This window comes from Papilio machaon, chromosome 24, assembly GCF_912999745.1.
Source record: "Papilio machaon chromosome 24, ilPapMach1.1, whole genome shotgun sequence".
Lineage (NCBI taxonomy): Eukaryota > Metazoa > Arthropoda > Insecta > Lepidoptera > Papilionidae > Papilio > Papilio machaon.
Window position 1 is genome coordinate 5,157,513 of NC_060009.1, and position 60,948 is coordinate 5,218,460.

General features: G+C 36.4%; 2 protein-coding genes across 2 annotated transcripts; both read left to right on the top strand.

Moving 5' to 3' along the window:
* The first annotated feature begins 9,752 nt into the window (after window positions 1-9,752).
* LOC106712486 (octopamine receptor beta-1R) lies at window positions 9,753-21,867 on the top strand. The gene is made up of 5 exons (XM_045683986.1): window positions 9,753-9,854; window positions 16,158-17,062; window positions 19,321-19,518; window positions 20,560-20,727; window positions 21,487-21,867. Exons 2-5 carry the CDS (start codon window positions 16,281-16,283, stop codon window positions 21,671-21,673), a joined length of 1,335 nt encoding a protein of 444 aa, XP_045539942.1. The 5' UTR covers window positions 9,753-9,854; window positions 16,158-16,280; the 3' UTR covers window positions 21,674-21,867.
* Window positions 21,868-40,717: 18,850 nt separating this feature from the next.
* LOC123722368 lies at window positions 40,718-43,085 on the top strand. Its single transcript, XM_045683917.1, has 2 exons — window positions 40,718-42,196; window positions 42,255-43,085. Exons 1-2 carry the CDS (start codon window positions 40,718-40,720, stop codon window positions 43,083-43,085), a joined length of 2,310 nt encoding a protein of 769 aa, XP_045539873.1.
* The last annotated feature ends 17,863 nt before the right edge of the window (window positions 43,086-60,948 follow it).

Consider the following 60,948-nt stretch of genomic DNA (forward strand, 5'->3'; position numbering starts at 1 on the left):
AGATGTAGAATCATAGTCTGGAAAAACTAACAGGTTACTTATTAGGTTTTTTTTTTATTCCGCGCGGACGGAGCCGCGAGCGATAGCTAGTAATATAATAAAATCAAAACGTCAAGTAACAGCGTCCCATAGACATTTTTAGATGCGTTGTCAGAGGAGAGGAAGCAAAGACAGAGGATATTTTCCTTACCAATGTGTACCATCCCTCTCTAAATCTACTTCCCGGTCTTGTTCTTACCTTGTAAGAAAAGGGTAGGGTACTCACAAAACCTATCGCGGAATTGCTTCTAATTCAATTCTTCTGTGCGGTCGAGGTATTTCACCGGGTAAGCCAGTCAATTCGTGTAAAAGATATTATTGCGGGTATTGTTAAAATTATTGAGTGTTCAAAACCGCGCCAAAAGGTAAACAACAATCTCTGTCTACCTCGGATTAAGTACTTGAGTAATATTTATTTTATGAGAGTAAAGTAGAGAACATTTGCATAAAAGCAACTGTTTTTTTTAAAGCTTAATGTCTGAAATTTAACAAAAACCGTGTGGTAAAAAGTTAAAAGTTTTTTCGCGTGAATTTCCAAGCCGTGATAAATCTGACCAGCGGGTCTCAGCTGGGAACAAAACTTTTCTGTACGGGAAATTATAATTTACATGCGGCCTGTGTACTCATTAATTATATTTCTACATAATTAACCCATCTGCTTATCTACTTATATTTGTAGTTGACAAAATTAGATAATTAACTCACTCAGAATCGTATGAACACTAAGGGTATAAAGACTACCTGATTGTAGATTTAGTATGAATAACCAATATAAGGAAAACTTACGTTCTACTTAGTCATTGAAAGATTTTGAATATAGCAGTTAAACTTAAATTTTTTTAGTCAATATGTTTAACCTTTTTGGAAAAAAATGTAAAAAAAAATATGTAAATTGTTTAAACTTTCGTGAGACATAAATTAATTAAGAACGGCGAGAATCGGTGCGAGACGCAACGCGACCGCGTAGTTCTCAAAATAAACATTCGCCCGAAGATAGACACCCAACGGGTCCGAAACTAGTCGGTGCCGTCATCGGACAATCAAACGTGATTTACGGTGACGGCACCGACTAATATCAGCCGTTTTTAATTAATTTAAAAAAACATTTAATTCTTTACAGTATTTGACGACAATAACTTTACACTTTTACGGAGTTTTTATTACCTATTTAACTATGACAGAAAGCCTAACGCTTAATTTCGATTATTATACAAATTAGATTTGAAAAACAAGCACTGATATTGAATAAAATTTCAACCATCATACAGTTACAATCCACAACCGTGCGGTTTTCGCGTAGCTTTCTACCGCGTACAGCCGCGTTGTGGAATGGTCTGTCCTCGGCGATATTTCCAAACCACTACGACTTAGGGTCCTTCAAGAAGCAAGCGTATCACCTTCTCAAAGGCCGGCAACGCATCTGCGATTCCTCTGGTATTGCGGATGTCCATGGGCGTCGATGAACACCTTGGTGGTTTCCGCTGCTCGTTTGCCCTCTTCTCTTATATAAAAAAAGATAAAGTAAGATTACAACTTCTTAGTAATTGTGGGTTAGATAATTTTTAATATTCATTTCTCTGCGATCTATATAGTTCGTTTTGAGCGTATTCTCCATTTTAAAACTTGAATCTCAAACATTATTAGATTGAAAATATTAAAGAGACTTTTATTTATCACACAGTAGCACCCCAGGTCATATTTCCCCGTCCGCTCTCTGTATATCGTTTTAGAGGAAATGAAGGCGTGGAATAAAACGGATGCAGTGAAATTATCGACTCCACCACATTAATTTTCTATTTACTTTTACTGTATGGACATATTTAAAACATATATAAATAAAAAAAATGCTGGCTATTAATCTTACTACTAGTAATATTATAAATGCGAATGTTTAGATGGATGAATGTATGTTTGTTTGAAGGTATCTCCAAAACGGCTCAACGGATCATGATGAAATGTGGCACAGATGTAGTACATAGACTGGAAGAACACATAGGCTACTTATTAAGATTTTTTTAATTCCGCGCGGACGTAGTCTAGGGCGACAGCTGGTACTGTATAAATAAAGTACTTAGAATTTTACTTTAGTATAATCATGCTCATGGTAAAGGAAAACATCGTAAGCATATATGAACATATCTGCACATATATGTACTATTTGTACTTGGTCATTGTGCTAAGGTCTAGTCACCCCTAACTAGTATATTCTAAAGTAGCCTGAAAAAGTGATTTTTAGTAACGTTTTTTATTCTTTTAAATGTCAGTTAAAAATAAAGTAGATAAATTTATATGCATGACCACAACTTAATTCAGCGGCGACTCTTATGAAACGTTGTTAATTGCTGGATTATGCCTGATAAGTGGCAAGTCATAGGAGATAGCGGATAAACGTATATTATTTTATAAAACAAGAGTCGTAAAACTAGTTTTGTTACGATATATTAATTACTTCCATCATACCGCTAAAGAAATACGAGTATGTGTACAAAAACGTATCGTCATCCCTTTCATTAGAAAAGAAAGAAGTAAAAGAAAAATAGAGACAGCAATATATTTTTATACTGTGAGTGAAGAGAAGAGCTCACTGCGATTAATAATAAATTGAATTTGTATCTGCGTAGCTATAAAACTCAAAAGGCTTTTCACTCATTTATTAATCCATTCATTCACCAATAGGAAGACATACCAAATATTTCTTTTAATATAGTACGTGTTTAATTAATAGAAATCGCTCAAGCTTTAACTTTGTACCACAGACAGAAGATAAGCACATGTTGCGGTCCCTTTATTATTTCAATTAAGCTGCGGCTCGCTGTAGCACGGATCCAATTTAAATATTTTTGGCTCCAATCAGAAATGAAGGGTGAAATATGATTGAATCAAATGTCCTCTACCGAAGATCCTTCGTCAGAGTTTTTTTTTATGATTAAAACATATGTTGAATAAGATATGAATCTTATTGTTTAATAATGTAGGTGTAGGTGTAGGTGGGTGGGTTATTTTGAAATAATAAATTTCTGAATATTTAAAAAGAACAGAATATTGGTGAAAATAAGGAGATAAATTACATAGTTTAACAAATCAACACCTCGCAAAATCACTGTTTATTGAAAGATTCTGACTTTCTGAAAGAAAATATAAAGTGTAAAATTACTGCTCTTTAAAAAATTAAAGACCTACCAATATGTTAGGGTATTAATGTAATGACTTAAAGACATTCTTATAACTATAATGTAACACAGGAATAAAAACTATTGTATAAAAACACAGATCCGCAATTTGGTAGCAAAATTAGCTAAGACATTAGAGAAGTGGAGATAGCGCGGAGGTAAATCTCTGTAACCTTCGCGTCACGGACAATAAACTGCACCTGCTCAGGTCACAGGGTAATATTGTTACAAGCTTAATGTTTCTTCTAGATATTGTTTGAAGATTTGTTATTATATTCTACAGACTTGAATTATGTTTTTCTTTTTTTGTAAAATATTATATATCAAAAATCTATATTTACTTTGCTTACCCTTACCTTTTAAGTAGTGCTAAAAAGATTCACTGGACTGGAACTGGATTTTTTTTCATTAATAATGAAAAATGATTCAATATGATATTAATTGTAATTTAACGCTTAAATTTTTTTTTATCATTGTAGGATTGAAATAAGTGATTCGTATTTGCAAAGTCATTTCAGTTGTTTAAAAACCTTCCATAAAGTATTTTTATCTTATATCAACTTCAAGTCACCATATTCATGGCACCAAAGGGCCTCTACACACGATTCACTCTTCACATCCGATAAAGGTCGCAAGAAAAGACAATACGATTCAGTGTTAAAGAGCCCTTAAATTTCAGGTCAAGAGCACTCATGTTAAAAGATCATAACTATGTATTTGACATGCTTTCGAGTATGTATATAACATTATACTTATATACATATGTATGTATATAACAATGATACTTTTAGTCATAAATGTATCGTAAAAAAATGTCATATCATTCACAGGATGATATTTTGCTCCACCAATAAGAAGGTAGTCCAACATCATTGGTGAAATAAAAGCACACAGACTACGTTAGCTAGGTCACTTAGAATGGATGATGTTCGGAGTATTAAATGATTACTTGGGACTGCCGAGTGGTTGACGCTCAGCTGGCCATCCCAAGTATTGCAGGAGAGATGTTGTATAAAAAGATCTTTGAAAGCTTCCAGTTAAGGATTGGATTGAGACAATGCCGGATCGAGGAAAATGGAAAATACCGGAGGCCAAGGCCCATTTCGAGACGCCGCGTTACCCTAGTTATATAGTTAGATAAGAAGGTACTGTTTTTGGCAGTTTTTTTTTTATATGCAGAAAAACCTAAAGACGTACCGACAACATTTTATTTAGAAGCTTAATCCTAAGATCTTAAAGGGGTATGGTAATTCTGGTTTCTTGGGAATTTATATTAATTACTGAGTACAATACATGTCAATTGTGTTGAGATTTAACTTATATTAGAGTTCAATTTATTAAATAAAAGAATGTCATTGGTACGAAGCGATGGATGGACATAGATTTGACTAGAGACGTCAATGAAACGTCAAATAAGAATACTTGGTTGAGAAGGAGTGTGCCCTCTTATAAAGTTGCGCTTCGTCCGAGTCTGGACAGTTACAGTTCGTACAGGTCGGTGAATGGAGGCTTGTGTCTCCGCTGGCCCCTTGCTTAACTGTTCGTTTTGACACTGTTATATGGCACGTTGTACAGTCAAAGTATCAAAGAGTCACTTTGTGATGATGGGACAGTGTTCTGTTACTGTTCGTATCTCCGTGACACAGTAGACGAATATCTCCCTGTTCGTCCAGCGCTAGATGACACTTCGTGCCAACAAACACATATATGTGTAAGAAAACATCCTTTGCAGTGTTTTCGTTGTTGACAAACATTATATAAACTTGTAGAAATCCGTAAAATTGAATGTCAATGTGTTCGCGTGTAAGAAATTATTACTGGAATATTTTTTTGTCTTGATTAAAGCTAATTTGAACTTTAACATCAAGAAGGCTGTAAGACAATATGCGAAATTAGTTTCCAATGCTTTTACAACGGCACTCTACTAGCTTAATATCATTTATTACCTACATTGTACGCTACCTTACGATTGAATTTCATTCAATACTCTACATTAAGGGCTTTTAAATATTCAAAAAGAAATAAAATACATGTACGTAAGAAATGAAGTAGTAATTATTTTTTGAAACTGATTTCTTTGAGGCATTCTATGCTAAACGATCACACGTTAATCTTACTAATATTATAAATGCGAATGTTTAGATGGATGGATGGATGTTTGATTGAAGGTATCTCCATAACGGCTCAATGGATTTCAATAAAATTTAGCACAGATGTAGATCATAGCCTGGAAAAACACATAAGCTACTTATAAGGTCTTTTTTCGCGCGGTCGAAGTCGCAAGCGACCGCTTATCTGGTATGAAAAGTAGTATAACCGAATTAAAATTCCCCAGAGTAAAAGCTTGTTCAACTACTGAACTATGTAATATATTTACTACTAAGATATGTGATAAACATTTTTCTGATACATTATTCACGTATATGTGTGAAATGAAATCATATTACGTTTCGTATCCTCTCTAATATATTTATCGAGGAACTTCCCCATTACTCATCGTAAAACACAATTACTCGTAATATTTTAGGTATCGAAAAATATTTCATATTTTCTCCATACATGTTAACTATAATTTTATATGAATTGTAACATTGTTTTTGAAATAGGACAATGCTTAAAGCCAGCATCAGATCAGTTTCAACTGAACAATCTTAGTTAATACTTGCGTAGGCATCATTGAAATTACCAGTTAAATTACAGTTCTCACTTATTAAAAAATTACAAAAAATATTACTTGATACGTATGTGGCTATTGGAATAATCTGGAACTATTGCAGTATTATTTTAGTTGCAACTTTTTTTTTCTTCTTCTTCTTTTCTTCGTGCTCTTCATTACTGAAGGCCGTGCTCATCTTATAGTGGCTTCACTGATGTGTCGACGAGCTACTTTCACACCGCTCTATCCGCGGCTTGTCTCATTGTCGGAATGTCAAGTCCCAATATTGTCTGGACTTGGTCAGACCAGTGGATAGGCGATCGTCCCCTTGCTCTTACTCAACTTTCCATACTACAACCAGCTTGAAATTGATAATATCCTTTTGGAAATCAATTAATGTCTAACATAGCATAGATATATGACTTAATGTATAACAGACAGGGATTTTACTCAATGCTTGCACATCTCTCGAGTTTATATAAACTTATCTACGACGAGAGATGCTTTGTATCTAACAGATATAACTAGGTTAATTGACATGTGACATAGAATAGAAATATTAAAACAGATAAGCGAGACATAAAGCGGTATAACATCAAACATAAAGCTTAATTACCTGGCCTATAAGTACGTTTTCCACTTCGTAACGCTCATACTTCGTCGCTACGACTTCGTGACATAATTAAATCTTTGGGCGCACGCTACGTCTCTGAATAACACGTTGTTTATCTGTGCATTTTTATATTCCAAGACAAACAGGCAACTAGTCACTAGGTGAAGCTAAAAAAGAGTATGAAACGCTGTCCATAGACATCTAATAAAAGGTTGCAGATGCTTCACCTTTATTGGATTCTATATCTTACCAATATTATAAATGCGAATGTTTAGATGGATGGATGGATAGATGGATATATGCATGTTTGTTTGAAGGTATCTCCAGAACGGCTCAACGGATCTTGATGAAATTTGGTACGGTTTTAGAACATAGTCTGGAAGAACACATGGGCTACTTATAAAGTTTTTTTTTTCATACCGCGCGGACAGAGTCGCAGGCGACAGCTAGTATTTATATCCAAGTCAAACTTGTATATTTTATAATCTATTTAATAATGGTAGTAAACAGAACCAACTTGTGCATTTAATATGTTATTGCTGTAATTAATTATTATGTATTTGGATTAATATCCATAAATTATAAACTTCGAGCCAAAGATAAACTGAAGTCTCTTTGTTTTGATTCACGTAGGTATTAAACTAATATACGAGTCATAAATAATCTATGACCGGAATTTAAATGCAACAAATATGTTTATTTTATACATTAATAAATACACAGAGTTTGTGTATTCTGTCAATGCTCTGTGTAAAATTATAGGAAGTGTCTGAGCACATATTACTCTGTGCAAAGCCAATTGCTATGCTCTCACACAACCATGTCATCGTTAAACTTCATTGCGGTAATCTTATATATATAAAAGAAAGTCGTGTTAGTTACACTATTCATAACTCAAAATCGGTGGAACTGATTTAGCTGAAAATTGATGGGGAGGTAGCTTAGAACTAGGAGACGGACATAGGAACTTTTCTATCTTGTGTGCATTTTTTTTTATTCTGCGCGGACGGAGTCGCGGGTAAAAGCTAGTTTGTAATAAAGATTATTCTTGTCTTTGTTTTTTTCAAAACTAAAGAGAGAGAGATGATGATATTGTTTTAATGTTTCGATAGTGGACATATTAAAGAAGTACAGATTAAATATTTCGTTAGGAGACGTCAAAATTTGTGCTATACGTTATTCACGTATCTTAATACATTTAAACACTTTTTCTCACTATTAATGTGTAAACCAACTGTGTAAACCAATTTAGTTGTACTAAACCAATTTATTTGTTGCTAACAATGTGTAAACCAATTTAATTATAAAAATATTGTAAACCACCGTTAATTACAATATTTTTATAACTAAATTGGAGCCATCCCCCAATTTAGCTTTCCTTTCCTACCGCAATCAATATATCTCGGATCTGACGAATTAACATTCTTACCTTGGGTTTCTGAGACTAAAATGTCCATTTAAAATATATTATCTCTGCTTTGTCAAAGATTGACAGAGATCACGGTATGTTTCTTACAGAGATTTTCGTCTTAGAAACCAACGATTAATATAAAAGATTAAAGGCTGCCAGTACCTTAGGGCTGTAATTTAAATTCGCTTCGCTTTTAGAAAATCGAAAAGTCTGTAGAATTGGAGATAAATGAAGCGAACATTTCACGGTTTGAATATTAAGTATAGGTAAATTAGTAATTCATTCGATTACCACAATATATCTGTGGCCTGCGACTTCGTCCGCGCGGAATTAAAAAAAACTTAATAAGTAGCTTATGTGTTCTTCCAGACTATGTTCTACATCTATGCCAAATTTCATCAAGATCTGTTGAGCCGTTCCGGATATACCTTCAAACAAACATACATCCATCTAAAAATTCGCAAATTGTTGGTATGATTCGGTTAAGACATTCTTTTTTTGAAGTCATTACCGAATCATCTATAAAATTAAAAGAGCAGTCATAGACGTTTCTAGATTGATCAATTGATTCGATTAGATGTTCGATGTAGCTACATAACTCTGCCGTGTGTCAACACAATTCGACTACTCGAAGTTGGCCCGAATAATGGAATATCATCTAAATAGTAATTATTGTCATGTGAATACATCAATTTCTATTATCATATAATTGCAAATATATTGGTCCCAATATAATCCTTATTAAGATCATCATCATCAGCTCACTATACGGCCCAGTGCGGGTTGACTTCACACATATCATTGAATTTCTTCTCAGATATGTGCAGCATCACGATGTTTTCCTTCACAGTAAGAACGTCGGATAAATGTACATATGTAAATCGAGAATCGAAAAACATATTGTTACATGGCGGGATTCGAAACCCAGAACCTGCAGATTGCAAGTCAATTGCTTAATCCCAGAGCCACCGACGCTCCCTTATTAAGATGGTTACGATATATTAAATCCATGGATCACTGATTCAAATCCGACTCGAAGGACCAGAATTAATTATAGGCCAAAGGACTTCTAACGATCGTAGTGACCTCTCAAGTGCCCACCAACAACCTAATTATACATTACAACAATCTTCAAGAATCTACAAATATACAGTAATTTAGAGCACACACAAAAATACAACGAAAAAAAATCTTTTAAATCAATTCGAGTAAGTTTCTTTTAAAAGACTAACTGTCGCTCGCGACTTTGTCCGTTTGTGATTTAGCACAAAACTGAATAACTAGATATTTTTGACAAATGGTAAGTATTTATTAATTTAATTTGAGTTATATATCAGTACATATTAATAAAATTGGAGTGTCTGTGTAACGTCGAAAAAAAACATATTTAATATCTGCTTTACTTATATTCAATTTTTTTTTTCTATATGTCTGTCCGCAAGGTCGCGCTTGTTCCGAAACCTGTACCGATTTTGACGCGACGGGAAGGTAGTAGATTCGGGTAGTATTGTAGGTTACTTTTTTAATTCTACGCTGACAAAGTCGCGGGATACCGTTAGTTGTACATAAAACTTGGCTTACGGGATATAAGCCTGCGCTATACGATGTTCCATACTGCAGCGTGGTCGCTCGCTTCAGTTACTAGAAAACCCTCGTATCGGCTCCACGTATCGCGAGCCTTTGCCTGTACGTATTTTAAAAAATAAACGAGTGTGCGTTTTTGTTTCCAGCCAGTGTTTAAAGTTTTAATGTGTTGAAAATTATTGATTCTTTTCGTTAGTTCCGGCCAGTACCAAGTGAAAGAGTTTTCATTTTGTTTCTATGTTTCGTGTGTTCGAAAATTTAAAGTTTTTGTGAATTACGATATCATTTTGGTGTTCGCAAGAAAAGAGTAGTTTTTTTTGTCTATGGTTTTTTGATTATTCTATTGAAATGACATTTGGAACATTTTGATTTTAGATTTAGGTAAGTTTGAGTGAAAAATTGCATCACAATCATTTTATATTTTTAAATATTCTTTTATAAATATATACTAATTTTTATTTATTTATAAATGTATCTTGTAAATAAGTTAACCAATACTCAGTGATATACCTTTCTAATGTCAAAAAAATATTTTCTGATATCGAGAAGTGTTTTGTGTTTATTTTGTTACATACAAAAATACATATCTTTCCTCTTTATTATTTTAAGGATAGAAAAGTAATATTATAAAGTAATTATTTAAGAATTTAATTCTAAAAGTATGTTGATAATAAATGAAGTAGGCGTTTTGGGGCAATTATGGGGAAAAGATATTGAGAAAGGACGACCTAAGAAAACATGAAGTTATTTTCTTGCGTTAGTGTAAGCTTGTCTGTATATATCTTAAGGCGAGTTATATTTATAACAAAGAATCTTTGAAACCATAGAATGTTTCTTTTACTATAAGAAGCAAGAGTAAGTATTTTTGGTTATTAAAAAAAATCCCGACTGAAAATCTTATAACTGAAGGAAAAAATAAATTGACACAGCACTAGTTAAAATCGGTTCTGTCGTTTAGGCTACAGTTTACATTGGAATTGACTTACATCATCATCAGCAACTCAATATAAGTGTCCCCACTGAGGGGCTTGGAGCCTACTCCAAGTTAGGGGTGACTAGGCCATAGGCAACTGGCCAAGTACGCGTTGGTTGACTTCACACATGTCATTGAATTTCTTCTCAGATATGTGCAGGTTGCATCACGATGTTTTCCTTCACCGTAATAACGTCGAAAAATACATAGGTACATGGCGGGATTCGAAGCCAGGACCTGCAGATTACAAGTCAAGTGCTTAACCGTTGAGCCACCGACGCTTGTCTGAATATTGACTTACATACATGCCCATAATCAACAAAACTTACTTATAAATGTGTAAAAACTTACAAATGAAAAACATTACTCTCTTGTAACTCGGATTAATACAAGACTCAAAAGTCCATTATTATTTACATTTATAGAGTTGTTTTAAATTTTCACTAAATTAAATAAATTTAATTTTAATGAATTACATTTAATTTTTTGACTTATTCATCGCTTTTGAACCTTTCAAACCCACACACAGATTGTATGCGGTTCATTTGAAATGAGTTTGTTCTAAGCAATATTATTTCATAAACAAATTGAATTAATTGTCTGTCGAAGAATTGATTTTAAAATAAGCAAAGATCAGTGGGTGTAATTAACGTAGTTGAATGGAAAAACTGTTTTCTACGGTAGAGACTATGATCAAACGAATTAATAAAAAAAAAAACAAAAGATTTTTTTTTTATTTTTCGGCTTAAATTCCTTAGAAAATACTCTTTTTGCATTATTTTCACGATGAAATTGTTTTTCTTTCAAATTCTAAACAAAAAACTATCACCTTGTACGTACGACGTTTTTAAATATGTAAAATGCGTTCACCTTCGATTTTAATCGAACAATCAAAGTATAAAATTAAAACTATGCGTTCGTAGCCTAAGATTTAACTGTCAGTTGAACTGTTTAGTTAAAACTAAACGTCTGTAGCGGGCTCAAGAGTACCCAATGGACGTGGAAGAAGCGAGAGAGATATGCCAGGTCTACGCCACATTCAAGTCCGTCATCTCCGCCTACAACTCTGGGTCACAACGAGAGTTTTATTTTTCTATAGTAAACGAAATCAAATTAATATGTTGCTTATGAAATAAAAAGATTAATTTTTTAATGTTTCACTCAGTTCAGAATACGCTGACAGTTTATCAAATAGACATCATTCTCGGTGGTTTGAAATGATGATTGACGTATGTGTGCTGTGAACTCTGGGAACAGTAATGCTTGTCTACAGTTCACGTCGCATTTAATTAATTGTGCATACTAACGGGGAACAGCGTAGTGTTCTTTAGTGAATATTACGTGAAAGTTTTTAGCTTAGGATATAATACTGTGTTAGAACAATCGATTTTTTATATGTAAAGGTGGCCAACGAGAACACGGCCACCTGGATTCGCCGAAATAGCGAGGCGACAGTTGCCCATAGACATCCGCAAATGCAGATGTGTTACCTACCTTTAATCCACGGAGAAGGAGCACAGAAAGATGATATTTCCCGTTCCTATGCGTCCCCACTTTCCTTTCCTAATAAGAAAAGGGTGTGAACGGGAAGAGGAGAGACTTTTTTTCTTCTGTAATAAAATAGCCTAATTTGTTTATTAATCGATATGTTATATATGTTAAGGTATCGACCTTGGTGTGTTACGGGGTACAGATAGTGAGATCTCGGTTTTTCCCCGACTGACCAAAAAGGGATGTTGTCACGAGTATGTAAGTTTGGTTTCTGTATGGTTTTATTAAGAGTATTTATGGGTTTGTATGTATGTGATTTCTATTGACTGCGTAGAGCCTGGATTTTGTCGAGTGAGGTGTTATTTGATAAGTCTTTTTCTGAGGAGCGTCATAGTATATATTATATCAGCACAAAACAAAAACAGTGGACCTGAATTCAAATCTCATTCGTCATAACTTTTTTTAAACAGACAAATATTTTTATCTATGGTTTCTATTATTTTCTAAAATAAAAGTATTACAGATAAATTTACATTTTGTTTACCACAAAATAAATATTTTAAATCTAGCCAACAGCTATTTCATTAATTAAAGCCATAGTCAGTCGAGTTTTTTTTAAATCAAGTAAACTTAATAAACTTATTAATAAGTTAACTCGTAGATTTAACAAACCCACACAGATATTTCTATTTACTATTTCTTTTTCCAATAGATATTTTTTCTTGTATCATTTAGTAGTGTACTAGTTGTCGTCCCGACTCTGTCCGCGCGGAATAAAAAAATAGTAGCCTATGTGATCTTTCAGTCTATGTTCTAAATCTGTGCTATATTTCCACAAGATCTGTTTAGCTGTTCCAGAGATAACTTCTAACAAACATCTATCTAAACCTTCGCATTTATAATATTAGTAAGATTAATTAAACCTTTTTGGTTAAAAGATGAATTGTCTTGACCTATTGGGATTTAGAACAACGGGAAGAATACATCTTGAATCTACAATCTTGAAAGAAAACGGGAAAAACATAAAAGAAAACAACACACTAAGTAAAGCGTCCTCGTCCTAAAAATAGCAACTAAAGCACTTTAAATGAAGGAATCTTTGATTGGTAAAGATTTGAAAGGCCATACAAATCCACGGCTCCTACGACTTAAGTAACCCAACACTTGCTACTTCTCTCACGTTGTCAGGGGGGCGCTAGTGATCTTTAATAATTTAGTTAGACTTATGCCCACCCGGTTATATATTCTTGTCTGTCTATATTCAAGAAATTAAATAAACAGATTAAATTTATAGTATTACTAGCTGTCGCCCGCGACTCCGTCCGCGCGGAATTAAAAAAAAAACTTAATAGGTAGCCTAAGTAGTCATACAGACTATGTTCGTCATCCATGCCAGATTTCAGCAAGTTACATGCAGCCGTTCTGGAGATACCTTCAAACAAACATCCATCCATTCATAGTTTTTAGGATTTTTGTTTTGTTTGTAATATATAGTTTTATACAAATTCTAAGTGTTAATTGTAAATGAACTTGACCAGAACCAAGTTTCAAATAGACGTAAAAATACTAATAACTAACTTAAAAAGCTTAAATTAGAAAAATATACAGAATGTTTTCATAATAGGCAATTTGTTTTTTATCAAGGCCGAAATAATGGGTTTGTTTTACGACCAAAATAAATATATTACAGGTTAAAAAAAACATGGGCTTTTAAATTATTCTTAAATTGTACAAGACCTCAATCCCCCGTAGGCTTATAAATTGTGCCGTAAAATAGCTTTCGCAATATTTTTTTTGCGAGGTGATTTTTACAAAATACGCTGCTTACAAGATAAAAGGAAAAATTTGGGATGTAGCAGACTATTTTTTAATATATATAAAGGTTATCTCTCGTGTAATAATTTATCTTTAATTGAATATCTTTTTTTTCTTCTAATGTCTTTGGCTGGTGATATTTTTTTTTTCATATCCTTTCAAATGGGCACTAAGCCAAGATGTAATAATTTGTTTTTCGATGTCCTGTCTGTGAGAATATCATCTTTCTTTCGTATAACGATCAAAAATGTATTATATTTTTTTATATGTATTTTCGTGACAATTATATATTACGTGTTTATTATAAAAGTTATTTAGTGGAAGCAAACGTAAAAAAACATTATTAAGGCACTATGTTGCTTTGTTGCTATATTTTTTCTATAGAACACAATAATGTTTTTTTAAATTTATGGTGTTTTAAATTAAGACCTGCCAGTTCTCATTTCTTTGAACTATATCCTTTATTCCATTCATGTTTTTATAGTGACATTCTGTTCCTTTACAAACATAGTTAACTCAAAGCTCTTTTAAGTTGGGCGTATGTTTGTTAAAGTAAAACGACGCGCCTAAACGACATGTGAGTTCGTGCTTTTGACTAAAGTAAAGGATAAAGGAAAGTTCATTACAAAGCTGTTTTTGAATTTAAACGTTTGAATTGTCATTTCACTTATTTTCTTTGAAAAAATAGAGACAGCAATATATTTTAATAAACACGTTTCTGCAGAGGAATTTCAGGGTTAATATTATGATGTGAATAGCTGTCGCCCGCGATTCCGTCTCCCGTGGAATTAAAAAAAACTTGATAAGTAGCCTATGTGTTCTTTCAAACTATGTTCTACATCTATGCCAAATTTAATCGAGATCCGTTGATCAGTTCTGGAGATACCTTCTTATAAACTTCCATATATCCATTCATCCACATCCATCTATATCTATATATATAAAAGAAAGTCGTGTTAGTTACACTATTTATAACTCAAGAACGGCTGAATCGATTTGACTGAAAATTCGTGGGCAGGTAGCTTAGAACCAGGAAACGGACATAGGATAATTTTTACCCCGTTTTCTATTTTTTTTTTATTCCGCGTGGACGGAGTCGCGGGTAAAAGCTAGTTTATAATATTATTAAGATGTATGTATCTAACACATAATTATTGGTTTTCGATTTTAGAGGAAAATAATTTTTGTTTTAAATTTCAAATGTATAAACTATTGAAACATCAATAAACCCTGTTATATGTATAGTATATAACATTTCTGTGGCCCTATTATTAATGTTAGTCGCCTTAATCATCATTGTCAATTATATCAAAACTAGCTTTTACCCGCGACTCCGTCCGCGCGGAATAAAATAAAAAAAAGAAAAGAAAACGGGGTAAAATTTATCCTATGTCCTTTTCCTGGTTCTAAGCTACCTACCCACCAATTTTCAGCTAAATCGATTCAGCCGTTCTTGAGTTATAAATGGTGTAACTAACACAACTTTCTTTTATATATATAGATTGGTATGAGATTTTTGGTGAACTTTACGTCTGATAGGGGGCGCTGCACACATGTTAATACAAATTTTGCCGTTTACGATACAATGGCGATTGAACAATTGAAAATTGAACCATTTCGGAGATACCTCTAAACCATCCATCCATCTAAATTAGTAAGAAATTTATACGTCTTATAAAATTTACATTGTTTTCTTTCGTACAGGAAACTGTTTTTTTTGTAACTAAATTCACAGTACGATAATTTTTTAACACATTCAATTAATTACCATCGCAGTACGCTCGAATATAAGAAATAACAATTTCAGTAAAATTTCCTCAACACAAGCGATCCTCATTAAAACAAGCTATTGATGCGAAAATAACTGTGTAGTTTTGTCAGTATAACAGTAGTATTCCATTGCCCTAACACTTTTATATTGACGTGTCTATTTTGTTCAAGCAAATAAAAGCGATCAGAATACGTACACAAATATCACGGCAGTAGAATCCTACGGTAACTTGTAATTCCATGAAAATTAGGAGACTTATATACTCGTACTACTAGCTGTTGCCAGATTATGTTCTACATCTGTGCCAAATTTAGTCAAGATTCAAGTCAAGGCCAGTGCGGGTTGGTTGACTTCACACATATCTTTGAATTTCTTCTCAGATATGTGCAGGTTGCATCACGACGTTTTCCTTCACCGTAAGAACGTCGGATAAATGTACATATGTAAAACGAAAAAAACATTGGTACATGGCAGGATTCAAACCCATGATCTGCAGATTGCAAGTCAATTGCTTATCCCCTGAGCCACCCACGCTCTTAGCATCATCTTCTACAAATTATATTATTTTTCACTAAATTAATCCATATTTTCGAAGGTAACAAATATTTTTCTAATTCTTTTTATTTCTTTGCAGGTCTACAAACAAACAACAGGATGGAAAACAGCATCAGTGTATATCTCCACACGACAAGCAAATTCTCTTTGACCAAAGAAATAAATATGACTTAAATTCACTAAATACAACAAAATGTGAAATATGAAAGTTGACATTGTCTTGACTGACAACCCTGAGAACATAAGTTTGGACTTTATTTCCACATCGATGTATCTAACAGATAGTTACGTTAACAAGTCCCTCGAAATAAACGAGACGACAAACGATTTAGTTTACAGCAATCAGTTCGAGAACGATCCTATTATTGTATTCTTTATCATCTTAAAATGTATAATAATGTTGTTTATAATTTTAGCCGCTATATTCGGAAACTTGTTGGTCATAGTTTCCGTTATGAGGCACAGAAAATTGAGAGTGATCACCAATTACTTCGTCGTATCACTCGCGTTGGCGGACATGTTGGTTGCTATTTGGGCCATGTGCTTCAACTTCAGCGTTGAAATCACTAATGGGGAGTGGCTGTTTGGCTACTTCATGTGTGATGTTTGGAATTCTTTAGACGTGTATTTTTCTTCGGCATCGATCTTGCATCTTTGTTGCATAAGCGTTGATAGATATTACGCTATAGTTCAACCATTGGACTATCCTTTGATAATGACTAGTGGGAAGTTGGGAATCATGTTGGCTGTTGTCTGGTGCAGTCCAGCTTTGGTTTCCTTTTTGCCAATATTTGCTGGATGGTACACAACTCATGAACATCTGGACTTTAGACGACGTCATCCGAAAGTTTGCAGTTTCACTGTTAATAAAGTATATGCGGTGATATCGAGCAGTGTCAGCTTCTGGATTCCTGGTGTGATTATGATCTTTATGTATTATAGAATTTACGTGGAAGCGGACAGACAAGAGAGGATGTTGTACAGGTTTGTGAAATTATACCGTCGGTTTCTGAGACCAAATCTCTGTATAAAACATATCGTCATCCCTGTTATTATCTTTGACAAAGTCGAGATAACAATATGTTTTAAACGGATATTTTGGTCTCAGAAATCCACTGTAAGTCATTTATTTGTAAGTTAACTTTTGAGACCGAATAAGATCTAATTCCTCAATTTTTTTAGTAACATAAGTTGCAGTCAATCCGCAATTGCAGATGCGTTTCATAACTTTAATCGACGGATAACGCACGGAAAAACATTTCCCCTTCCTAGACGTCCATTCCTCTATTAAATCTACTTCCTCTTCCCATCTCTCCCTTATAAGAAACGGATGGGAAGAGAAAGGGGACTTAAATTAGCGGGCCTCTTCTTCAATTATAGGTAGATATAGCACACTTGAGTGTTGTAACTACGTGAATTATTAATGGTTTATTCTAGTAATATTCCAGTGATATACAATGCTCAACATTACGTTATGCTTATTCATTGTGTTAACAAAATAATCCATATTTACATTTAAATGTCTACTCAGTTGTTTCCGTAATAGATAAAATAAATGCATCAGAGATTCCATACTTTATTGTTACATTGATATATAAATTATGTAATTTACATAAATATTTATTTACATATTTATAACAGTGGACCTATTAGTGCTACAACATATTTGTTGCACGAATGTAGTAGAAACAGATGTAGAACATAGTTTGGAAGCACACATAGGCTACTTATTAAGTTTTTTTTTATAATTCCGCGCGGACAGAGTCGCGGGCGATAGCTATTCTTAAAAAATATAGCGTCCATTTTAAATTTAATATTAAAATTGGATACAATGAATTACGTAGACAGTATTTGTGACAATGAAAACGTATAAGTACAACAGCATACAAACCATTGTTCTGTGTGACAGCAACAACAATAAAATTGTCATAAACGACACAATGCATATCACACAAACAACGTTTTCGTGAATATTAAAACGTGCGACATTTTACAAAATGTTATTTCAAAATTGGAGTGTTACAGAACTTCTGTATTAGAACGTAAAGAGATTTTAAATTATTTATTATATACTACTACTGTCACGCAAGAATCTGTCCGCGCACATTTAAAAGAAAAATCTTAATTAGTAGACTATGTTTTATTCCACAATATGTTCTACATCTATGTCAAATTTCAGAGATATGTGTTTAGCGGTTCTGGGGATACCTTCTAACAAACATCTGTTCATCCTTCTATCTCAACATTCGCATTAATAATATTAAGTAACATTGTAACTGTACGTTTGTAATTCGAGTAATAAAAAAACAAAAATTTCAATTTTTTTTTCGAATTATTTGTCTCATGCATATGCGTTACCGTTTTCACCAAGAAGGATGTTAGTAAAAACTCACACCTTTTATTAATTGTGCATAATGACGTCATCAGATGTCGGTTTCATGTTATGTTATAATAGAGCTTGTCATAAATTAACAAGGAAAATCTTGTAAGTGACATATACTACAAAAGTTAAACACAGTCTTATTAACAAACCCCAATCGCGTTCTTTTACTAATTTGGCAGGGTTATAATTGCAAAGCATCTTTAGTGAAAGATTCATTGTTCGAGACACTTTTTTTCTTTTTTTTTATGCTGCTGACAACAACAGTATAAAATGTATCTCATTTTTCATTCGCAGCCAGCGATTGTCCTAAATGTTATTGTTTACTTCTAGAAACAAATGCCACGAGCACGAAATTTGCGACGCGCGGAGCGGTGCGACTATTGGAACGAGGCGATGTAATCAAAAGTATAGCAGAATATAGCAACGCTCACGAAACGAGCGTGAGCGGAGTAGTACTTTACATCGCCCCGCTCGTCGCTAATTTATTGCCTGTGGCTTAGTACTTACATTTCAATAAAATTAGAAAAATCAAACAGCTGAAATATAAAAAGTTAACTTCAAAAATTTAATGTCAATCAGGAATGTGTTAGTCAATAATCATTATCAGTCAAATATCGCTAGAAAATTACATGTTGATCTTTTTTCGTAAATATTTTAATACTTTTTTAAATCAATTGTAGGATAATTTTTTATTTTTATTTTTAATTCTTTTTTCTTATCTGAGAGCGATATTATATTAAAACATAGATATTACTTAAAAGGTACTGTAGACTAACAACTTTTTTTTCCTATTTACAACCAGTTTGGTTTTTTTTTTAGTTATGTGCTAGCCGTGATTATAACGAATTAATTTTGACAGGAGTAAAGTAGCAGCTCTACTTTTGGACAAGCATCTCCAGATCAACGGCATCTCGATGGGTGATGTGATGAGAGAGCGACAGAGCATCCAAATGCAGCCCATGGCCAGCAGCAAGATGAAGCGAGAGAGGAAAGCTGCCAGGACGCTCGGTATCATAATGTCAGCGTTCCTGGCATGCTGGTTGCCGTTCTTTTTATGGTTCGATATTTGAATTATGTTTTTTAGAAGACAAATGAGCATCTGGTTGCCTAATTTAAGCGATTGGTCAAATTTTAGGTGATATATGAACAGGTGATAGATTCGCTGCTATTGCGGTTGATTCTTTCTGAATATATATAAAACCTACTTAGAACCTGACAGCTACAGAACAAGGAGTGTCTTTTGACATTTTTTTGACGTTGACAGGAGGGCGCTAGTGTGCTGTCATAATTTAGTTTGACTTATGCCCATCAGTTCAGCCACCTTCTCAGTCTATAGTTGCCGCTATTTTGTCAAAGACCGTCGGTGGCTCAGGGGTTAAGCACTTGACTTGCAATCTGCAGGTCCTGGGTTCGAATCCCGCCATGTACCGATGTGTTTTTCGATTTTCGATTTATATATGTACATTTATCCGACGTTCTTACGGTGAAGGAAAACATCGTGATGCAACCTGCACATATCTGAGAAGAAATTCAATGATATGTGTGAAGTCAACCAACCCGCACTTGGCCAGCGTGGTTGACTATGGCCTAGTCACCCCTAAAATTGGGGTAGGCTCCGAGCCCCTCGGTGGGGACGTATAGTGAGCTGATGATGATGATGATATGATGAATGTATCCTAAAAAAAAACTTGAAACAACCTACAACCAAACGAATGCGACTAAAAATCGATTAAATTGTACTGCATAATACAATAATTTACCGCAAGCGATAACAGTCATGGCCTACACCAAATCGTGTGGATCACGAAACAATTATAGTTAATGCAAGTTGAAAATCGCTTTATAATAACGAAATAACACGTATTTAAACTTAACATGTGACAATTATGAATATAAAACATAGAAAATGGTAAAAGCGATATGGAAAATTACAGATTTTTATTCAAATTTTCATTTCTTTTAAACAAAACTTTTAGATTTTTTCATAACGAAATTTAGACAACACAATAAACAGAATAAATCCAACAAGAACTCAAGTATCTTTTAAGAATTCAATGGAACGAAATGGATTTTTTTTATAAGTCTCCAACCCCCCCAGGTATATTATAACGGCGCTGTGTGGGGACGCATGCCCTTCCCCGCCGCCGGTGGTAGCAGCTGTGTTCTGGGTGGGATACTTCAACTCAGCACTTAATCCACTCATTTACGCGTACTTCAATCGGGACTTTAGAGCGGCTTTTAGAAAGACATTAGGATCTTGTTGCAGGTAAATATATGTTTTAAAAGGTTTTCTAATGATAATGTTTTCATATTTATATTTTTCTTTATTTTTTTGAAAGCTTTTTTAACATCAAAGTTGTATGTTTGTTACATACAAGACTCTTTTAAGTATAGAATAAGATATTAAATATAACATGTCTCAGTTCACACGAATAACATATCAATTGGGATTCTTCTTTCTCTCGTATTTTCAAGGATATACTCTTAAATTTGTTTCGGCATTTAAAATCCAGGAATGAAACATAATATGCTTTGAAATTAAAATAGATTCAACAATCAGCACGCAATTGTAGTTGTGGGAGTAAATCCCACTGCAGCGTGTTGCGGAATAATGAGGAAAACGTTTGTTTATGTCAACTGGATAACAATGTAACGTCGGTTTACACTGCCGATAAACTGATGCAATTTCCAGATAACAATATTTTTGTGTTAGTATATAAAATTTTACTTAAAGAGGTACAATAGAAATGTATTTTGAAATCAAATCAATAATAACCAATTCTCTTCATCTTACAAACTGTCAAATATTTAAAAAAAAGTTAATATCAAAATTTTACGTCAACCTCATAAAGTTACCAATTCTAAAATACGCCATAACATATTGAATAAAGACAGATTTTTTTAATACAAGTATTCTGGTGGCGTTATTTCACTATAGTTGTCAATTAAAGCTTGGTTTATGTGATCTACTACATTTAAAAAAATACTATATTTAAAAAAAATATATGAATAATTTTTTTATAAGATCGCTGTTCGGTGACATCGGACGTCGGTACTGCTGCCCACAACAACTGTTACGAAGAGAACACCATCATTCGAACGCGTCTTCTGACATCCACATGAACAACTGCGTGAAGTCAACCTCCGCAGATGTACTGAGAACGCATCAGCCATGCAGTTCTAAGATTGAAAACGTTGAAATCGCTGCATAAAATCGATGAGTCGCAAAAGGTCGTAACTTTTTGAGGTTTTCGAACTGTGCTAAATAATTTAATGGAATGGCACTTCGAAACAAAGTGGCCATTGACCTCCGACATCCTTCACCTTTTAAACAAGATCTTTATGTTCCCAAAATCCAATCTTTTTTTTAATAATGACATTTTTTTTACGGAAATCTTTTATGTTATTAACGTGTACTAACTCTCCTGAAAAATAGAATTTCTTGTGTTATGACAATATACGTCGGAGCCGTAGAAATGTTAACGTAGAATTAAAACAGTACAATGTCTAAATTATGCTAAGGTTGTGAAACTGACATTGTTTTAGTGGCTTCGAAAAAACATAACCTCAAAATCATGTCAGTGTTTGATTTATGTAATAAATAATTTCTAAATATGTGTATTGTCGTTTAATAAATGTTGTATATGTTTAAATGGTTTGAACTTTCGTAAGATATTATTATAAACTAAATATAAAATGACTATTAACATACGGATATATCTATCGTCTCCAACAAATAGTTTTAAACCCATATCTAGTGACAGACGGGCTGTGGGAGATGAACGACAACAAAATTGTACAAGTCCCACTCAGAAGCCTATCAAGGGCTTTGTCCAGGTTGATTTATTCTAAAGGTTCATTTAGTCGTAATCCGTAATTGTACGGACAACGCTCGACAGTCGCGTCAGAGTGAGACAAACGTATTTTCCCTACGTTTGACTCGTTTTGAAACGTCTGACTTGTACGTACGATTCCGACTTGTTTCTAAATGAGCTCTATGGATTTTGTCGGCCCAACGGGAAAATACCTGCGAACTGGAACTTAGCTATGTATAAATAAATTATTAAGTCGTGAGTTTTATAAATGTATAGTTTAGTGGCTGGATATTAAACTATGAAAGGAACAATAACATATTATGTCTTTTTTCTTTATACAAAATTAGAGAGACAGATAATATAAGTTTTTGCCGTAGTAGCCGATGGTTAAATAATATTTGTTATTATTAAATATTTGATGTTAATTACAAAACATAGTTCAATTATATTTGTTCAAATGTCCTGTGTATTTGTAATTTTATTTAATAAACATTGTAAATATTGTATTTTTTGATATAATTAAGGCAACACTAAAATAAATGTACGACAATAGTTATTATGCAAGATGTAATCAGTATATTAAATTAGTAAAATTTTATACATGACCTAATTTTAGTCCTCTTCCCCTTCCCACTTTTTATAATGGAGAGGATGGGAATTGGATGAGGATTTGTCGGAGGAGGGGACGCATAAGAAGGGGAAATATTCTCTTTCTGTACGTCCTCTGTAAATTAAAGGTAGACAACGGATCTGCATTTGCAGATATCTATGGACAGCGGTCGCTTCGCTATTTCAGTGAATCATGTGGTCGCTAGCTCGTTTGCTACCTTATCATATAAAAAATGACAATTGTAAATCAAGACAAACTGGATTTGAAATATTAATAGACATACTTCGATGTTTAATGTTAATAAATTTAATTTTTTTTTGTTACTAAGGAAATATAATTGAAATTAATTCTGAAAGAACTACTTTAACAATACCAAACATATCAATTTATGTCGGAGACAATAAATCTTTTTTACATCATACTGCGTTAGAAACATCTGTTTGGCAATATTGTTAATTAATTTGGCGATGTACTTTTATTTGAAACAACAATATTTAGAAGAAAACAAAAGAGAGTTTCTTACATTATATCTAGATTAAAAATAACTCTATTATAATACTTTTCTTATTAGATAATGATGGGTAGGGGAAGTGTATTTGTCAGAAGAGGGGACGCTTAGGAAGAGGAAATATCCTGTTTCTGTGTGTCCCGTTCCCCTTCAACGTTGATTAAAGGTAGGCAACGCATCTGCATTTGCGGATGACTATGGCCAACGGTCGCCTCGTTATTTCTGCGAATCTAGGTGGACGTTTGCTCGTTTGCCAACTTTTGATATAAAAAACATGTGTACACTATGAAAATAAAGTCTCTCTACTTACAAGTACTGTTTTTACAAATGGATATGTAATTGCTTAGAAATAACAGCCTTTGTATCATTCTGATTTAAACGCGCCTGTTGATGTTACGTGACAGTTAACAATATTATTAGTTCCAATCCACACCACCGCTAAAAACCGTAACCATCAGCGCCAAGATTGCGAAAATCAAATAGGCACAAAATACTCCATCTTAAAGCCAGACCATTTATAGAGGTCAGTGCACACAAGTGTCAAGGCACGGCGCGGGCGCAGTGTGATTCGATATGGAATGGTACTAGCGCGGCGGTGATTTTTTTTAATATTATTTAAACTTTTAAAACGTTCTTTTATATAAAAATACCAAAGTTTAGTATTAAAAATATGAAATTCTACAATTTTAAATACACATATCGTGTCTATTCTTTAAGTTTAGAGGTTTGTGCCAATATGTAAATGGTTTGTAATGTGTACATATGTGTAATTGATGTATATAACATTTAGTTTGTAATACTTGTACATATATATGTTAAAGGCAGTTGTAATTCAAGTCACATAAGGAAATAAACTGGATATACAATTTCCAACAACATTCTACGAAATTGATCTTTGAATTTAACTTGAGTTTGACTTAAGTTAATAAGAGAAGTAATATCGTGTTCGTAGAAACGCAATTAGTTAAGTATATGTGGGGAAATTAAATACGTTTTCAAAGGAAATAGAATAGTTGATATAATAAAGGCTTTCAAATAAAAGCTTAATGTAATGTACAATTTTTTTTTATTTCATAGCCCCATATAGATGTAGTTAATATAACAGAGATAGTTAATAATACAGGAATTGAGAAAATTACAAAAATTGCAAACTAAATTAATCAAATCACTAGAGCGCCTGTAGAAATAAGAATGAAAAAAATTATTAGCATAATTGCTATTAAGTATCATCAGAACATACTATGATATAAAAACGATTTTTAAATACCATCATTCTGTAGTCTTTGAATTTGAATGGTTTTTAATTAAATATCCGGCTTCACTATTATCTGACATTTTTAATTTTACACAAAAACGTAAGCCCTACACATAACCTAGATCTGAATGAAAAAAGTACAACTTACATTTCCGTGTTCCAGCCAGTTCTATGTTAAACTGGATAATAATCCAGTTGCAATAGCAATTTAATCTTTGCAGCACCGCTATAAAGTTTAAAATGAGCCAACGATATTTACAGTCTTAACTAATACTAATATATTTTTATAATCACGTAGTTGGAATTAAAAAAAAATATTTCAATAAAATGTTCAAAATAAATTTTAACAAAAGACGATCGTTGTACAAATTTGTAAAAATACATTAGTAACAAATTGATGATTTTTACGTTCTTTTTGTTAAAGACTACGACTTAGTCTAGTTAACAATGCGCACTAAACACATACACATTTACAGGTGTAAACGTAGTTTTTTTACTGACGTAAAAAGACCTATGCGGCCTATTTTCCTATATGGTTGAAACTTTGAAAGCCTCTCCTGTAAAGTTGACAATTTGCACATTGACACTTACTCGTAGGAGCCATCGGTAGTAATCTTTCATATTCGCTTTAAAATAATATAGACAATAATCTGTCAATTCAAGTATTGCGGCAGTAGAAAATCCACATATCAATTTAGTGACAACTGTTCACTAAGAGCGACACTCAGTGTAGATTTAGTATGTTAAAATCTACACTAAGCGATTGCTTATATCATTAAGCAACACTGAGGCAGTGTGGCGATATAATAAAAGTTTCTCTCTTATTCTGTCTTCTTAACTCCAGACGTTTATTATCTTAACGTTCGATCGGACGTCTTCTAAAAAAATATTCCTGATAAACTCCTAACTCTTAGAGTGTGATGGCAGCATTAAGATCACATTTCATGACTTCGAGACTCCTTAAGTAACGTAATTGAATCTGAGAGGACTGGTATTAGAGTGAATTTTGTCACTTTAAAATGTATTAACACTGATATACTGTTTACGTCGTCTACTTAGGACATTAACGTAAATAAATTTAAGTTAATTTCCCTTTACATTCGATTGTATTTCTTTAATATAATTATTTTCAGTCAGTAATTCAATCTTATCTTATTTATCTATATATATAAAAGAAATTCGTGTTAGTTACACTATTTATAACTCAAGAACGGCTGAATCGATTTAGCTGAAAATTGGTGGGCAAGGTAGCTTAGAACCAGGAAACGGACATAGGATAATTTTTACCCCGTTTTCTATTTTTTATTCCGCGCGGACGGAGTCGCGGGTAAAAGCTAGTATATATATATAAAAGAAAGTCGTGTTAGTTACACTATTTATAACTCAAGAACGGTTGAATCGATTTAGCTGAAAATTGGTGGGCAGGTAGCTTAGAACCAGGAAACGGACATAGGATAATTTTTACCCCGTTTTCTGTTTTTAATTCCGCGCGGACGGAGTCGCGGGTAAAAGCTAGTTTTTATATACATAAAAGAAAGTCGTGTTAGTTACACTATTCATAACTCAAGATCGGTTTAACTGATTTGGCTGAAAATTGATGGGGAGGTAGCTTAGAACTAGGAGACGGACATAGGAACTTTTTTATCTTGTGTGCATTTTTTTTTATTCCGCGCGGATGGAGTCGCGCTTAAAAGCTAGTAAGAAATAAGAAAGAAAGGCGCGAACAACTTATAACGTCTTTAACATCAGTTCACTGTTCACTTAATATCAGATTTTATAGCGCTCTAAAAGTAATAAAAACTTAAATGTCAAAAATTTAGTTACAACGCCCTGTAGTGCATTGTTTCAGTTTTATTTTCAAGATGGATGATAAAATAGTATCGGTTTTTACACTCAGTTTAACGTAAACTATAAAATTTGAAATGCTTCATATAGTTATTCTGTACTATATTTTTCAATTAAGTCTCCTTACATTTTTACAAGACTAACTCAGTAGTGTAAAGGTATGTTATCGCTGATCAAGGTAGACGGCAAACGGCAGCAGCAGACGGCAAGACATGTGCCCCAACGGCAGACCTTACTTTGTTGTATTAATTTCTATGATGCCGATGACAGACGTTCAGTTTTAACTAAACAACCAAACTGTTCAGTTAAAACTGTGTGTATAGACAAAACTTTAATTGTACATTTGGAGTGACAGTTAAAATTTTGTCCTCACACGCACAGTTTTAACTTTACAGTTAAAACTAAACGTCTGTAGCGGGTTTAATAACTGTAACTGTCGCAAGACAGCATGTTTGTCGTGTTTCGTGAAATCGCACCTTTATGGTTTTATGTATGAGGGTTGTTTGTATATAAATTACATAGTAATCAGGACTAATAAAATTCTGAATAGTTTATAACAATATAACTGATATACTTTCGCTAATTTGCTAAAATAGCACTTTAGAAATAAGCCTTTTAACATTTTATGTACCTTGTAAATTTTATGAGAAGTGAATTGACGAGATTTACGAGTAAACGCGACAGATTTTGATAAGGTTAAAATTTAATAGCCCTTCAGGGTTGTCATAAAATTTAGTGAAAAACAAGGCGCGATAAAATGTTGGTTACGTCTGACAAAATGACATGTTAGACACAGTAAAGTAGAATGTGTTCTTTTTAATCTTTTATCTTTACATTGTTTCTTTTACATACCAACTGCCACTGTGGTTAATTGAACCATAGAGAAAGTTACTCACAGTACATATGTTTATAATGAGAAATCGTCAATGAACTGCTTAGATAATTAAAAATTCTTAATGTAGAAAAATGTTAAAAGTGCGTAGTTGTTTTAAAAAAAATATGTGTCATATTTTAGACAAGCGATCGCTCGCGGCTTTGTTAGCGCAGAATCAAAATAAAATAGCCTATAACATACCAGCGTGCATCAGCTACCTTCCCATCTAAGCCCCGTCAAAATCAGTCCAGCCGTTCTGAAGATTACCCAGAACAAAGGCGGTCTTGCGACAGACATGTTGACTAAAATGTTAAAATTCGGTTTTTATCAACTACACAAATATATAAAGTGTACGAAAATTTTATTTTGATATTACATAATGACAAACCAATTTTATTAATATGCATAGATGTACAGATAACGAAGTAGGAAGGTAGGTGCAGTGCGGCTCAGCCCGGGGGAGCGCGGCCAGACGGAAAATCATGTAATATAGAGGCAAGGTGCGCACGGTTGGAAATAAAATTGAATAGAGATACGCTCTCACACACTATAACTTTGCATATATTATAAAAGTAAAAACTTGAGAGGTTTCAAGGGACACCCGGATGGAACGAAGTTCCTTTCAATTAATTAGTGAAGGAACCAATGTTTATTCTATGAATAAAAAACTTAAGTCTTCACAAGAAGTACATTTTATTTCTATGAATTTTCGTTATATATTGTCACGTCGTTGCCATGGTGATATAGCAAAAAGTGTCGTGACAACTTTTCGTAAGAATTTTTTCCGTCTAGCCCCCTTTCACAACGCGCGATAAGGAACTTCGTTCCAATATGTACCAAGAAAGAACTGATAAAGAGTTGGATAGGTTTTGTGACTGAAATGACGAATCGGATGGATAGTGTACATAAATTTTAACGGATTGAAACTGAAGTTATCGTGAGTTTTTGAGACCAAAACCCCCGTTAGAAATATATTATTATGTCTGTTTTGTCAAAGGTAGTGGTACGACGATATGTTTTATGCAGAGATTTTGATCGTAGAAATCACCGGTTAATGACTGAAATTGATAATTTATATGTTTTCAAATTTAATGGAAATAATAAATTTAAACACTAAAACGTTCCAATATAAATAAATAGACAATAAATGGCTTTGTCAGCCAGTTTCAAATATTATTTCTTTTTTACATTGAATACGATTATTCATTTATTTATATTGTTTATTCAACATTAAGTTTCAAAAGATTTGTATGGCAGAAGTGTTTTAATTTCTTTCTTTCATCATCATTTTCTGGTCGTCATCAGCGCCCAAGCCTTAAAAATAAACCTTAATTTTTATGAGCTAATTTTAACGGCTACTCTGTCGTCAACCCTAATTGGGAGCCATTTTAATAAAGTACTTTATTTTGTAAAAAACATCGCCCTCTAAACAATATACTTTTTTTATTACATAGATATTTGATTTTTGTTGCGATATAAAGTTAAATTTAAAGCAAATGGATTACAACAGCAAAAGTGAATATCAATTTTTTGATTCGTTATTTAGTTAATAAATAACAATAACAACAAACACAAAATAATAATTCCTTTCAATTTGTATTTTATAGGATTATATGGTAAATAATTAATAATCTAGTTTTCGTATTTTCATTTGTATACAAAATAATAATAATTGCAGCTTTTATTAAATTATCAAAGAGGACCCCAAGTGGAATAATTCGTCGTAAGAACGTTTCTCGTTTTCAATAATAAATATTAAAACGCGGCTGAACGAATTACCTTTGCCTCGTATTTTCGAGATATTAAATAAACATTAATTTATGAATTGTTTATTAAAATTTTGGTAATATATTTTTTTATAGAGATAGCAAAGGAAATGAAATGGTAAAAACACATTTGTTTGTCTATGTTCATATTAAGTTTTTTTTTTGGAACGAAGTTCCTTATCGCGCGTTGTGAAAGGGGGCTAGACGGAAAAAATTCTTACGAAAAGTTGTCACGACACTTTTTGCTATATCACCATGGCAACGACGTGACAATATATAACGAAAATTCATAGAAATAAAATGTACTTCTTGTGAAGACTTAAGTTTTTTATTCATAGAATAAACATTGGTTCCTTCACTAATTAATCGAAAGGAACTTCGTTCCATCCGGGTGTCCCTTGACACCTCTCAAGTTTTTTTTTTACATACTGGCCAGCGGATCTAGAGAATGTAACATTCGATTATCGCTTGTAGAGTCGATAAAATGTGTCAAAATGTATAAGAAAAATACTTAACATATCAAAGTTATTGTCACTTCCATACATTTTTGACTTTTCTATTAGCTACTTTATCATCATCATCATCTCCCTGGCCTTATCCCACTTTCGTAGGGTCGGCACACAAGGTTTTATGAACCTTAAAGTTTTGGCTTAAGTTTTTGCGGCCGGCCGCCTGCCTGTTGCCAACCCTACTTCGTTTATCAAATTTTACTTTGTCTATCTAAAGATATCTAAATGAATAGCTTCATCAACATTAATCGCCAAGTTGTCTTTTTTTGTTAAAAATATAATGAAAGGGTTGTTAAGTCCAAGGAGTGGAAACTCGCTTAAATATGTTGTGAAAAAAGTTGATGTGTCTATTGTTCTGTAAATTCGATTTATAATTTATTCGTTCCAAATCTTTGATCCTTGTTATATTTTGTACAATGTCAAAGGTTTACCTTTGAACCTTTTTTATGAAATATAAACCTCAATTGAGCTTTTGTATTAAAAATGAGATTTCTTTTCAGTGAAATTATATCAACGAAGCCTAACTTAGTAAAAAGGATATTCTTTCATTTGTATTAAAGTTTAATGAAAAAAAGTGCGTTATATTGTATAACTAAATTATAAGAAAAGAAGAAAAGCTAGCATATTTGTTTATCTTTATTTTTTGATATTAAAAATTTCATATTCTTTTCTCACCTTTTTAATAAGGTCACAAATATCCTAATTTACCTTTTTTGGAAAGTTTTAAAAGTTAATTATTTTATATTTAAAGTTACAAAATTTTATATACAAATATACTTTATAACTTAGCTAAGTTAATTAATTACTTGCCGCCCACGTTAAACCAGTTTCACTTATCTTCACAATTTACTTCGAATATATGCTACATTTTATGCAAAATATTTAAACAAAAGATAATAATTTCGTCTACCTTAAGAGAATTTTTTAACGTAAATATGTATGTAAGTCAATTCTATTGTGACTTATAATGTTAAAAACTGAACGGATTTTGACGAGTGAGGTGTCATTCAATTTGTATTCATTTCAAGATTGTTAGTCAGTCAGGTTTTTTATTAGTAAACTAGCGATCGCCCGCGACATCGCCAGCCTATAACATGCCCGCATTCATCAGCTATCTTCCCGTCAAAATCGGTCCAGCCGTTCCGGAGATTACTCGAAACAAACGCGGCCTTGCGACCAGACGTACAGACAGATAAAAAATTATAAATTATTTTTCGTTAGCAACAACTTAAATACATTATGTGTACGAAATATGATTTTTGATAGTACATACAGACACTTCACATTTATATTGATGACTAGCTGTCGCCCGCGACTCCGTCCGCACGCAGGAAAAAAAACTTAATAGCGGTATGAATTTTTTCTCGCCTTTCAAACCTTCCCTAGACCTCCACGAACATTTCAAGACTAAGATAAGATAAATCCGTTCTGCCGTTCTCGAGTTTTAGTGAGACTAACGAACAGCAATTCATTTTTATATATATAGATATGATGATGATGGTGATAATGATGATGGTGATGATGATGATGGTGATGATGATGATGATAAATTAATAAATAATGTTTATTAAAAATGGTAGATTCGATACAAGCAATAAAAATTCTGTGGAACAAACAATAGTTCGTAAATTTAAGTGGTTAAGCCACACTGATATCCATCACAATACCAAATGGAAAATGTGTTTTTTTCATGCCGTGAAATGTAAAAGTGTGGATGGATTATGTGAAAGGATGTGAATTCAGATATGACGGCTGATAGAGATGGATAGAAGAGTACCACACTATATTAAAATTTTGGAATTGAACAAAAATGGCGTATACAGTATAAGGCATATACAGATATAGTGTCAGGAAGTTTTCTGACCCGATGAGAGAGGCGAGAGGCGACGCTATCGCATTTAAATCTGTCAGAAAATATGTAAATACGACATTGACATAGACAACTCACAACTCATGCTAACACATGCCCCACAAGGATCTTATGTCGCTTATTTGACAATGACAAGTGACGCTAATTATATATTTTAATTTAGTTTAACTTATGCCTACCGGGTCATTTAGGCTAATCGGACTATAGTTACTTAATACGTGTTGAGTGCAGCCCGGCAGGTGGCGTATTGTCCCGAACGAGTTGTTCCTACTCAGCCGGTAAATGCTCATCCGGATATTTATAGAAAATAAACGTTTATATTTAGCTTACATCCATCGCTGTAAACTAGTCAGTCAAAAATGTGACCTTAAAAAGAACCAGACATCACCAAATTATAATATAAATTATAAAAAAGTAGTCATTCAGTTAACAAAAAACATCTAACAACATTGAATTAAACATTTTAGTTAACAAAGAAAATCCTGAATTTATAAATCATACCAGCTGTAGCCCACGATTCAGTCCACGCGGAATTAAAAAAAAGTAAATAAGTAGCCTATGTGTTCTTCTACACTGTTCTACATCAATGCCAAATTTCATCAAGATCCGTTAAGCCGTTCTGGAGATATCTTTAAAAAAGATTCCTCCATCTGAACTTTAGCATTTATAAAATTAGTTAAATTTGAATATCGAATTTAGATCTTAATCTCTGCGTATACCTATTGAAAATTATCAATATGTTCTTTCTAGCCTAACTAATATTTGAAATTTCTAATCCATTTACCACATTACCCAACCTGGGGCCATGAATTTAATTCGATTATGTCCGATCAATATTAGGATAACATTCTGTGGCCAAACTCGCTTTGAACATGTTTGAATTTACTATTACTTTAAGACATGTGTTTGCAAAACGTTGACCTATCGGCCGGCCCAGATACCGGCGAGACGCCGTAGAGCTGGAGCTGCTGGAGCTGAAAGCGATGGACTGGCAAGAAGGCACAGGACAGGCGACTCTTGCGATCTTTAGTGTCGGAAGCCAAGACCCACTTTAGGTCACTGCGCCAGCGAAGTAACTAATAAAAGACTGAACGCATTATCGGTTTTCGCTTTTTAGCCGACTTCAAAAAGAAAGGAGGTTATCATTTCCACTGTATTCTTTTATGTGTGTTACCGCGATGCTCCGCCCCTGGTGGTCCGATTTTGATAAAATTATTTTAATCGAAAAGAAGTGCTTGCAGATGGGTCCCATTTTTTTTTTAAATAACTAGAAGACTAGTAGATTTTTACTAACAGCAATTCATGAAACATTTGTTTAAATTTTTATTGGAATTGACTGAAACATGGTAATGAATGGTAAATTAATTTATGTGTAAATAATAATAATTTATATTTTGTAATTTTTTTAATTGCTTACAGTTGGTTTCTGAGACCAAAATCCCACAATAAAATATATTGTTATCTCTTTTTTGTTTAAAATAGTGAGAAGGATTACGATCGTTAATGACAACGCATCTGCAATTGTGGATGTACTTAGTGGTCTTTTGGCGAATCCTGGTAGTCGGTTGGTCACTTGCTTGTTTACCACCTAATAAAAAAGTTAAAGATAATTTAAGTTTCGACTATTACTTTCATACTTTGTATACATTTATTGTCGCATAGTGAATAGATTTGATGTAAACTGAAATCAACGTATATCTGTTTGCGCTATTGTTTGCTGCAATACAATGCATGTATTCGGGAAGCAAGCACATTGATGAAACTACGCTAAGTAATTAATTTGTCAACACTTATAGCTCAGTGAGTAAAAGAGTAACAGTATAAAGATTCGATTCTGGTGAGTTTTAGAATTGAAAATATAAAATAAAAAAGCCACATGAAACTTGTCTATACTAATATTATAAAGAGGATTTTTTTTATAAGTAGACATGAAAAAATATATTTGAACAAATATTTATAATTAAAACTAAGTATTATTATTCACGCCCGTATCCTAGAGGGGTAGGCAGAGATACCGGACCTACATTTGGCTCGGTCCTGACACACCTCTTTCGCTTCTTCTACAATTCATACTCGTACATCTACGTATACTTGCACGTCGGTTTTGGATGCTCTTAACTGCTCTTCTTGAGTATTACAACAAACTGAACATTTGGAACAGCCGACATTGCCGCTCACTTTCGCGCCATATATATCCTAAGAAAATTCATTAGTTTTCAAACCGAAAAAACATATACATCTTTAAACAAAGTTAACACTGGTCACACTTTTTTATAAAAGAAACAATTTGTTTTAAATAAATATATGACGTGGTGATACGGCTTTGTATAATAATATTCCAAGTGTCGGCTAATACGAGCCAGCTTTTACACGACCGATTTATTTTGAGTCGTCTGTGAAATATCTTCCCCCCACAGCACTTAACTTATTAAAACTCTGACCTATATACGTTGAGTCAGATTTAAAACACTATACTTAGTTATTATGAATACGTTTTACAATAGTAGTGTTACGCTTTTATGTAGGATTTTTTTTAACGCTTTGTGCACGGTGCCGCGAAAACGGAATCTCAGCGAAGCGAAATGTGTAAAATGGAATGATATCTTTGTTTTAATATTTTGTTTCAGACAGTGTCGCCGGCGACATCTTGTTTTCTTATAAATCTGATAAATTATGTTATGAATGAAAAATAACTTAAAAGTTATCATTACTTTAGATATATTTGATTCAAGTTAAAGTTATTACACCTGACACCTGTCAGTTAAATTAGACAGATGTTCCCAAAACTGATAACTTGAAAGACAAGTTATGTTATTAAACTTAGCCAACTTTTAATATTGATTCGATTATTAGATCATGAAGTTTCAATATGTTTTTGGTTCAGTAAGTTTAATGTAAATAAGGTAAACTATATAGTTTGTTTGTTTTGCTTAATCTAAGTATATCTTCGTAATTTTTAACTATATATTATACTAGCTGTCGCCCGCGACTCCGTCCGCGCGCAGTTGAAAAAAAAAATGAAAAATAGATGTTGGCCGATTCTCAGACCTACTGAATATGCTCACAAAATTTCATGAGAATCGGTCAAGCCGTTTCGGAGGAGTATGGCAACGAAAACTGTGACACGAGAATTTTATATTATATATTAGATACTATTGTAATAATACATACAAGTATTATATGCTTAAAAGGATGTTCCAACAACTGATAATATTTTTGGTGTTTTTTTTGTTTTGTTCAAATAAACTATTAAATTAGAACTATTAAACTCATTATAAATAAATAAATAAATGCTTTATTGCAACAAATGCGTGGGAGCATTGGCTCCTGAACTAGGTCCGAGCTCTATGTTTCAGGAGCCAATCTCTTCTTCTATTCATTAATTCGATTTTACATTTAGTGCGGAAAATTTGAAATTATAATTTAGAACATGAAATGGAAAAATAGAAAAATAAACTAACACTTTACATAATTCATATATGCTTACAAAAGAACAGAATTAAAATATATAATGATTTTTAATGTTGTTTTTTCGTGACATTCCACTCTGCTAAATCATTTATAAAAAAAAAAATTATTTTCATTCCTAGGAAAATCCTTGAATTAATACTCACATAGAACATAACATCTATTCTATGCAAGTGTTCAGTGGAGAAATATTAGTATTCTTTCTTAAGTGGATTTGATGGAAGAGGGAGGCATAGATAGGGGTAGAATTCCCTTACCCTCGTCCGTTGATTAAAGGTAGCCAACGCAACTGCATTTGCGGATGTCTATGGACAGCGTTCGCTTCGCCATTTCGGCGAATTCAGGTGGCCGGTTAAACGTTTGCCACCTTGTAATATAAAAAAAATATATATAGAAAGAGATATATAACATACAAATACACTATAATATTACAAAAAAGATTTTTGTCATTGAATGAATGTATAAAGAAATTGTACCATTATGTTATTTTCAACCATTGAACGCGGTCACAATCTAGGTCACGTTTAATAACTTAAGTGCGGAGTATAATTTAAGTTAACCGCCACTTACTGGCCGGTAGAAAGAAATCTAAACCGCACAAAGTGTTAACTTGTCTGCACTTTTAAGATATAAAAATAGTTTTAATAAACTAGCTTCTGCCCGCGATTCCGTCCGCGCTGAATAAAAAAAAAAAATTCTGAGTAGCCTATGTGTTCTTCAGGCTATGTTCGACATCTATGCCAAATTTTAGAGAGATCCATTCAGTCGTTTTGGAGTTACGTTCTAAATTATATCCATCCATCCATCCAAACATGTAAACATTTGCATTTATAATATAAGTAATATACACAGAGGGGAAGACAGAATAACATTATAAACGTGAAAGTTTAAATTTATTTATTTATTTATTTAATCACGCCAACAGCATACATGTTGAATGGAAACACATTAAAAGTTCACTGATACATTTTGGATAACATGTATACCAATTAAAGGCATGTACAAATTACATCGGACACATGTGTAATTCTTACTAACTAGTTATATTATTACTAATTTGTATAATTTGTTTTTAAATGAGGTCAAACCATCATTGAATATATCGATATCGGAGCTGTTTATGACGTTATACTCGTTACATATTCGGACCAAAGGACTATTGCGACCGAGGTTGGTTCTGGCAAATTTAATGTGGAAGATATTTTTTTTGTAGTTTCTAGGACTTACTCTGGGGACAGATATAGAGATATGTTGAGTGATGTCGCTGCATCTAATAATATTGTGGAGCACCTTAAATAATAGTACGAGATCAATTATTTTGCGTCGGTTTCGCAGGGAGGTCATCCTAAAGAAAAGTAATCTCGCATCGTAAGAAGAGCGATGCGAGATTCCATGGCAGCTGTACGCCAGTTGTCTAGTGAATGTTCTTTGAATACTTTCGATGCGCTGAGAGTGAATAGAGTATACGGGATTCCACACGGTAGATGCATACTCAAGTCCACTGCGTACCAGAGCATTATACAGGGCCATTTTACTGCGGACGGTACGAAAACATTTCGTGTTACGACGTAAGAAGCCCAACATTTTGGCTGCTTTCGTGACTACTGCGTCAATGTGATCGACAAAATTTAACCCCGCGTCGACCAGTATGCCCAAGTCGTTCACTTTGTTGACTTTCATAAGCTTTGTCCCGTTTATTACATATGTAGATAATGTAGTGTTTTTCTTTTTTGTAAATTTAATTTGAAAGCATTTTTTTGGATTAATTAACATATGATTTTCTAGAGACCATTTTTGAATATTGTTAAGGTCGTCTTGAATATTTTTTATATCTAACATGGAGTTAATCGTTTTGTAGATTTTGAGGTCATCAGCGAATAATAAGAACTTGCAATGTTTAATTTCGGTTGAAATGTCATTGATGAAAATTAAAAACAAGATTGGACCTAAGTGGGACCCTTGAGGTACTCCAGAACTGGCTACAAAAGGGCAAGAATCGGAGCCATTGACTGTAACAAAAAGAAGTCTTTTTGATAAGTATGATTCAAACCAATGTAACAGGGACCCATGTATACCCATGTTTTCTAATTTTTTTATCAACAATCGGTGGTTAACTCGATCAAAAGCGTTCGAAAAGTCCATAAATATAAAATAAAGTTAAAATATTAGATTAAATATAATATAAAAACTAAAATATGTCATTAAAAGGCGTCCCTTTAGGCAAGGTTCCGAAGATACTGGCAGCGTTCCCCCTTTGAATGGCTGGACTAATTCTTTGTCCGTGGTAGCTGCCAGCTCATCGGTCTCCTGTGATGTCGACTAACCTTTTTGCTGTTTCCTTAAAAAGCCTTCTAGCGCTAGGACCCCACGGACCAAGGGTCTCGACACCGAATGGGACAAATTCATATTCGGAGCCGAGAAAGAATTAAGTTTCATTAGACCTATATTATCCTACCTACCTTGATCTTTGCGAGATGTCTATGCCTGGCAGTGGGCGTTACTAGGCTGAAAAGAAGACCTATTTTAGACCGTCACAGCTTCATTGTTAATGTTTTTCCGGTTTTCCGAATTCTCTAACTGTCCCAGAGATATACAGAATTATGTATTATTTTTTTTTTCTCGAACTCATAAACTACAAATTTATTGCCATCGCCATTTTGTTACTTTTAGACAGTGTTATTCACAAACCAGGTGACCTACTTATTACTTTTCCTTATTCTATTTTTATTCGTATACTTTCAATGAACAAATTCTTTCCTGTAGACGTCAGTATTAATTAACATCTATAAATATAAAAGAAAGTCGTGTTAGTTACACTATTTATAACTCAAGATCGGTCGAACTGATTTAGCTGAAAATTGATGGGGAGGTAGCTTAGAACTAGGAGATGGACATAGGAACTTTTTTATCTTGTGTGCATTTTTTTTTATTCCGCGCGGACGAAGTCGCGGGTAAAAGCTAGTTTAATATAAGATGAGATTATTCACATCACATGTTGTAATAATAATATTAGTTAATTAATGATCATTAAACTCAACTTAGTGTACCTACACTAAGGGTAAGAATTCCAATCGAAAGATACCTCATTCGTGAAAATTGTTTCAAACGTTTAGGCTACAAGTCGCAATGAAATTGACATACACAAAAACCCACACACAGTCATTGTCAGTTGGATAAAAATATTAATCAATTAGCTGTTGTATGTAACTGTATCTGAGCGGAATTAAAAAATAAACGTAATAAGTATCTTGTGTGTTCTTCAAGACTATGTTCTACATCTTTGCCAAATTTCATATCAAGATATGTTAAGTCGTTCCAGAGATACATTCAAATGAACATGCATTCATCTAAACATTAGCATTTATACATTTTCATTGGTAATATGTTGAATCAACGATTTAATACACGTGCCATCATTTAGCAATTCGCTTCTCATCGTCAAATGGAAATGGCGGCTTTAATTATTGATGTACGCAGAATGAGCTTGGAAATATTTCATAGCAATGCGTCTGTTATTACATAACTAGTATGTTTTATATACATTATGTTTTTACTAAGAAACACACGAAAATATGTTTTGATAAGAAATCGTCTTCGTCTTTGTCTAGAATAAAAAAAAAAACAAAGTATTCTAATTAAGTAAGTAAAAAAAAGTATTAAGTTCGTAAAATTAAAGCAATAAATTAAACGATGCGATATTCCTGATTATAACCTACTAGCTTTTAACCGCGACTCCGTCCGAATAAAAAATAGAAAACGGGGTAAAAATTATCCTATGTCCGTTTCCTGGTTCTAAGCTACCTACCCACTAATTTTCAGTCAAATCGATTCAGCCGTTCTTGAGTTATAAATAGTGTAACTAACACGACTTTCTTTTATATTTATAAGATTTCTGTTCCGAAATTCAACCAGATTGTTTCCAAACTACCAAAGCACCGAACCGTACTACCTACTACAGCAATACCGAATTTTCGTATTTGAAATATTAAGTTAGATTAAGTAGCATTACTTAGAATTAAGTAAAAATTCTTTTTTCAACTGCTAATCAATAGTAATTAACGCTTGACACGATCCCACCTGATGTCAAGTGACGTGATCTAAGGATGGTGCGCGCTTACATAAAAGTGCCTATCACCTCTACCCTTGAAGGCAACGTCATATTTGGGCAAAGCAATTTCAATATGATGTAATTTTATTTGTAAGTTACATTTGAGTGTTAAAAGTATTTTAAATTTACATTCATTTGTTGTAAAGAACATGTAATTTTTTTTTTCATACTGCAAGCATTGTGATATTCTTTTAGAAAAATATTATTATACAGGTCTTTGGTGGGCTTTTGTTCTATAGTGACAAAGTTTTAATACAGCCCGCACCGCAGACTACATTGTCTTCTTCAATATTTTGAAACGTGAACATATTTTTATTTAAAAAGTTGTATTTGTTCTTGTTTTGAATTTTTACATCACATTAAAGAAAAACTACAAAACTACGTTATCAAGAGTTGCAAATAATTATAGATATATTATAAAATATCGTAAAATATGTTATAAATTCACAGAAATTAAAAATATTGAAGTTAGATCTAATTAAAGACTTTCAGAAAGCTTTATAATCTATGATACTCATCACCATCTCCCTGTCCTAAACTTCAACTACGTCATCATGCACTGGGTCTTCCGTGGACCTCAGGAGATCCATTCAGACCGCTTTAAGAACCACTGAAATACAGATTCAATCTCTTTAACTTTTTTCAAATTAAAAGTTCAATGGAGAGCCTCTGAACGTAGACATGTGAACGTAATTTACGTAATTAAACATAATTGTGTAATTTCGATGTAATTGAATTTGTTAACGTTATTTCTGAACGATCGTTGTCGTGTATTTGGGTCGGAATTTAATGTTATACTAATTTATTTTTCGATAAATTGTAGCGTTTTTACTTTTTATTAGATTGTTTTTTTTTCTAATGGAACGATTAGTGAAGCGTGTGTGTGCAGCAGAAACTCTTCAAACATACTGCCATCCTTATCGTTGTCTTTGAAAACATAGAAACAACTATATAATTTTGTACACTTAAAGCTAATTAAAGTAGGTAGTACACTACAATAAAATTAGGTAGTACACTACAGTTAAAGTAGGTAGTACACTACACCACGGACCTGCTCGGTTGTCCGAGTGGGCGGAGAGGTGAACTCCGACGTGGCGCGTCCCCGGGTGGTGGATAGGGGAACGCCCCGGCATATTGCTGGGGTAGGGCTTTTTTCGCCCCGCGAACCAAACACCAAAACCCGTAAATCCGCACTCAGCGGAAACGGGGGCTCTGCGCACTGAGCGCGGGGCTGCGAGGAAGAAAACCTCTATAAAAAATTACCCTGGTGGCAACACCACACTTGGCGCCCACTGGTCTTTATGATCGGTGGACGCCAAGTAAACCGTAAGTCCGCACTGAGCGGAAACGGGGGCTCTGCGCACTGAGCGTGGGGCCGCGAGGAAGAAAACCTCTATAAAAAATTACCCTGAGGAGGAGGTGGATGTTCCGTAGGGCTATACCGGATAGGGCCACCCATACCGGGCAGGCCTGCGGAACATCGGCGAGGGCGTGCGGCAACACGTTAAAAGGCAGTGGACTTCGGTCGGAGTATGGCGGCCTTCAAGGCCGCGCTTCATGGCTAGGGGACCTCACCCTGTAGTACAAAGGCGGCTTCCGGTGTCCGACAACGCCGGACAAAAAATGAAATGGCAGACTCCAAAACAGAATTACCCCAGGAGGGTACCGCTGGCTACGTCAGCGGAGAATCCCTCCCAGAGGTCAACCTGACCTCTGGCCGGCCCTCGTATTCTGGGGGGGCCAAAGGATGCCACACGACCACTGCACGCAAAACGGAACTGACCTTAGCAAGCGAATCGGATTTGTCGATCAGGAAAGGAAGGAAAGAGTGGACAAAGAGAGGAGGAGAAAAGACAGGGAAAGACCAAGCAGAGGAAGATGAGTCGAGCGACGCCGAACATCAATCGGTGTCCGAGATTTCCAGGATGTCTGGGATATCCGGACTATCTTCCTCAGACTCGGATAGCACCGTCGAAGGAATAAAGGACGCAGAGGAAGGGAAGAAGACCGCCTCTACGACGCCGAGGATTGTCCTCCGATTTGCGGCCAAAATGCCGAAAAAGAGGGCACTCAAAGGTGACGAAGCGGCGACCCCGGTCGCCGTGAAAGTGTCCACGGCGGCAAGAGGCCGTCCTAGAAGACCAGGGGCCCACACCACCTATCTACAGGAGGCAAGAGCACAGATGGCGGAGGAGAGGGAGAGTGGAGCAGGCGGCTCGAACCCCCCCCCCTACCGTCCTCCTTGCCTCCCGCCCAGGGACCCATCGGAGCCGAGGTGCTCCCAGCCGGCGGCGGCAACTATTGAGGCCCTTGCCGCTAAAGCCCTCCTGAATGTGGCCGCCATTCAGGGGGAGGTGAAGAAAAGCGGTAATATTAAGGGCACCGTATTGGGCCAGATAAACCGGGCCACAAAGGGGGTGATTGAGGCGGTGGAGGAGCTCCGCTCAATCACCCCCCAAGAGGAACAACGCAGACTCCGCGCGGAGAACGCCAGACTGGCGAGAGAAGTCGAACTCATCCGCGCGGAGTTAAAAGCGTTTAAGGAAGCATACTCGGAGTCGCAGAAGAAAGCGGCTGCGACTCCGAGGGAGACTCCTCTGGCCCGGGAGGAGAGCGTGGAAACCGTGCTCAGGGGCGCCCTCGAGGAAATGAGGCGCGACCTTCTAGAGTCCGTAGGCGGGATGGTCAATGCCCGCCTAGGAGACCTAGAAACGCGTCTCCCCCCTGAGCCGGTGGTCAGACCGCCTCTCCAGGCGGACAGGCACCACCCGCCGCCGCCGCGCCCTGTGGCCCGGCCCAATTTAGTGGCAAGTGCCACCAAAACCGTGGAGGTTCGACCGGCCCAGGCCCCTGTGGCCAAAGCCGGTCCAGCACCGAAACCGAAGCGGAAAATCAGCAAGACCGGACCGGCCGCCCCTCCCCCCCCTCCATCTGCTGGCGGAGGAGGAAGCACAGGGAAGGCCACAAAGGCGAAAACCGGAGCCACTGAACCCGCCCCCCAAACATCCGGGGGCGAAGAGGTCCAGTGGTCAAAAGTGGTCGGCCGAAAGGCCGCCAAAAAGAAGAAGGCTCCGGCTAGGGCCCCGCCCGCTGCACAGGTTCATCCTGTAAGAACGCAGCGGGCTGCCCCCCCCCCCCAAAGCGGTAAAGATCGTGGCCCCCAAGACGGCGGCCATCACCGTCACCCTCAAACCGGGGGCCACGATCACCAACGCCGAAGGACAGGTCTCTGAGGCCAAATATACCGACGTCTTGGCCAAGGCCAAGGCGGAAATCTGCCTCAGAGACCTCGGCTTGGAGACGGTCAAAGTACGGACAAGTATGACCGGCTCCAAGCTGATGGAGGTGGGGGGGAACACCCCAGAGGAGACGGCCGATCGCCTGGCTGCCGAATTGACAAGGGTCATCGGCAGCTGGGCGGACATCGCGCGCCCGTCCAAGCTCGCGGACCTCCGGGTCTCGGGTTTGGACGAGACGATAACGCGCGAGGAGGTGGCAGCCAAATTGGCTACAGTCGGGGGCTGCCACCCCGAGGCCGTCAAAGTGGGCCTAATCAGGCCCAGCTTCTGGGGTGGGGGGTCCACCCTGGTGAAATGTCCGGCAGCGGCGGCGAAAGCTGTCGCTCAGATAGGGAAGGTGGCCATAGGGTGGAGTATGGCCACCGTCACCGCGGTAAGGGCCCGGCCGCTGCGCTGCTTTAAGTGCATGCAGCTGGGCCACACCCGGGCCCTATGCCCGTCGGAAGCGGAGGATGGTCGCCTCTGCTTCCGATGTGGCCAAGAGGGCCACAAGAGGGCGGCGTGCGAGGCGCCTGTCAACTGCGCCGTGTGCAAAAGGACAGGCTGCCCGCACGCCCACGTAATGGGGGGAGCTAAATGCACCCCCCCCACCATGAGGGGGAAGGCCCGCTCCACCGGCCCTCCCCCTGCGCCAAGAGCGCAGCCGCCGTCCGGGCCGCAGCAACCGCCCGAAGAGGAACGTATGCAGGTGTCATAAATGCCCAGACACCTGCATACAGAGTTCCTGCAGACCAACGCCAACCACTCCGCCCGCGCACAGGACCTGCTCATGCAGGCCCTGGCGGAGTGGAGAATTGCCGTTGCGGTCGTGGCCGAGCCCTACCTCATCCCTTCCCAGCCTCATTGGGTCGGGGACACGGAGGGCTCGGTCGGAATGGTGGCGCCGCCAACGGGCCCGCAAATCCTCTCTCTCAGGGAGAGGGGCGCGGGTTACGTGGCGGCAAACTGGGGAGAAGTAGTGCTCATCGGAGTCTACTTCTCCCCGAACAGGAGCCTCTCGCAATTTGAGAGGTTCCTGGATGGCCTGGAGCTGGTGGTGCGGAGGGCATTGCCAGCCCAGGTCATCGTGATGGGGGACCTCAATGCTAAGTGCGCGGCTTGGGGATCCCCCATCACCGACGTCAAGGGGGCGCACCTTCGGGATTGGGCCCTCACTATTGGCCTGGTCCCGGAGAACCGGGGCAGCGCCTTCACATGTGTGCGCGCACGGGGTGGCTCAGTTGTCGACGTGACGTTTGCCACCCGCAATATCGGCGCGCGCATCTCGTGTTGGCGCGTCCTGGAGGATGTGGAGACCCTGTCAGATCACCTGTACATCAGGTTCAGGGTCTCCACAGCGCCCCCTGGACGTCAAACCCGCACGGCGGGCGGCAGGGGCGTCTTCCCTAGGTGGCAGCTGTCACGTCTTGACGAAGACCTGGCAGAGGAGGCCGCTATTGTTTGTTCGTGGGCCTCCGACCCCCCTCAATCCCTGGGGGTCGGAGAAAGGGCTGCCAGGTTCCGTCGGGACTTGACAGTTGTATGCGACTCGGCAATGCCTAGGGCTCGACGCCTCACGCCCCGAGAGGGGGTGTACTGGTGGTCGCGGGACCTCGCGGCCCTGCGTGCCACCAGCAACGCTGCCCGCCGTGCACTCTCCCGGTGCCGAAGACGTCGGCATCGGGAGCCGGGCGAGCTGGAGCGCCTCCACGCCGAAATGCATTCGGCCAAGAAGGCGCTCCAAGCCGCCATAGGGGCCGCCAAGGACGCTGCATACTCGGAGTTCTTGGCGGCCCTGGACGCGGACCCGTGGGGGCGCCCGTACCGGATGGTACGGGCCAAATTCAAAACGGCGCCCCCCACGGAGGCCATGGAGCCGGCCGTCCTCAGCGCGGTGGTAGAGGGGCTATTTCCAGACAGCCCCCCATTCGAGCCACCGCGCATGTCGCAACAGAGGACTGACGACGAGGACGACGCCGCCGTCCCTAATCCTCCTCCGATAACCGAGGAGGAAATGCTAGGGGCGGCCCGCCGGCTCCAAGGCCCGCGGAAGCCATCGCGCTGAAGCACCTCGGGGACCGCCTACGCTGCCTCTTCGAGGACTGCCTGGCAGCGGGGCACTTCCCTGAGGTGTGGAAGGAGGGGCGGCTGGTCCTTATCAGGAAAGAAGGCCGCCCCGCGGACTCTCCGTCGGGATACCGCCCACTAGTGATGCTGGATGAGGCCGGGAAGCTACTAGAGCGAGTTATAGCTGCCCGGATCATCCAGCATCTAGAGAGGGACGGGCCGCAGCTCTCGGTGAACCAATTCGGGTTCCGGTCAGGACGATCCACCTTGGACGCCCTGGCCGCCCTGAAGAAGTTCACCGACGAAGCGGCCCAAAAGGGGCAGGGAGCCATGGCGGTGTCATTAGACATCGCCAACGCCTTCGGCTCCCTCCCCTTTGCGGTAATAGAGGAGGCGCTCCGATATCACGGAGTGCCCCTCTACCTGCGGAGAGTCGTGGGACACTACCTGCAAGGGCGGGTAGTGTCCTACATGGGGAGAACCGGTCGAGAGGAGAGGCGGATGGCCTCCGGTGTTCCACAGGGGTCCGTGTTAGGGCCCCTCCTGTGGAACATCGGGTATGACTGGGCCATCCGCGGAGAGGTGCTTTCCCGGATGGCGGTCATCTGCTACGCAGATGACACGCTGGTAGCCGTCCGGGACACCACCTGGAGCCGTCTAGTGAGAAGGGCTGAGGCCGGAGCCACATTGTTGACCCGGAGGATCGAGGCACTAGGCCTCCGAGTGGCCCTCAGCAAAACCGAGGCCCTCTGTTTTAAAGGGCCTCGGTGGAGGGTTCCTGCGGGGGCCACCCTCCGGGTCAACGGAGAGGAAGTCGGGGTCAAGGCCCGGATTAAATATTTGGGTCTTGTCCTCGACGGGGGTTGGCGCTTCGGTGACCACTTCCGAGCGCTGACCCCCCGGCTTGTGGGCGCGGCCTCAGCCCTGGCGAGGCTCCTCCCTAACCTCAGCGGTCCGGGTGTACATGCGAGGATGCTGTACACCACGGTCGTCAAGAGCATGGCCCTGTACGGTGCACCGATATGGGCTCGCGCCCTTAATGCACCGAACAGGGCCCTCCTCCGCAGGCCGCAACGCATTGTTGCGGCGCGTGCGTGCCGGGCCTACCGAACGGTAGGCCACGCGGCGGCCTGCGTTTTGGCCGGCACCCCTCCGTGGGAGATTGAGGCGGGAGTGCTGGCCGAAGCCTACTGGGCGCGGGCTAGACAAAGAGCTCGGGGCGAAGCCCCGGTTCCCGAGGAGCTCTCCCGCGCCCGGGAGGCGAGGAGAAGGACGACCGTGGAGCTGTGGGCGAGAGGCCTAGCGCACGCCAAATATGGCGTGCGCACCATAGAGGCCATACGCCCGCAGCTCCCGGAGTGGTGTGGGAGGAGCCACGGCTCCCTCACCTTCCGACTGACACAGGTGCTGTCCGGGCATGGTTGTTTCGGACGGTACCTGTGTCGGATCGGAAGGGAGGTGACGATGCGCTGCCACGAGTGCGGCGCCAGCGAGGATACGGCGCAGCACACACTCGAAATGTGCTGCGCCTGGAATGATGAGCGCCGCACTCTGGTGGCGGCGATAGGTGGCGACCTCTCACTTCCCGGCGTCGTACGCGCCATGTTGGGAAGTGAGAGGTCTTGGAACGCGGTCTCCTCCTTCTGTGAACTGGTCATGTCGCAGAAGGAGGAGAGGGAGCGGGAGCGCGAAGGGGATCCCCTAGCGCCCCCGCTCCGGCAGAGAAGAGTGGGGAGGAGGAGGCGGCAATTCGCTGCTGCCCTCCTCCCCACGCCTCAAAGTTGAGGGCCCGCAAGGGCTAAACGCAGGCGGGGTCACGGAAGTAAGCTAACGCGTTTCCCGTGGCCCCGCCGTAACGCGTGAGAGGGCAGTCTGGTTTTAGTGGGTATTCCGGTCGCCTTGTCTTTATCTTCTGCGGCCGGCGAGTCCCACACTCCCCTACGCCATTGCACAGCCCGGCGTAGGGGGTGCGTAAATGCATTTCCAGACTATAAAAAAAAAAAAAAAAAAAAAAAAAAAAAAAAAAAAAAAAAAAAAGGTATTACACTACAATTAAAGTATGTAGTACACTACAATTAAAGTAGGTAGTACACTAAAATGAAAGCAGGGTAGCACACTCTAATTAAAGTAGGTAGTACACTAAAATGAAAGCAGGGTAGCACACTCTAATTAAAGTAGGTAGTACACTAAAATTAAAGCAGGGTAGCACACTCTAATTAAAGTAGGTAGTACACTAAAATTAAAGCAGGGTAGCACACTCTAATTAAAGTAGGTAGTACACTAAAATTAAAGCAGGGTAGCACACTCTAATTAAAGTAGGTAGTACACTAAAATGAAAGCAGGGTAGCACACTCTAATTAAAGTAGGTAGTACACTAAAATGAAAGCAGGGTAGCACACTCTAATTAAAGTAGGTAGTACACTAAAATTAAAGCAGGGTAGCACACTCTAATTAAAGTAGGTAGTACACTAAAATGAAAGCAGGGTAGCACACTCTAATTAAAGTAGGTAGTACACAAAAATTAAAGCAGGGTAGCACACTCTAATTAAAGTAGGTAGTACACTAAAATTAAAGCAGGGTAGCACACTCTAATTAAAGTAGGTAGTACACTAAAATGAAAGCAGGGTAGCACACTCTAATTAAAGTAGGTAGTACACTAAAATGAAAGCAGGGTAGCACACTCTAATTAAAGTAGGTAGTACACTAAAATTAAAGCAGGGTAGCACACTCTAATAAAAGTAGGTAGTACACTAAAATGAAAGCAGGGTAGCACACTCTAATTAAAGTAGGTAGTACACTAAAATTAAAGCAGGGTAGCACACTCTAATTAAAGTAGGTAGTACACTAAAATGAAAGCAGGGTAGCACACTCTAATTAAAGTAGGTAGTACACTAAAATTAAAGCAGGGTAGCACACTCTAATTAAAGTAGGTAGTACACTAAAATTAAAGCAGGGTAGCACACTCTAATTAAAGTAGGTAGTACACTAAAATGAAAGCAGGGTAGCACACTCTAATTAAAGTAGGTAGTACACAAAAATTAAAGCAGGGTAGCACACTCTAATTAAAGTAGGTAGTACACTAAAATTAAAGCAGGGTAGCACACTCTAATTAAAGTAGGTAGTACACTAAAATGAAAGCAGGGTAGCACACTCTAATTAAAGTAGGTAGTACACTAAAATGAAAGCAGGGTAGCACACTCTAATTAAAGTAGGTAGTACACTAAAATTAAAGCAGGGTAGCACACTCTAATTAAAGTAGGTAGTACACTAAAATGAAAGCAGGGTAGCACACTCTAATTAAAGTAGGTAGTACACTACAGTTAAAGTAGGTAGTACACTACAATTAAAGTATGTAGTACACTACAATTAAAGTAGGTAGTACACTAAAATGAAAGCAGGGTAGCACACTCTAATTAAAGTAGGTAGTACACTAAAATGAAAGCAGGGTAGCACACTCTAATTAAAGTAGGTAGTACACTAAAATGAAAGCAGGGTAGCACACTCTAATTAAAGTAGGTAGTACACTAAAATGAAAGCAGGGTAGCACACTCTAATTAAAGTAGGTAGTACACTAAAATTAAAGCAGGGTAGCACACTCTAATTAAAGTAGGTAGTACACTAAAATGAAAGCAGGGTAGCACACTCTAATTAAAGTAGGTAGTACACTAAAATTAAAGCAGGGTAGCACACTCTAATTAAAGTAGGTAGTACACTAAAATTAAAGCAGGGTAGCACACTCTAATTAAAGTAGGTAGTACACTAAAATGAAAGCAGGGTAGCACACTCTAATTAAAGTAGGTAGTACACAAAAATTAAAGCAGGGTAGCACACTCTAATTAAAGTAGGTAGTACACTAAAATTAAAGCAGGGTAGCACACTCTAATTAAAGTAGGTAGTACACTAAAATGAAAGCAGGGTAGCACACTCTAATTAAAGTAGGTAGTACACTAAAATGAAAGCAGGGTAGCACACTCTAATTAAAGTAGGTAGTACACTAAAATTAAAGCAGGGTAGCACACGCTAATTAAAGTAGGTAGTACACTAAAATGAAAGCAGGGTAGCACACTCTAATTAAAGTAGGTAGTACACTAAAATGAAAGCAGGGTAGCACACTCTAATTAAAGTAGGTAGTACACTAAAATTAAAGCAGGGTAGCACATTCTAATTAAAGTAGGTAGTACACTAAAATTAAAGCAGGGTAGCACACTCTAATTAAAGTAGGTAGTACACTAAAAATTAAAGCAGGGTAGCACACTCTAATTAAAGTAGGTAGTACACTAAAAATTAAAGCAGGGTAGCACACTCTAATTAAAGTAGGTAGTACACTACAATTAAAGTCAGGTATATAATATAATAATTTTCCAATCAACTGCTCTATAAACTTTGTATTTCACCATTAAAATTTACATAAACTCTGAGCCATTCTCATCTCAATATAATACAATTACGTTGTATGTTCGCAGTATTAATAATTAATTTAGAAATTGTAACATTGGTGGCTCGACTTTACTAGACTTATGTTTATATTTAAAAGTATCGAATTACTAAGAGTGAAAAAATAAAGCATAATATCAGTTTTTACAGAGAATTTGTAGGATAGATGTGCCACTGCAATGGAAATATACAGTAATATCTCGATATTCCAGTTGCGTTAATTATCCGGTAATGGTTAAGTATTTTCATTCATAATCTTACTTAGAGTGTTAATTGAAAACATTGAGGCCTTAACATAAAAAATTTAGACAGTGTTTCAATTACATTTTAGCTTAAAAATATGTCAACCCTTTTATCAAACTCTGATACAGACATTACGATGGCTCTTACGAATAACATCCAATGTACAAATTTGAAAATAATCTATATCTATATATATAAAAGTAAGTCGTGTTAGTTACACTATTTATAACTCAAGAACGGCTGAATCGATTTGACTGAAAATTGGTGGGCAGGTAGCTTAGAACCAGGAAACGGACATAGGATAATTTTTACCCCGTTTTCTATTTTTTATTCCGTGCGGACGGAGTCGCGGGTTAAAGCTAGTCTATATATATGTCGGAGAAATACTTTTCTCGACGACATCATTTGCAGGAGTTCCGGACTTGGTGGGCGTCATGAGGGTGAAGTGCGGGCACAAAACACGTTTATACAGTCTTTCAAAATGTTTAATTTAATGTGAGCACGTTAAATCACTTTAAAATCACAGTTACGCGTTATTTTTAGGTTACACGTACTTAATAGTTCAATGTACATCGATAATTAATAATGAAAAGAGAAATTATAACTTTTAAGACCGAGCAGTGAGTTCAAAGCACCAATCTTTAACACCACTAGCGAACAAACTTCAAGGATCCAACTCGATCGCATCCACACAACAACACCGAGCTCCCTCACAACTGTACCTTATATAAAGATGGCGCCTCGACCACACTCTAGCCAAGTGCTCTGCTCTTTTTGGTCATTACTTAAATTACAATCATATTGTTATTTAATCTAAGAAAAACGTAACTAATAAAGTAAAATCGAATTAAAATTAGAATCTGATAATGATTAGAAAAGCTTTTAAATTTCAATAAACATTAAACATTGCACATTATGCGTACAAAGTAATTCATTTGACTACGGCGACTTGATAACTTCCTACTTTCTTTAGTTTCTATTATAATTACAAATTTGTTTTCAGAAATATGTTTTAGAAATTATAACAATGTAAAAATTCGTATTAAATTCAATTAAGGTTTACAAAAGGTACAATCAACAAGCAACTCCTTCAATGACTTCCTCCGACATATATAAAAGAAAGTCGTGTTAGTTACACTATTTATAACGCGGGTAAAAGCTAGTTTTTAATAAATTATTTCCGTGCAAGTTACAGAAATTGTAACGTCATGAAATATCATGTGGAGATTACGTTTATCCGACCGCCACAGCTTCTACACAAAGTGAGCGTTAAAATGAGTAGATTTAAAAGAGCTTACGACACACTTTTCGTGTAATCCGGTTGCTCATTTTATTACATTTTTAAAATATGAAAATTACTTTTTAAAAAATGTAATTAAATTAGAATTTATCTTTATACTATTAAATTTTTAAACGGAAATTTTGGATAGTTGGATTTTTACCAGAACGGTTCAACGGAAATGGATTAAATTAGGAATATAGAGATATTAGCTGTCGTCCGCGACCTCGTCGGCTAGGAATTGAAAAAACTCAATTAGTAACCTATGCATTTGTCCCGCCTATGTTCTACATCAATACCATATTTTATCGAGATTAGTTGAACCATCCATCCACACATCTACACTTTAGTATTTATAATATTTGTAAGGCAATGGCTCAAATTAATTTACCAAAATTCTTAGGCCCTTGTACACTAGACAACGTAAAATTTCGAAACCCGGCAATTTTAGTCGATAAGCGACTTACGCAATACAATGTCATACAGGTACATCATGTACCTGTCATGTCATATCATAATGTACATACGCAGCGCTCGTCGCTGACATTTCTGTCATCGTCAAAGACAGTCGTTCGCAACCTGTTTGTCAAGATCGTCATGAGAATAATCACTACAATTTTCAAGATGGCGGAGCTATGTAGTTTACACGTAGTTGCTACGCCTGTACTGACGGACTGCGTGCAACGCAATTCTCGCTATGCAACTATATACCATATTTTTTCGACGCTTTAAATTGCCTTGTGTACGAAGGGCTTTACACTCATTTAAAACTTTTTAACATTCTTGATTACAACTAAGTTCCTTTTGTCAAAGTGTTTCTATGTTCAAGATGTTTATAAATTACTTCTCAAAGTATTTAAGAAGTTACTTTTATCGCAGATAATATCTTTGCCAAAGTTGACTACTTACATTTATTTTGACGTACCATTAAAGTCTGTATAATGGAATCAAATTTAACTTTCTCAATTATTATAAAATACAATTATTTAAAGGAAATTAAACCAGTTTCGGAAAATGTTTTGAAAATAAATTAACCGCCCGTTTACACTGACGAAGCAAGTGTACAAAACTTATTATCGTTGCTCTAAAAGCAATATAATAATAATATGTTTTTGTAAATCTGTTTCTGCAGTGGAGACCCACGCCTATTGTATATTTGGATAATATTTTCCATGCTTAATCATTTTACTAATACGTGACATAAAAACTTTACACCTCTTTAATGAAATTACGCGTGATTACGGATGAATGAGAAAGTGCGTTAAAGGTAATAAGGAGAAGTGTACACACCTAAGTACTTCAAAAAATGTTGGACTGTGAATTTGAATTTGAAACTATTGTCGACCACTAGTTATAAATAATTAACGTAGGACGTGTATGTAGTCGTTGGTTTCTAAGACCGAAATCCTAGTTTAAAACATTTCCATCTCATTCCTCCCATTATCTTTGTTAAAACAACAAGATAACAATATTTTTTAGACAGGGATTTTGGTCTCAGAAACCAACGATAAGTTATGTTCATATCAGTGTAACTGTATAACTAGGGCATATAGAAATAACTTATGTTAACAATAAGTTATCCAATTATTTCGCGGTAAGTTGAATACCCTTGTACTAATGAAGGTTTATCTCTGCTACCTATTACACAGTATTGTAATATACTACAGTAACTCTATTCCATTTTAATTGTATAAATGAATACTACATTATCTGTATCACTCAGATTCCTTCCTTGAATTATTAATCAAAAACTTCCTTAGAATGGATTTCTGAAATTAAATCTAAATTAAAGAACTAAATATAATGTGTACATTTTTAGGATTTAAGTAGCCAAAGTATTAAAAAAGTCTTTAATATCTATTTTCAATATACTTAGAATGGTTAGCTAATGAATTTGTTTGTTGAACTTTATTTTTAACTATTAAATTACTGCTACTGTTCCATAAACAGTCCCTTAGTAGCCCGATACTAAATCTTACTAATATTATAAATGCTAATGTTTAGTTGAATGGATGGACGTTAGTTTGAAGTTATCTCCGGAACAACTCAACGGATCTTGATGAAATTTGGCACAGATGTAGAACATAGTCTGAAGGAACACATAGGCTACTTACTAAGTTTTTTTTTTTCAATTATGCGCAGACGTTGTCACGGGCGACAGCTAGTATACACTAAAGATTCTATCACTAGCCTTACGACAATGACAGTTACTTATGAATATAGTAAAGGGTATGCTTGCCGCACATTACACATCGGTCTATAAACACTCCCTTGTAATCTCTACTCCGTCCTTTATCCGACATTTACATGGCCGACAGCCACGAACAACCGAACATAATTCAGAGTACGAGTAATCTTATTACCAATGTAGTACAGACTAAAACAAATATCTATCTTCTGTAGCATTAATACTTTAAATATAACGCTATATCGACTTGCAAGATGCGTTAGTAGTTTTACAATTCAATACATGGTTCAAAATAATATTTCGTTTTTATAAGTTATAACACTTTCCTTAATGCGTCATGTACGTGAAACATATTAAACTTATTACTATGAGACAAGTCTTAACAGTGGTAGAGGCCAGCAACAACAACATTGGTTGCACGCCAGAAATACCACGACCACACAGAAGACAGGCGTGAAGTGGAAGCAATTCCGCGTTTTGTCCTCTACCCCTTCCTATTCTTTTCTTATAAGGAAATAATGGGAAGAGACAGTAGATTTCACGGAGGATGGGAGGCACAGAAAGGGAAAATATTCTCTTTCTGCTAGTTCTATCCTCTGTCTGCTTTTACGGATGTATATGGGCTACGGTCGCTTCGCTATTTCGGCGAATCAGGTGGTCAATTGCTCATTTGCAACCTTATGATGTAAAAAAAAATATTACCCATAGTAGTTGTTTAGTGGTCGTTAAAAAGACTCTTTGTACTCTTTGTTGGTTAGTATAAGATAACTTTACTGAGAGACCACTGCTGCACTAACAGTTGGATCAATCGATGAATCGTCAGTGAAATATAAGCGATAATTTTTATTTATTTATTTTGCCAATGGAAACCCACGTTAAATATATTCAGTAACACTCTGTATATTGGTTGAAAATGTAATCAGTATGTAGCTCGTAATTTACAAGCACAATTTGCAACTGCATCTGAACAACTGCGACCCACAATTTATGTTATTTAATCAAACTTCCTCGCGACGAATTCAAAGTCTCCTACTTGTTAGTAAGATTAGGTGATATATTAACATTGACAGCCACAATTAGGGTAATATTATCTAACCCTTAGTGTTATATTAATGAGGGAAATCCACACTAAGAGACTGATTATGTAAACATTAACCGACTGAGAGATAAAGTTTCAAATTAAGAACTAAAGTGAAAAGATGATTCGTGTGAGATGTAGCTAAAGAAATAAGTTAAAAAAAAGTATTTTTTAGAAAATTAATTATACTATGTGTTACTAAAATGTTGTAAAATGTTTACTTGAAAGCATCTCATTAATGGTAACTTTTTGGACTGTTCAGTTGAAAAAAAAAAGAAAAAAAGTAGGTTTAGTATAAGATAATGAGTGTCTGTCGCCATCAAACCGCTGTGCAGTTTGACAACTTTTTATGAATCTTGTATAGTGTAATTTTTTTTTGTGAACAAATAAAAAAAAAAGAATTGAATACTAAAATAATATGAATTTTAATTCCTATTAGAAAGACCTGGATGAAAATATATTTGCTCAAATATTGTTGGACCAAAAAAAAATAATAATCAAAGTACGTAAAAATCACATTACATTGAACGTTTTTAAAGTAAAAATCTCCTCTTAATAACAGGTCGTGATTTGTTCTTTGAATCTGTAAAATCATACACAAAAACCACTTCAGGTTTTGCGGATATTAAACTTCCGCGACCAAATGAAGCTTGTATTTCTACGCCGGAGATTTACCTTACGTTTGCGAATAACCAAGCTGATATGTTACCTAGCGTTTTAATAATTTTTACCTAAAAAAAAATTTCCTTTTCTTCTCCTCCGTCAATTCCATTTCCTTTCCTAATAAAAAAAAAACTTGAGAGGTGTCAAGGGACACCCGGATGGAACGAAGTTCCTTTCGATTAATTAGTGAAGGAACCAATGTTTATTCTATGAATAAAAAACTTAAGTCTTCACAAGAAGTACATTTTATTTCTATGAATTTTCGTTATATATTGTCACGTCGTTGCCATGGTGAAGTAGCGCTCATTCGTCGTTAACATACTTACTATAGCAAAAAGTGTCGTGACAACTTTTCGTAAGAATTTTTTCCGTCTAGCCCCCTTTCACAACGCGCGATAAGGAACTTCGTTCCAATGGGTGGGATGAGAATTGAGATTAGAATTTGGAATTTAGTATACGCAAAACATAACTATTCCAATATTCAATTTAACGCTTGTCTTCTCTGTGGTCGTGGTATTACACCGATTTAGCAGGCAACTATTGGAGTACTTAGTTACTACTCCTGAGGGTCGCGACCTCACCTCTGTACCATCTCTCGTAGGATGTTTCTCCACTCTGTTCGGTTCTCGGCGATGTGGCTGAGAGTCTACCGCTGTAAAATACATATTTAAACTTGTTAAAAATCTTTCCTTTTTCCTTATATAATTTCAACAAAAACGCATTTCTATTTAGATAGAGGAAAGAGATTACAAAGAGATAAGACATCTATTGTGGTAAACGTTCCCTTGCTTAGTGAAGTATTCTTAGAAATTCTATACGCGATATGAAAATCTAGGCCATACTTTCTTCTTACGGTATTTCTATGTTTATTATTTCTAAAGTTGTAGAATAAACTGTTTATTAAATGATAAATATTCTTATTTCATGGGCGTTTTCCTTTATATTAAACTAGCTTTTAACGCTATTTTAACGTTTTTATTTAAAAGATTATCGTAAAAAAATAAATTACAAAAATTGAATCGAAATCACAACTATCAAATGGTCTATAAAACTTTTGTATACCTATATATATAAAAAAATAATTCTATTCGCTCGTCGTAAACAAATCATACTCGTAAGAATACTTTTCCAAGGTACAAATACGATTTACGATCAAAGACCTTTTAAATATTTATAACAAATGAAAAATTGCTCCCTCGAACTGCAAAAGGGATTTCTTCTCTGTGCCCAGACTTATAAGATTATCTGAAATGTAATATCAAATATTTCTTTTCTGAGATTCATGTTGTACATTATTCATAGAAACAATATGAGCGGACTACTCAAGTATGTAAAATAAGATTTTTTTTTTTTAATCTCTGTAGGTAAATGAACTATGGTCTAATGAACTTAAACATTATCCAGGCTGAAAATAGATTATAAAATGACAAATATTAAAAAAAAATTATTAAGCAAATTACAATGGTTTTTATTAATCTGCAAATTTTAAATGAAGAGCGTTGGTGTCTTAGGAGTTTAGCACTTGTTTTGTAATCTGCAGATGCTGTGTTCGAATGCAGCTGTTGGAATAACTAAAATCAAACACTTTTTTCGTCCTTGCAATCTAATTCAGACTGAATGTTTTTCACATATTTCAAAAAATAAAGACAAAATAGATTAGAAAAAATATAATGTTCGATTTTTGGGTTGAATATATTCTTTTTTATAAAACTTGCTAATCTTTGACATCCACCAAGTTTTTTTGATTTTAGATTTACAAATGTATAACAGTGGTAGATCCCGCAACAACAATATTTGTTGGGTGCACGAATAAGCCGGATCGACCGGTGCAATACCACGACCACACAGAAGACAGGCGTCAAGAGAAAGCAATTCCGCGTTTCGTCTCATGAGCGTGGTGCCGGAGGCCTAATTTAAGTCCTCTTTCCCTTCCCACCCTTCTCCTATTAGGAAAGGATGGGAAGGGGAAGTGGATTTGACAGAAGAGGGGACGCAAAGGAAGGGGAAATATTCTCTTCCTGTGCGTCCCCTTCTCCGTTGATTAAAGGTAGGCAACGCGTCTGCATTTTCGGATGTTTATGGGCAACGGTCGCCTCGCTATTTCAGCGAATTTAGGTGGCCGTTTGCTCGTTTGCCACCTTTTGGAATAAAAAAAATAAAAATGTACGTTTATCTGTCGTTCTTACAATGAAGGAAATCATCGTGATGCAACCTGCACAAATCTGAGAAGGAATGGTATAGTTACCTCTAACTTAGGATTGTGAGACGTATAGTGAGCTGATGGTGATGATATTTTAAAATTAATTTTGAATGTCTCGAGGATTCGATAATCGATTACACGTACGCAAATGTTGAAAGGAAAACATTTTAATTAATTGAGCGGCGGCGCCGAGCGCTCCATGCGTACATTGATTAATTATACAAAAGAAAATTGATATCAATTTGCTATGATATATTAATCGGAACGATCTAATTTCGGACTCAGGCATAAATTAACATGTTAAAAAAGAAAAAAAACTTTTGTTTACTCGACTTAATAAAACCTCTTTTCTGCTTTAAATGGATTGTCCGATATTGAAATTATTCGACTCGTATTCTTCCCTGAAGTTTTAGGGGTACAGTTAGTCATGATTATTGGTTTATGTGTTAACTAGCGCCGACTTCGTCACTACAGATTTAAATAAAGTAGATTATAATATGTCAGCGTGCATCGAAATCCCGTCAAAATCAGCCTTCCGGTACTAACGTGGACTTACGGGCTAAGAGACAAACGACGCAAATATATATTGTTTGCGAAATATGTTTTTTTACTGTGTTACATACAGACACTCCAATTTTATAGATTTGTATAGATTGAGCGTCTCGGTGGCTCAGGGGTTAAGCACTTGACTAGCAATCTGCAGGTCCTGGGTTCGAATCCCGCCATGTACCAATGTATTTTTCGATTCTCGATTTATACATATGTACATTTCGACTGCACATATCTGAGAAGAAATTCAAAAACATGTGTGAAGTCAACCCGCACTTGGCTGTGGTTGACTATGACCTAGTCACACTTAGATGCCAGTTTGGCCTTATGGCTTAACTATTCGCTGAAATACGCAGTTTTGACGGTTCGAATCCCAAACTTCATTTTGGGTTGCGGACGAAAGCGAAAGCGTGCCCGCAGCCCCTCCATTATGCGTTGGAGGAACAGAGGTGTTTAGTGGGTATGCTTCCCATCTGGAAGAGAATCCCATATAACTACCGCGCCTTCCCCGGGGCGCGGAGTATGCATAAAGCATTCCCCTCTGAAAAAAACGAAAAAAAAAATGGGCTAGTCACACTTAACTTGGGGTAGGTTCCGAGCCCCTTAGTTGGCACGTATAGTGAGCTGATGATGATGTATAGATTAATTCCCTTTGTTGATTCAGAATTAATCTTGAATATAAATTACAATATTACTCTTAATGAAATTATTGAATACTGATAATGAAATCCTTACAATGAAGTAGGAATTTCTTTACGCGTTATTATTGAAAATATCTTGAAGGTTCCGATGCGATATTGCATTCTATTCTCTCTCATCTATTTATAATCTAGCATTCTGATTCTTCTTATATAAGATTAAATTAAATTTGACTGAATACGTGGGATAAATAAGAATTCTCATTCGCATATATTGTAGATATTCAAATAAATAATAGAGCGGACAATCGAAATATTTCGCCTACAAACACTTAACTATTGCAGATTAACTATTGCAGATGTGTTATCTTTTATATAAGACTAGCTTTTTCCCGCGACTCCGTCCGCGCAGAATAAAAAAAAAAAAGAAAACGGGGTAAAAATTATCCTATGTCCTATTCCTGGTTCTAAGCTACCTGCCCACCAATTTTCAGTCAAATCGATTCAGCCGTTCTTGAGTTATAAATGGTGTAACTAACACGACTTTCTTTTATATATATAGATAGATAGATAAGATAAAGGGGCAAACGAACAGCGGGACTAATAAGGTGTTCATCGACGCCCATGAACATCTGAAATAACAGAGGAACCATAGATGATGGATGAATACCATCAGTTGCCGGCCTTTGAGATGGTGATACGCTCGCTAGATACCCAGTTGTAACAAGATGTCAATTACATTACGTTTACTTTGTCCTGTCTATTCCACGTTGAATGTCTTCTGGTGATGTCCATATAGTTCGATAAACATAATAGTTTTGTAATTAATTTTTAGTAGAAGGACTACAATCATGTCACAACATTTTACTTTTAAATATTCCATGAAATATAAAAACGTATTTTCATCCGAAGGGTATATTTTTGAATAAATTGAATAAAATCTTGTCACTCTATAAATTGTACAGTTTGTACAACAAAATTTTTCAATATTCGTTTATTTGCGAACAGAACAAAGTAAATATTGAATAGACCAATTGAAATCAAATAAAAAAGAGTGGACGGTTTGTGCTTTTTCAAAATAACAATGAAAACAACACTTATTGATTTCGTAAATATAAAGTAAGATAAAGCATGTTGAACTTCTTGCAGTTCTTTGCCTTTGCTTTGAATTTTTTAAAACGCCAGCGTGTAATTTATATCCTGGTTAAAATTTCGCAGCATATTCCTACAGCTCATTTGCAACGTGTTTTGAAAACGTTAAAAGAATTTTTTACTTCTACATAATAATAGTCTTTTGAAAGATAAAATGTTATCGAATTTCTTAGAAAATACTGAAGATTTATATCTGATATTTTTAATATATTGAAGAAGAAAGACATTAGATGCAACAACTATGTACATTAGTGACGAATTAACCGTGAGTTTCCACTGTAGAAACATTAATTAAAATTCATCTCTATTATTCATTAGTGAAAGTCAGAGACCTAGCGTCCCTGATTATCACTAACTATTTTATTGTACAGATGTAAAAGCAATGAAAACCCACGACTACAATAGCCAGTATCGTAGTTATCTAGTACTCTGAAACCAAAGAGTATAATAGTTACAGAGTGAACATCACAAGCACTTTAAATATTTTAAACATAATAGAAAATAATTGTCACCGCTGTCAGTCACAAGTGACACGCAAAATAACCAAAACTCTACCTGTAGTAGAGTTTTTTGAGAGTACGGTTAAGTTCGTAATGTCCTGTTTATTGAAATATATATGTGAAATGTCTTTGTCTGAAACAAAGACATACGTAGTTCTAATAAATAAAGATTAAATAATTACACTGAAAGTAATTAAATTAGGAAGTCAATGGTCTTGAAAAGGTACATATATATGTACAAAGATTTTGGCTTTTGAATAATTTAACCTAGCTTTCTAAAGGCATGAAAGATCTGAATAGAATGAATGGAACTCAACTATGAGAAACCGAGGTGAAGGATTTAAAGGTCAATTTTGACAACATTATAGCTTCTAATCTAATATCTTAATTGATTTTCTTTTATAAAGGTAGGCAACGCATCTGTAATTGCAGATGTCTATGGACAGCGATCGCTTCGCTGTTTCGGCGAATTCAGGTCGCCGCTTGTTCGTTTGCGCCTGCTTATTGGCCACCTTATAATAAATGTAAAATATAATTAAAATATGTATAAATCATCTTAAATATTTTAATTTTTTAATTTATAAATATGTAGCGTAGTTACAAGGAAACATTAAGGGCAGACGTACCCGCTGTCAACTGCTTGAAGCTGTCCGTGTACAGCGGCCCTAAATGAAGATGTTAAAAAGTATGACAGGAAAATTTAAATAACTTGTCCAGTAAAAAAATGTGATTGAATTCAACGATCGTATCCACTTTAACAAAATGTTTATTACTTTTTCAAGGAGTACGAAATTGTCTTTTGATATTATGACATTGTTTTTTTATGATTATACCTTTATTGAATATTAAAAGAGACCGTCGGTGGCCCAGGGATTAAACACTTAACTTATAATCTGCAAGTCCTAGGTTCGAATCCCACCATGTACCAAAGTGTTTTTCGATTTTCAATTTACAATTTACATATGTGGTTGACTATGTCCTTGTCACCCCTAACTTGGAGTAGGCTCCGAACCCCTCACTGGGCACGTATAGTGAACCGATGATGATGATGATGATGAATATTAAAATAATGCTTTTAATAATATCGGAGGTAATTTATATCACGAAATATTAAAAAATCGTGACTACGAAATCTTAAATTTCTGCGTTACTTTCGTTTTTATGTCACTTACAAAATTTTTCTCAATGATCTCTGTTTTTTTAAGAGGGATGTTTGTATGTTTTTATACAGATGTTTCGTCAATGAAAACCCACACGGTACTAAGTAGACTATATTTTCATTTCATTTATTTTGAAATCAACTTTATAATAAATAATTATCATTATTATTAAAAAATTAAAAATTTATATACAATAAATTAAAATATTAGATTAAATATAATACATAAAAACTAAAATATATCATTAAAAGGTGTCCCTTTAGGCAAGGTTCCGAAGATACTGGCAGCGTTCCCCCTTTGAATGGCAAGACTTATTCTTTGTCCGAGGTAGCTGCCAGCTCTTCGGTCTCCTGTGATGTCGACTAACCTTTTTGCTGTTTCCTTAAAAAGACTTTTAGCGCTAGGACCCCACGGACCAAGGGTCTCGACA

Bases quoted from the DNA above. Each gene is read 5' to 3' on its own strand.
- LOC106712486 (XM_045683986.1), top strand. From the start codon at position 16,281: ATGAAAGTTGACATTGTCTTGACTGACAACCCTGAGAACATAAGTTTG. The intron at 19,519-20,559 runs GTTCGATATTTG...CAACCCCCCCAG, and splicing joins TGGTTGCCGTTCTTTTTATG to GTATATTATAACGGCGCTGT. The intron at 20,728-21,486 runs GTAAATATATGT...TTTTTTTATAAG, and splicing joins ACATTAGGATCTTGTTGCAG to ATCGCTGTTCGGTGACATCG.
- LOC123722368 (XM_045683917.1), top strand. From the start codon at position 40,718: ATGGCAGACTCCAAAACAGAATTACCCCAGGAGGGTACCGCTGGCTAC. The intron at 42,197-42,254 runs GTAAGAACGCAG...GTGGCCCCCAAG, and splicing joins CCGCTGCACAGGTTCATCCT to ACGGCGGCCATCACCGTCAC.